Source organism: Lactuca virosa, chromosome 4, assembly GCF_052849685.1.
Source record: "Lactuca virosa cultivar CGN04683 chromosome 4, Lactuca_virosa_CGN04683_v6, whole genome shotgun sequence".
NCBI classification, from domain to species: domain Eukaryota; kingdom Viridiplantae; phylum Streptophyta; class Magnoliopsida; order Asterales; family Asteraceae; genus Lactuca; species Lactuca virosa.
The window spans coordinates 410095308-410167396 of record NC_136429.1 but is presented as its reverse complement, the minus strand read 5'-3'; the positions used below and the strand labels follow the sequence as shown (position 1 = coordinate 410167396).

Genomic DNA, 72089 nt, shown 5'->3' with positions numbered 1-72089 from the left:
TAGAACCATAACTGGTTCGCACATTGTATATCATCAAATATATATCTAACACATATTTCAGGCAATAACAAATATTTCACACACAAACATATATTTAATACTTTAATCAATACTTGTATTAAAATCATGTTCATGAAAGGGACTACGTACTCACTTGGCTAGTTAGTGAAGACTAACTATTGTTTATGGCTCCAACCTTAACACTGCTTGCCACCTTATTATCTTGCCGAAACCTTATCGCGTTTTAACTGTGACACGCGTGGACGTGCCGACCAATACGATTTTTAAATCTTAAAAACTCATATAATCTCAACTTTCACTCATATTTCTCGATACTAAACTTATTAAAAGAAATTCACTTTTGTTTTGTGTGGAGAAGGCTTTAACCCGATATCTCTATTTATACTAAGATTTTGAATTGTTTCTTAGGTTTAGATATAGCTTACTCACTAACAAATAAATATGGATATTCTTACCCGACCAACACGTATGTACTACACACTATTTGAAAACATTTTTAGTATGATACGTGTCACTCATATAATTCCTTTCATGAAACAAGGTACACATATAGTTATGACTATTAGTTTCAATTACTTAATATCCAATCCATATTTTTCATATAAATATAATATGTACGATATATGTATTATGTATATACATATTTTCAAATTAGAATATGCGTATATTTATATCCATAAACTATATATATATATATATATTTATGATTTAAAGTGATAATCGCCATCTATTTTACTTTTATTTTTTATAAATACTCAATTTGTAGTAATTTTGTTTACGACCTTTGTTTGCTTCTTAAGGAAAACAATCAATATCAATAATAATAATATAAAACGTAAGCTTTGTGTATTGATAAAATCTTAAGCGGTACTGAATACGAAATATAACCGATATATAGTAAATGTTATCGTTTGATCAGTTTAATTTTAATAATGGATAACTACCATTATAAAATATATCTCGACATATATTCTTGAAAAACGAGTATATCATAAAAATACCGTATCACTACTCGGGTTCACCTTTTCACCTTTTAATGTATTTAGACTAAATACGTCTTATATAGTTTGAGATTTTACGGTCGTTGTAATTTTCGTTAAAATTATTTATCCTACATAATCTTTTATTTAAACATATTATTTTATCCCTTTTTTTATAATTTTATAAAATGATTTATACAAATATTATAAATATAATATATGTCCACATAACGTGTATATAATAAATATTTATTTATATAATGCATACAAAGAACAATTATCTTATTCGACGATTTTGATCTTTTTAAATAAAACGAATAGTCGTAACAAATTCCTTAACTGTTTAGCCCGAACTTACGGGCGTTACAATTATCTCCCCCTTAGGATGATTACGTCCCAGAATCATCAGCAAAACAGTGTTGGATGATGATCCTACAAGTCACCTTTTCCATCCTAAGCAATAAATGCAACTCCTATGTCTTTCCAAACGAGTATCAAACTCTTGGACTTCTTAGTTTCTGGTGGTGCTCAAAATTGCATCCTCTCTTCATTCTTTGTTGGATCTTCAGTCGTAACTTTTGAGTTACAAACTCGACCTTTATCGGAGATTCCAACTCCTTCTCAACTTGGGTCGCAAACTCAACCTAAGATATATTTTTTTCTTTTACTTCGGCTATAGAAATTGAATGGTCATATTCCAACGACCTTCCTATGCACGTCGCAAAAATACTTAATGAATTACACAGTTGTCTTTACGAGTCAAATACTAACACTAAAGAAACTTTCCTTCATTTTCTAATGTGGTACAATCACATCATAGCATGTATCATTTCTAGCTAATGCCTACTTAATACTTTAACGAAGGTTGTTATACTTCTATTAATTACTCCAACCATCTCCTTCTCCAATCTTCCGACTAAAGTTGGAACTACACTGAACATGGTTCTATGAACCATTCAACTCACTTCGTAGATTTATATTAACTAGACTCGATTCTTTATGACCACTAGGTTCTGAAAGAAAGTCATCTTCTAGTCATCACCGAAACGAAAGTGATGACGGACACATACAAAACAAACACAACTACTAGTGTCTTAGTAACCTTGCGACTCCTCCTGATCCAAGTGTGAGTCTTGTGCTTCCGGTAGTATAGGCCTCTACTACCTTTCACACCTACTCATACTCGTCCCAAAAATTGACTCGCAGTCCCCAAGTCACCATACAAAAAATCACAAAGCAACTTATCACACATGAGTGTGTTCAAACAAGCACATACAATAATTTCTCCTAGACTCAACTAAGAACTTTGCGTCTCTATCAAGCACATCTTGGCTTTCCTATACTCGACTTCTAAGACCCTTCTCACGTATATGCTCAATCTAGCATATTTTCATACTTTTCCTAGATCTCTAGAAATTTTACTTACATACTTTTCACAAAAATTCTTTCTCGGGTAGTGCCAGTCTACAAGGAACACTAAACCAGAATATACTCTAGCGGTATGGAGACAAATGATCTCCAACTACTTGTATCATTTTCTAACTCATGCAAGTTTCCATGCATATCATCCTTCCATGACATCGTCATTAATCTTAGAAGGTATGCTTCTCATTTGTATATCTTTCATGTCTACTTCGTAAGAGTCAATCCTAGGAAGTCTACATTTTAGCTGCATCCCAGCATGTTCTACTAGCTTCAACTTGGTTCTCTGTCATTCCTGACAACAATATCTCTTCTCATGCAATACTATGGGTGTATTGCTTCTTCAACTAAGTATTCTACCTTACTTAGACAAGTAAGTCACTCAGCCTTTCACCACCCAATGACTCATTTCACCACCCTAATCTTGTATGTTAAATTTGGGTTAAAACACTATAGAAATTTCATAAGGATGTGGTAGAAGTCAATTGTCACTCAGTATTATTAAATACTAAGTCCGAGCATCTTGTATAGGGTACAAATAAGCTCTTAACACACCACTCGAACTGCATACTATATCACAACGTTAGACAAGGTATTAGCCTATTGAGTCTGAAAACTCTGTTAGCCTTTCCTTTAATCTTCATTGAATTCTTCTAAATCTTGCACAACATCAATTTTCGATATTGTCGAAGTATTCATCACCATCATACTCTTCTAACTCTGTAAGAAATCACTGCTTCATTCTGGTCAGCGGTGAAACAAATTCATGGATTACGCCAAAACATTCATCTCGTCTAAATATACTTCAAACGCACAACATTCCTCCAAAGGTGTTATTATTTTATAAAACATACTTTGAATGTACAACACGACTCTATAGGTATTAATACACTATTTACGATATCACTTGATAGGTATTATTTTACGATATCCCTCGATCGTTTATTTATGAAGTTATCGATGTCAACTATCGTAAGTCTCCTTATCATCTCGAAAAGTTTCATGCCAGTTCTAATACAGTAATTAAATATTTAAAATCCTAAACAAATAAAATTTCCTCTTTCAAAAGGTCGGCAACAGACCTTAAACTTTCTCAAGTAATAGAAATTTATGTAAGAAACCTGAGACATATTATTTATCTTTTAGCACATATTAGCATATAAGGCATCTCTCCTAAAGTATGCTAGTGCACACTATAGCAAGTTAGGTATTCAACCTAAGGCATGCTATAAAACAATTCAATTCGCACATAATATTAATTAAGGCATATACCCTAAAATACTCTAGGGCTTGTGTCTATTTAATATAAATTTAGGTATTCAACCTAAAGTATACTAGACACACACCTCACCATCATCACTTAGCAATCCAAGTTTAAGTCTAGAAATACTCACAATTCCTAGTTCGCTTAAACTAATGCTCTGATACCAACTGTGACATCCCTAGAGTTGTATTATTTTGAGACAATATTTTGTACTCAAATTGTTTTAATATACTGGGAATTTCCGCAATAAAAGATATTATGATTTTTAAAGCGTAAAGAATTTTTTTTCGGTTCTGAAAATTGGGGATGTCACAGATCGTGTGCGTTTGCTCTACGTAGGATGTGTTCGGGTTGGTAATCGGCGATTGAGATAGTGTGGAAAGTGTTGTAAGTCTGCGGGTGTAGCCGTAGCATTCACAAGGTTGGCAGATAGTGCTAGAAGTGTTCTAAGTCTGCGGGTGTAGCCGTAGCATTCACGAGGTTGACAGATAGTGCTAGAGTGTTGTAAGTATGCGAGTGTAGCCGTAGTATTCACGAGGTTGGCAGATAGTTCTAGAGTGTTGTAAGACTGCGGGTGTAGCCATAGCATTCACTAGGTTGGTAGATAGCAGGGGAGCGTTGTTAGAACGCAGAAAGAACAATAGTACCCACCAGTTCGGGTGTAGCAGTGATGGCATGGCAAATCCACATATTGGTTTATGGATTCCCCTGAGGAATTAGACCTGGTTGAGCCAGTGATAAGATTGTAGGAACGCCACTACAGTTATGGGATCAGGGAAGCAATGGACCGTACAAGATTGCTTGAGATATAAGGCTACCATTGGTCAGGTAGCAATCACTTTTAGCCTAGGATTGGTGACGTCAAGCCTCGACGTATGGACCCGATCAATTAGATCAGAAGATCGTTAGAGCCACAATGTCAAGATAACTAGTAGTGGAGTCTGTGGTTGTGATCCGGGAGTTGAGCTTTCTAGTTTCAGACGACAGTTGCGAGGTGAGTTATCACTATACTAAGGGGCCTAAGGCACCAAGGCCGGCCCATTAAATATGTTATCCAAGTAGTGTTATTATGTTGAGTGTGGATTAGTGATTGCATGCTAGTGGTTGTGCCAGCTAGGTAGGTCTGTAGGGTTACCTGAGTTGTTATATGATTATTTGCATGCACAGTTGTTATGTTTATATGTGGACATGTTATGTGGGATGGGTTGAGGTGATACTGCTCGGTGCGGTAACCAACAAACCCGGGAGCATTCCAGATGCGAGCTAAGGGAGACTCGTACTGTGGGCTCGAGAGCATTCCAGTTACGAGCTGAGGGAGACTCGTACTGTGGGCTCGATGGCAAGCCAGATGTGAGTTGTAGGCCCTTAAGGCAATCCAGACTCACACTGTGGGCCCAGGGGGGATAATCCAATCTGTAGAGCTGTGGACCCAGTACATGCTGTTGTTTATATATGTGTTATGTGCAGTGTATCGGTATTTTTGGGGAACTCACTAAGCTCTCGGGCTTACAGTTTCAGTTTATTGTTTCAGGTACATCAGGGGATCGCGGCAAGGCGAAGGCGTGATCGTACAGATCCTCATGTTTTGTTTATGTTTCTGGGAAAACTCTGATATTATACATTTTGAAAACCAGATTGTAATGTTTTGATGATTTTGAAATGTTTTTAAAAGTTCAAATTTTGCATGATTTTACGGGTGTTTCAAGTTTGTATCAAAGCCTTGGTTTGAGTGAATTGGAGGAACATGTGTGTGAATCCAGTCTCAAATCAAGGAAAGGTTTTCAAATGATTTCTAAAATGGTTTTCAAAATAAGTAAAGGAGGATGCAGGGTGTACGATCAGCCGGAGCCAGTAAGTAGACCCCAAAATGCCATTCAGGAATTGCATGATAGAATTGCCTGATTGTATGATGCCTGCTAGCCTAGGGTTTTCCTTATATGAAATTGACATCATTACTGTAGTTGCTTAGTGTATGCGTCACGGTTATACATAATTAAGATCTTATAGCTTGAGAATGTTTGATTTGGCCTTATGTTCTGTTCTTGTTTGATTGGGAGCTTAGGGTAGGATTGGACATTCGAAAGTCTATAGGGTCCAGCATTATGTATGGCTAGCATACACTAGTGCTGCAGGGTTGGTGAAAGTTTCATGGATGGGTGGGTTGTGAGAGGCCGGGAGGCCAGTTATGAGATATTTAGCATTCCTCTAGGAGTGGAGATTGAGCGCTCGCTATGTTTATGTATTATTAGGGTGTCGTGGTGATACTTGAGACAAATATGGGTAGGTGTGGAAGGTAGTATGGGCCTGTACTACTGAAAGCACAGGACCCATACGCGTATTAAGGAAGTCACAACCCCTAGGGTTTAGTCGGGAGTTGGCTCCCAGTTATTATGTGGATTATCTGATATCTTGTGGTATGTTTCAGAATGGTGATGACGAGACGCTTTGTGGCTAGATCCGGTTCAGGATCAGGATCAAGAGATGGAGGCCAGGAGGGGCCAACAGCACCTGAGCCTGTGGTGCAGATGGGTACCGAGGAGTTGGATGCCAGGATTCGGGAGATCCTGCATGATGAGGTTGTTGCTGCGTTCCGAGCACAGCTGTCGGAGATGTTTGGGTCTATTAAGACCGCCATGGTCGAGTACTTCGACGAGCGATACGCAGCCCTTGCGGAGACGGTTGCCGTTGCAGCCGCATCGGCTGTAACAACGGCAGGGGAGGAGGAGGAGCCACTCGGGGCTTCCAGTACAGGGACTTGGATAACATGAAGCCCCTTACTTTTGATGGGATGTAGGACCCCATCAAGGCTATGAGGTGGATCTCAGATGTGGAGGGGTGTTTCTTTACCTGCTCGTGTCCTACTGACCAGAAGGTCAGGTGTGCTCTGAACCTGCTAAGGTCCGGGGCCAGGGACTGGTGGAGATTTACGATTGGGTCGTACACTGATGATCACAGAGCTGCCGTTACTTGGGAACAGTTCAGGGACATGTTCCGCGCCCGTTACATTATGCGGGTCGAGCGGGAACGTTTAGCACAGGAGTTTCTGAGTTTGAGACAGGATGGGGAGTCGGTGACGGAGATCACCCGTATGTTCACTGAGAGAGAGATGTTTTGCCCGGAGTTCGCTTCCGAGCAGGCCCAGATAACCCGTTATCTGAGCATGCTCAAGACGGATATCCTTCAGTTTGTGTCTACCCAGCGATGTGATACTCTTCTGGAGTTGCAGGAGGCCGCTAGACGGCATGAGTTGGAGATTGAGCTGCAGTTGAGGGAGCAGCAGCAGGCCCCGACACAGTCTCAGCCAGCACCGAAGCGGTCTAAGACTGCTGATACTAGGACCGGGGGTCAGCAGAGTCGCACTTGTGGGAAGTGTGGCAAGGGTCATTCTGGTGTGTGTTGAGCTGGTAGTGGATGTCATAGGTGTGGCAAGGAGGGGCATTACGCGAAGGACTGTCGCCAGGCAGTCCCAATTCAGGGTATGAGGTTATGTTATCACTGCAATCAGGTTGGCCACGTGAAGGCCAACTGTCTGTTACTTTCCGCTAAGCTGGCACAGGCTCCCGCGTCGGCTACACTGAGGATTGCCGATGGGAGGCAGGGTAGAGCAGAGCCCCCGAAGGCTCAGGGGCGTGCCTTTCAGCTTACGGCCGAGGAGGCCAAGGCAGCACCGGATGTGGTTGCTGGTATGTTTCTATCCTTTATCTCATTTACTATATATGTTGTATGCTTATATGTTGTACCTGTGATTAGGTACGTTTCTAGTGAACTCCTTACCTGCATTGGTTTTATTTGACTCGGGGGCGAGTCGGTCTTTTGTATCTCAGACATTTATTAGGGAGTTCAGAGTGCCAGTAGGCGAGCTAGAGTGTCCGTTGCGAGTCTCTATCGCCAACGAACATGGGGTTTCTGCTTCTTCGATCTACCGAGGGTGTCAGATGGAGATCTTCGGGATACCTTTTCCGATAGACTTGATTCCGATCCCCATGGGGGATGTATGCGTGATTGAGGGGATGGACTGGCTCAGTCGATTCGGTGCCATGATTGATTGCGAGGGTCAGCGCGTAGTGGTTCGAACCCCAAGTGGGGGAGAGCTGATCGTATATGGTGAGGGCACTATAGTGGGATCAGGGTTTTGTTCAGCCACCAGGGCTCGGTAGTATATTCAACACGGGTGTGCGGGTTACCTAGCGTACGTATTGGATACGCGAGCCAGGGATCAGATTTCGGTTTCCGAGGTTCCTGTGGTCAGGGAGTTTGCAGACGTGTTTCCGTAGGAGTTGCCAGGGATACCTCCGGAGAGGCAGGTCGAGTTTTGGATCGACCTGGTGCCTGGTGCGGCCCCTATCGCCAAGGCGCCATACCGATTAGCGCCACCCGAGATGCAGGAGCTGTCATCACAGTTGCAGGAACTGCTGGGCAAGCAGTTCATCCGACCTAGCAGTTCTCCGTGGGGAGCACCAATTCTTTTCGTCCGGAAGAAGGACGGTTCGCACCGGATGTGCATCGACTACCGGGAGTTGAACAAGTTAACGGTGAAGAACTGTTATCCACTCCCGAGGATAGATGATCTCTTCGATCAATTACAGGGTGCATCTTGGTTTTCCAAGATCGATTTGAGATCCGGGTAACATCAAGTTAGAGTGAGGGAGGAGGACTTGGAGAAGACCGCGTTTCGGACTCGTTATGGACATTACGAGTTCGTGGTGATGCCGTTTGGGCTCACCAACGTGCCAGCAGTATTTACGGATCTGATGAATCGGGTCTGCAGACGGATGCTCGATCGTTCGGTCATTGTGTTCATAGATGATATCTTGGTGTATTCCAAGACCCGAGAGCAGCATGAGGAGCATCTACGGGAGTTATTGGGAGTCTTGAGGCAAGAACGGCTCTATGCCAAGTTCTCGAAGTGCGAGTTTTGGTTACGATAAGTCCAGCTCCTTGGACATCTCGTTAACCAGGAGGAGATTTTGGTCGATCCGGCTAAAATCGAGGCGGTCATGTAGTGGGAGGTTCCGAAATCTCCCTCGGACATCAGGAGCTTCTTGGGATTTGTGGGGTACTACCGGAGATTCATTCAGGATTTCTCCAAGATTGCAGTACCCCTCACTCGTCTGACGAGGAAGGGGGTGGATTTCCGGTGGGGCCCTGAGCAGCAGAGGGCGTTTGAGACCCTCCAACAGCTGTTATGCGAGGCCCCAGTCTTGACACTCCTGGAGGGAGTTGAGGATTTTGTGGTGTTCTGTGATGCATCCATCACAGGTTTGGGGGTGGTCCTCATGCAGAGAGGATGAGTGATAGCCTATGCGTCGCTGCAGCTAAAGCCGCATGAGACGAGATACCCTACGCACGATTTGGAGCTGGGAACAGTGGTGTTCGCTCTCAAGATATGGAGACATTACCTATACGGGGTCTGTTGCACCATATACACGGATCACAAGAGCTTGAGGCATATCATGGATCAGCCAAACCTGAACATGAGGCAGCGCAGGTGGCTGGATGTAGTCAAGGACTACGACTGTGAGATCCTTTACCACCCCGGTAAAGCGAATGTGGTGGCGGACGCTTTGAGCCGCAAGTCAGCTGGGTCTTCCACCCCAGCGAGATGTATGAGGATAGCGGTGGATTCTTCGCTTGTGAGTTCGATCAGAGATGCCCAGGTTGAGGGCATGTGACCGGAGAATTGGAAGCCGGAGAGGATCAAGGGTGAGAGCACCCGGTTTGTGCAGGATAGCTGGGGATTATTGACACGATGCGGTCGAGTTTGGGCTCCGATGTCTGGTGAAGTCAGGCAGACGGTCATGGAAGAGGCTCACAAGTCTCATTTTTCTATTCACCCGGGGGCCACCAAGATGTATAGAGACCTGAGTTTGAGTTACTGGTGGCCATGTATGAAGCGAGAAATCGCTTGGTATGGCGAGAGGTGCTTGACCTGCAGGATGGTCAAGGCCGAACATCAGAGGCCGCATGGTAAGCTGCAGCCTCTAAAGATTCCCATATGGAAATGGGAACAGATCACGATGGACTTCATTACCAAGTTGTCGAGGACGGCAAAGGGATTTGATGCTATATGGGTCATCGTGGAGCGATTGACCAAGAGTGCCAACTTCTTGGCTATTCGGGAGAGTTCTTCGGCCAAGAAGTTGGCCGACGTGTATGTTCACGAGATCGTCGCTCGCCATGGAGTTCCGATCTCTATTGTTTCCGACCGAGATGTTAGATTTACCTCCCGGTTCTGGCAGAAGTTCCACAAGGAACTGGGCACACGGCTGCACTTTAGTACAACATTTCATCCGCAGATCGACGGTCAGAGTGAGCGGACCATTCAGACCCTCGAGGATATGTTGAGGGCGTGCGTTATTGACTTCGGTAGGAGTTGGGATTCCCACCTGCTCCTTTCAGAGTTCGCCTACAATAACAGCTATCATTCCAGCATTGGCGCCCCGCCTTTCGAGCTGTTATATGGACGGAGATGTCGCACCCCGGTTTGTTGGGGTGAGGTTGGACACAGGGTGATGGGGCGGACGGAAGTAGTCTTGCAGACTACTGAAAATATTCAGCAGATTAGGCAGCGATTGCAGACCGCCCAGAGTCGGCAGAAGAGTTGCGCCGACAGACGTCGATCCGAGTTAGAATTTCAGGTGGGTGATATGGTACTCCTGAAGGTCTCACCCTGGAAGCGCGTGATTCGCTTCAGGAAGAGGGGGAAATTGGGCCCCCGTTACATTGGGCCGTTCAGGATCATTGCCAGGGTTGGCAAGGTGGCTTACGGGCTAGATCTACCGGAGGAGCTTAGTCGGAATCACAACACTTTCCACGTTTTGCAGCTGCGAAAGTGCATTATGGATCAGGAAGCAGTGGTGTCGTTAGATGATATTCAGGTCGATGAGCACCTGAATTACGTGGAGAGGCCTGTGGCCATACTGGAAAGGAAGATGAAAGTCCTGCGGAACAAGGAGATACCTCTGGTAAAGGTACAGTGGGAACATCGGAGTGGATCCGAGTGGACGTGGGAGCCAGAGGCAGAGATGCGGGAGCACTACCCGGAGCTGTTCGCCACGGCAGACTTCGAGGACGAAGTCTAGTTCAAGTGGGGGAGAATTGTAACACCTCGATTCTCAGGTATTGATTTATATAAGAATTTCTTTGATTTCAAGGTCTACTCGACGAGTTGGTTGCCCTACTCGTCGAGTAGCAACGGGTTGGTCCACATATTTTAGTGACCTACTCGCCAAGTCCAAGAAGGGACTCGACGAGTAGGAGTTGGCAAATGAAACCCTAAATCCCGGGGTATTGCACCCTATTTAAAGGATCAACGGCCTCCCTTTAGCCCCTTGCAGTCTCTTGAGAACCAAACCAACCCTAATTCGTGTGTGTGCTTCATTTTTGTGTGTTCTAAGTTTTGGAAGGTAGATCTTAGTAAGGAAAGCTTGGAGAATAATTGGCTAGAAGTAAGGAACGTGTGAGGATAGAAATCTACCTCAGTTAGCATCAATTGAAGGTATCAAGTCGCCACCTTTACCTCATTTCTTTCTAGATCTCATTTGGGTGAAGTTTAGGGTTATTTTGGCTTGGTTATGAAGTTATTGTTGTGTATGAGCTAGATCTGAAGTTGCAACTTCAGATCTGAACCCTTCTTGGGTTCTAGGTTCATAAAGTTTCGAGCTTAGTCATGAATGAAGCCTTTCTTGAGTGTAAAACTCCATTGTAAGCTTACATTGATCATTTAGAGTCTCTAGGGCCTTGCATGCACGTAAAGTTTGCAACTTTACGTGATAAACATGGCTTAGAAGCTTGGATCTGCAATATGGAGCCGTTGCATGGCTTAAAAAGTACCTGTATGGATGAAGGTCTGAAGGGACTCGGCGAGTTGCATGGTCAACTCAGCGAGCCACATGAAGATGGTCCTGTACTCGACGAGTTGGATGAACAACTCGGCGAGTCCGTTAAGGATTGTCGTAGACCTGGCGAGTCAGTAGAATGACTCGGCGAGTCGGTTAGGGTTTTCCCAACCTTTGGACACGTATGAGCACGGCGAGTTGTAAAGGGAAAACTCGGCGAGTTGGCCAAGGAGTTACGACCACTGACACTAGGAACTCGACGAGTCACTCGAGTGACACGGCGAGTTGGCGAGTCATGCTAGGAACTCGAAGAGTAGCTAAGGGCACTCGACGAGTTGAGGTCAACATGGACTTTTGACCTTGAAAGTTGACTTGGACTTTAGATAAGGGTTGACTATTGGACTTCTGGGAGTATCTTGGGAATTTATGGACTTTGTGATGTGTCGGATATAGGTGGTGGAGTCTGTGGTGGTGATCCGGGAGTTGAGCTTTCTAGTTTCAGACGACAGTTGTGAGGTGAGTTATCCTCACTATACTAAGGGGTCTAAGGCACCAAGGCCGGCCCATTAAATATGTTATCCAAGTAGTGTTATTATGTTGAGTGTGGATTAGTGATTGCATGCTAGTGGTTGTGCCAGTTAAATAGATCTGTAGGGCTACCTGAGTTGTTATATGATTATTTGCATGCACAGTGGTTATGTTTATATGTGGACATGTTATGTGGGATGGGTTGAGGTGATACTGCTCCGTGTGGTAACCAACAAACCCGGGAGCATTCCAGATGCGAGCTAAGGGAGACTCGTAGTGTGGGCTCGAGAGCATTCCAATTACGAGCTGAGGGAGACTCGTACTGTGGGCTCGATGGCAAGCCAGATGTGAGCTGTGGGTCCGTAAGGCAATCCAGACTCACACTGTGGGCCCAGGGGGTAATCCAGTCTGTAGAGCTGTGGACCCAGTACATGTTGTTGTTATATATGTGTTATGTGCAGTGTATCAGTATTTTGGGGGAACTCACTAAGCTCTCGGGCTTACAGTTTCAGTTTATTGTTTCAGGTACATCAGGGGATCGCGGCAAGGCGAAGGCGTGATCGTACAGCTCCTCATGTTTTGTTTATGTTTCTGGGAAAACTCTGATATTATACATTTTGAAAACCAGATTGTAATGTTTTTATGATTTTGAAATGTTTTTAAAAGTTCAAATTTTGCATGATTTTACGGGTGTTTCAGACTACATGGGAGTCCTTTGGCTCCGCGACCAGACTGGAACCCGGTATTTCAGATGATTGGCGAACTAATTGATAGTAGGGAGGTCTTAGTAGATTTTGGATAGCAGCCATGTGGCAACATGCTATTTCAGGCAGTTTAGTGCTTCGGGCAGTTTCAGTGTTTTGGCAGTATTAGTATTTGCGCTTTAGGTTGCAAGTACGGACGTAATAACTGATTGATTGGGAAGTGACAGGTCACTCACAGCGGGATTAAATAATCTCAGATTAGTCGATTTGATCCTGTTGCGCAGCTCTCGTCTGAGTTTAACCATTGCAGGGATGGATATTCTACTCAAAGGATTATTTGAGCCTTCTGTCAAGAATAAGTGCTCTATTGTTGACTATGGTTAGTGATTTTGCTCTAATGGTAGCATCGAGGTAACCAAGGCAGAAAGTGTGCATTTGGTCGGTCATTCGAGGGAGATTAAGCTTGGTAAAGCTCATCATTGGTGGTCTGTTAGGGAGTCGGACCATATCGAGACTGCGGAGTTCAGATTGAGTAGATGGGATTGTTGCAAGGAATTCGTTCATCTTCGGGTTTTAGAACCCTACGAGAGATGATTTAGAATGCCTTGGGGAGGCTGGGGCTATGCTCGGGGTTTTGGCCATGTTACTTGAGTGGTTTAGCGTGTAAGGAATAGTAAGGAATGATTTCAAGGACGGAATCTAATTTAAGTGGGGGAGAGTTGTAACACCCCGTTTAGTAAATAAATAAATAAATAAAATTAATATGAATTGTGGCCATAAAATCCATAATATTTAGTGGGATGTTGGTCTCGAGGAGCTTACTGTCATGATTATAGAAGTCGGGGGTTAAAAGTGTAAGTTTCGGATTGGTTTCGTAAATATTTATGAAGGCAGGGACTACTTGGTAACTTCTGGGACTTCATTTGAAGAGATTTTGGAGACTAAGGGGTTGTTTGGTAAATTATGGATCGAATTTGAGAGGAATTATGGAAGCTGGGGTGTAATTGGTAAATATTGGAGCTAAATTGGAAACACTTCGGAAAGGAGGGACTGATCTTGTCATTATGGAATAAAGTTTGAGGGGGGTCGGGTATTTAAACAATCCAAACCCTAACCCTAGAGAACTATTCCCATCCGCCACCTTGTGCCTCCCACCACCGGCCGCCACCCTCCTTCTTCACCTCCGGTCGCCGCCACCACCATAGGTGCCCGCCTCAGCCGTCGTTTGCGTGTTAGACTACTCTTCAGTCATCGTCGCCGGTCTCGTCGTTTCTTAGCACCACCAAACAGCCGCCATCTCCCTACTGTCGCTCGACCCACCGGTGTTCCCGTCACCGGTGAAGATGTGGACGACGTAGCAATCGTCGGAGGAACCAACATTCGTAGCCGCTGCTGTAGTCGTGGTTTGCTGTCGCCGTCGTCACCCTCTTTGCTTCTTCTTCTGTCCCGTCGTCAGCCACGACCTGTCGCCGCTATCTCCGGCCGATGGCGCCGCAGCTGCTGTTTCCGTTGAAGACGAGTTGTCACCGGTTCGTGGGTTTTCTGCTCGCGTGTGTTGATATGTTACTGGGCTAAGGATCAAGAGAAACCGCTGCCACCACCGTTAGGTGGTCGCTGCCATCGCAAAATTGTCGCTGCTGCCGCCATCTCGCGTCATCGCCGCCACGTACGCCACGAGGTGGGTGGTTGTGTTACTGTTCGGGCAAAGAGTGTTTGTGTGTGTTTATTTCAGTGGAGTGGGGTGGTTTGTTTGGCCGGAAAACCGAGAACAGCCACCACCACCACCGTGAGGTGGTGGCTGCCACCGTATACCACTGTTGGCCACCACAACGGTGGTTTTGTGTGTGTGTTTATATTAGTGTGTGTGTGTATTGGGATTTGTGTTATAAATTGTAACCGGTGCTAGTATAATAAAAAGAAAACACTTAACCACCACCGTAAGGTGGTGGCTGCCGCCTCCTGCCGCCACCAGCCCCCGTGTTGGGTGGCGGTGTGTTTTTGTTTGCGTTTAGTTGCTTTTTGGGATGCTTGGACAAAAATAGACTAGAACCGTAACCACCACCGTAAGGTGGTGGCCGCCGCCGTAAGCCGTCGTGAGCCGCCGTTGACCACCACTACCCAAGGTGGTAGTGGATGGTGCTCGACCTATTAAACCCTAGTAGGCCTAATGAAATCCTAATTAAGCTAAAGGCTTAGTTTTTGGGCCTATTGGGTTGTGATTGGGTTGGAAACCCTAATCAGGGTTTAGAAAACCCTAATTTTGGATATATGGGTTTTGGATTGTCGGGACCCGCAATTTTAGATAACCGAATTGAGATTTTATATTAAGCCGACCACACCACACAATTGACCCAATAGATTGATGGACTTAATGGATTAAGTCCTTAATGGTTTAAGTGAGAAACACGTAACCCTAATTGTCATTTTATGTGAAACCCTAATCTTACTTGGGCCTTAAGTTGGCCTTTCTATTGGGCTAATAATGGGCCATCCAAGAACAAGCATATGGACTAGAATAATTTGATGGGCTTTAGGGTAAGGCCCATGTAAGGGGTTTGGGGCCAATTTGGAAAATTGGGCCATAGATGGCCATAACCGGGCCTTTATGATTATGAGATATTGGGCCATTAGAAATGCCAAATGTTTGGACTGGACTAAATGGTTGGGCCTTAAGGAAGACCATGTAGAGGTTTGGGCCCAATTTGGAAAATTGGGCCATATGTTGGACTTTTGGGCCTTTGGATTGGGCCTTGAGTTTGAATCAAGCTAAGATGGGGGTAAAGTAATCTTTTACCCCAACCATGGACTTATGGATATATGTTGGAACCCAATTACTGATTGGGTGTTATTTTGATGATGGACAGTTGGGAATCTGTCATCCAACAGCTAGGGTTTTGTTTGCGGGACTTCAGCAGTGTGAGGTGGGTTACCTTCCAGTAGAGATGGGTCTAAGGCACCAATGCCGGCCCACCAGTAGGTGATTATGTATGAGATGATTGTCTTTGTGATAATTGTCTGATTTGCCACTATCTGATATGCTTTATGTGCTAGGATGCTCTGTTATATGTGTTAGTAGTAGTACGGGTGAAATAGTCCCCGGATACAGTTGGAATATACCAAAGGGGTAGTCAGTACCCATGCATGCCTAGCAGTATGTTTATGTTATGTTATTATGTGGTAGTGGTAGGGGTGAAATAGTCCCCGTAGCCGGTTGAGATAAACCGGAGGGTAGGTCGAGCACCCCAGAATTGCTTGACATGGGTAAGTCGGGCACCCCAAAATTGCTTGACACGGGTAGGTAGGGCACCCCAGAATTGCCTGGCAGAGTAGGTCGAGCTGGAGCACCCCAGAATGGCTTGACATGGGTAGGTCAGACACCCCAAAATTGTCTGGCAGTATGTTATGTGTATGGTATATATGATGGGGGAACTCACTAAGCTTCGTGCTTACGGTTTAAAATTTTGGTTTCAGGTACTTCGTTTTCAAAGGAAAGGAGTCGGCTCGATCGCAGCGCATCACACTATGTTTCCCGCACATGAGATCTTTGGTATTATACTCTGATATTGTTTTATGATGACATGCTTTGATTATTGACATACTGGTTTTGACATGATATGTTATTATGGATGTTTTCTTATACTATTGGTTTTATAATAACTTAATTAAAACAAAATTTTTGGTCTTAAATTTTGGGATGTTACATGGTGTCCATTGGGTGAAATTTTAATGCTTTAAGTTGATGTTGGGTTCATTTGAGGCATGCAAAATCATCAAGTCAATGACTTTATGGGTCTAGACGTTCTTTAAGAAGTAGATCTATGGTTTGGACTCCTAATCTTGAGCATTAAGTGCTTAATGCCAAAAATGGGCTTAATAGAGGAGTATGTTGGGCGTACAAGTCTATACGTGCAGTGTATAAGCCAAACTGCATGTACGATTAGCTTACAACTGAGTATGCCCTGCGTACTTAGTCAGGAAGGGTTTGGCATGTTGGGCTTCGGTGTGGGTCTTCTGTTGGGCTTAGTTGTCTTGGGCCATGTTGGACCATCAAGTTTTGGGCTGTTAATTATGATGGAAAGGTCTTCAATGGGTTAGGGTCCAAATTGGAAAATTGGACCATGAATTGGGCCTTGAGTGGTTTTTTGTATTTGGGCCTTTTGGATTATTAGGTTTGGGCCTAAGTCTTGGTCCAAACTAGATTAGGGGCAAATTGGTCATTTACCCTAATAATGGATTTATGGGCATGGTTTGAGACCTAATTGTTAATTGGGTGTTGTTTTAATGTTGACAGTTCGAGGATCTGTCAATCAGCAGCTAGGGATTGTATGTGTTTCGGCAGTGCAAGGTGAGTCTCCTTACTGGGTTTAGTGGGTCGTAGCCACCAATGCCGGCCCATGGGTTATATGTTAGGATGATAGATGTCTGTTCGACTCTTGCGCGTGTTATATGATGGTATGCTTACCGAGCAAGGCCCAATGCCAAGCGGGGCCTGAAGAGTATAGTGTATGCTGGTTATAAGTATCAGTGTTATGCTTACCGGGCGAGGCATGATGCCGAGCGGGGCTCGATGATCGTATGGTATGTTGTAGTCTTTGTGATTATTGCATGTGGTAGTAAGGTAATATGTTTGTATGATTATAGGATTATATGATTATGTGTGTATCGGGCGGGGCCCAATGTCAGGAGAGGGCTGGTAATTGACAGATCTGTAATTCGAGCGGAGCTCGATGTCGGGCGGGGCCCGAGGCTGAGTGGGACTTGAGACCAAGCGAGACCCGAAGGAGGGCGGGGGCCCAGTATGTGATTTATGTATGTGTGGTATGTGGTATCTTGGGGAACTCACTAAGCTTTGTGCTTAGGGTTTTCAGTTTATGTTTCAGGTACTTCGGTTTCAAATGGAAGAGCTCGGGATGGTTGCAGGGCACACACCACATGTTTCTGCATTCTGTGATTTACTCTGATTCGATGATGTTTTGCTAAATCTTGATTACCATGGTTTTATGGAAATGATATGTATTACCGATTTACTTATTTAAAAACAAAAATTTTATGTTATTATTTTTGGGACGTTACACCTGGAGTAGCTCATACTCCACTAGACCAAAATATGGGACCAAAAATGGATACAAACTTTAGACTAGCAAGATATTAGCAAATAACTCATCAAGTTCCATGCTTTATACCTTCTGGAGGTTACTTGCAAGGTGAAAGTTCTAGATGTAAACTTGCTTGAAGCTTCCAAGATGAACCCACCACATTCTTCTTCCTTCAAGGTCACAAAAACACATTCTCAAGCTCAAAAGGACTCACTCAATGGATCAGGGTTAGCAAGGGATGATTTGGGAGATGGAGGTTGATGATGGAAAAGATTTTTAGGGGATAAGGATGTTTAAATAGGGCTCAAACCCTAAAATTAGGGTTTGCTCATTTGTTACGTACGCCTCGCGTACTCATGAGTACGCCCATCATACTCACATGAATGTGCGACTTCTTTAAACGAGCTACGTCATGCGTACGCCCCAATTACGCATGATGTAAGGACCTAACTTGCATCATCATTATACTTTCAGGTTGAAAATGAAATTACCTGACTTTCGGGCGTTACAATTCTCCCCCACTTGAATCAGACTTCGTTCTTGAAGTCCGATGCTGCGAATATCTCAGGGTCGTGCTCTTGCATCTCTGCTTCGGGTTCCCAAGTCCATTCGGAACTCTTTCGATGTTGCCACTAAACTTTGACCAATGGGACCACCTTGTTGCGCATGGCCTTCGTTTTCCTATCGAAATCGTCACCGACCTCTCAACATAGTTCAGGCGATAATCAACCTGGATATCATCCAAAGGGACCACTGCTAAATCATCAGCTACACACTTCTGTAGCTGAGAAACATGAAAGGTGCTGTGAATCTGGCGAAGCTCCTTAGACATATCCAATCGATAAGTCACCCTGCCTACCCTGGCGATTATTCGAAACATATCAATATAACGGGGGGCCAATTTGCCCCTATTCCTGAAGCGTATTACACCCTTCATGGGTGATACGTTCAGTAAAACCATGTCGCCGACCTAGAACTCCAACTCGGAGCGACGTCTATCAGCATAACTCTTCTGCCGGCTCTGAGATGTATACAACCTTTGTCTGATCTGCTGAATAAGTTTTGTCGTCTAAAGGACTACCTCGGTCTTTCTCATGACCCTGTGACCGTCCTCCCCCCAACAGACTGGATACGACACTTCCTCCCACAAAGAAGCTCAAATGACGACGCCCCGATACGGGAATGATAATTATTGTTTTAGGAAAACTCAGTCAGAAGAAGGTAGGAGTCATATTTCCTACCGAAATCTATAAGTACGTTCACAACATATCCTGCAAAAGAATTAGGGGCCATGACCCTTAAGGGTTCGATTTAAAATTTGAGAAAATTACAAATTTAACCAAATACACTAATTACTTTGTGGAAAATAGCAAAAAAAACCCAAATTACAAAATTAGCCCTTAAAATCGCAGATGGATTAAGTCCATCTGCGATTTCGCATTTCCATCTACGATTTCGCATTTCCATCTGCGAACGTACAAGTGCCTAAAGCACAGATGTGCTTTAGGCACTTGTACGTTCGCAGATGGAACAGTCCATCTGTGATTTGGTGTTTTCCATCTGTGATTTCGTAGAGTTTTAGTATAAAACGTTTTTTTTCCTTCATTTTCACTATCTTTTTTAGAGAAACACTCTCTCCCTACGATTTCCTTAGAGTTATAATGGACGATTTCTTCAACAATCCCGAAAATATGGTAAGATCTTAAAACAGAACCATAAATAAGGTTATTTCGTAGTCAAACCCTATCAATTTCGTAGTCAAAATACAAAAAAATAAGAAAAAAAAACAAAAACAAAAAAATCATAAAATCGCAGATGGACATAGTCCATCTGCGATTTTAGGCTGGAAAATGGGTATATATACAGCGGAAAATAAAAATAAAAATAAAAATAAACCACCTGCGAAGGTACAAGTGGCTAAAGAACGTCTGTGCTTTAGCCACTTGTACGTTCGTGGATGGCATGGCGAAATCGTAGATGACTTATACCCATCTGCGATTTTAATGGCTAAAAATACAATTTGAGTTTTTTTTTACTATTTTCCACAAAGTAATTAATGTATTAGGCTAAATTTGTAATTTTGTCTTAAATTTCGATTTAAAATATTATCATTGAGTAAATGAATACTAACCAAATAATTCTTTGGATCAAAATTAGACGTTACACGGAAGTCGGCGACTCCGTGAACACATGACCTCCATGTGGTCTTGGCTCGATAACATTTATGGTGAAATGTCAGCTTTCATCGAATCCCTCAGCAACCCTGCTGCAACATCTCTACTCATCTAGTCATCTGATATGATTCTTAAAATCCCACCAACAATCGCTGGTTAAATTCCAATTCCCTCGATTTATAAAACTGTTGTAGTTCTATTTTACTTCAAGTAGTGAAAAATCATGGGAAATCTCAAGGATTTTCTTCAAGTTTTCTGCATTGGAACAGCTGATACGAAGCTTGACGAACTGCTATTTCTCTCCGAATCCGTCCGATCCAATCTCACGAACTTTTCCTCTACTTCTTCCTCGAAGGTACATTCTTCAATTGATTATTCCTCTGCAATTTCAGGTAACCAATGCATATCCTAATCGAATTTGCTTAATGCTTCATTAAAATATCTAATTTTGGAATAATTGTCGACATGTACAGGTACAAGTCGTAGTTATAGATGTGTCAGTTGGATCAAAAGAGATAAACACCTTCAAGGATTTCAAGTTTGTGTCCAGAAATGAACTTCTCTCTAGCTACTCCGAATCCGAAAATCAACCAGAAACCCAAATTCCAGAATCCAGATCCGAAGCCCTAGTAATCATGAACAAAGCACTAACTCATTACCTTACGAAATCCCACCACCGCAGTTCTCTTTCCGGCGTGGTGGGGCTTGGCGGCAGTGGCGGCACATCAATGATATCATCAGCTTTCCGATCACTTCCACTTGGATTACCCAAAATCATTATATCAACTGTAGCAAGTGGTCAAACTGAAGGGTATATCGGGACATCAGATTTGATTTTGTTTCCATCAGTTGTGGATATCTGTGGGATTAATAATGTGAGTCGAGTCATCTTATCTAATGCTGGTGCTGCTTTTTCGGGGATGGTTTCTGGTCGACTCATGAGTTTGAAAGAATCCTCTTCTGGTAATGACAAATTTACCCTTGGTCTAACCATGTTTGGGGTTACAACTCCATGTGTAAATGCTGTGAAAGAAAGATTGAATAAGGAAGGTTATGAGACTCTGGTTTTTCATGCAACTGGAGTTGGAGGGAGAGCTATGGAGGATTTAGTTAGAGAAGGATTTATACAGGTGATTCTTGAAAACTTTATATTACATTTTTAAATTCTAGATTGGAACTACTAAGGGGCTTATAAAATTCTTACTTTTGCAAGGGTGTTTTGGACATTACAACAACAGAAGTTGCAGATCACATAGTTGGAGGTGTTATGGCTTGTGAAGAATCAAGATTTGATGCAATAATCGAAAAGAAAATTCCTTTTGTTTTGAGTGTAGGAGCTTTAGATATGGTGAACTTTGGTGCTAAGAACACCATACCTATGAATTTTCAACAGAGGAAAATATATGAACACAATGAACAGGTATCTATATATCACAGTGGCATTTTTGTAAATAGTCAGGAGTTATTGTCAATGGAAAAGTCTCGTTTTCTTGACTTTTCTCTTTTCTTTATTAAGTCGTTACTTCTGCATTACTAAATCAAAATGAAACACAGATATAAAGTATATTCATTAGGTGGAATAGAAATTTAAATATGACAAAAATACCCTCATTGTGTACAGGTGTCATTGATGCGAACCACAGTGGAGGAAAACAAGAAATTTGCTGCTTTTATTGCACGAAAATTGAACAAATCATCATCAAAAATACGTGTTTGCTTACCAGAAATAGGAATATCTGCTTTAGATGCCCCTGGAAAGCCTTTCTATGATACAAATGCTACTGGTGCTCTTATAGAAGAATTAAAGAGACTTATTGAGCCTACAGAAGATAGGAAGGTTAGTTTCGTAATTAATCAAAACTATGTTCCCATTTATGAAACTCTAAAAGCAAAGTTACTATTTATTCTTCTACTTAATGGACTTAACATGGACATGAGTGAATGGGTGATGTTGTCTAGTCTGGATAAAGTCCAAAATGACCATTTTACCCTTAATGCACAGGTGAAAGTCTACCAATATCACATCAATGACACCGAGTTTGCAAAAGCTTTAGTTGACTCATTTTTGGAGATACATAAGAAGCCTAATGTTTCTACTCAAAAACAAAAAGTTATTGAACATGATCAACAACCCCTTCAAGAATTCCCAAAAATACCCTCCACGAGTTACAAAACCATTCCTTACAACTTAACCGACTTCCCTAACGCAAAGCCAGGTTGGATATTTTATTAAATAAATAAATTAAATGTAATACTAATAAATCGTTATTCTCTTGTTGATTAAATTGTTGTGTTGTGTAATAGAAACATTGAAAAGGACTAGGGAAGTGTTGGAGAAGTTGAGAGAAGAAATAAGGGCAGGAAAACCAATAATTGGGGCAGGGGCAGGGACGGGAATTTCTGCAAAATTTGAAGAGGCGGGCGGTGTGGATCTGATTGTGGTGTACAGTTCCGGGCGGTTTCGGATGGCGGGCAGGGGTTCATTGGCGGGGTTGTTACCGTTTGGTGATGCGAATGCTATTGTGGTTGATATGGCTAATGAAGTATTGCCGGTGAGTAAACTTTTTAACACGCAGGAATGGAATCATGTATTCCGATGTAGGAATGGAATGAATCTTGTGATACCTTAACTCATTCCATTCCCGCATCATTTCATTCCATTCAACCAAACACACTCTTTTTTATTCAATCATGTAATAGGAACTTTTAAATTTATTTTTCTCTTTTGCATCTTGACATTGGAATCGGAATCGGAATCGGAATCGGAATTGGAATTGGAATCGGAATCGGAATTGAAATCTGTAGGTGGTGAAAGAAGTAGCTGTTCTTGCTGGAGTATGTGGGACCGATCCATTCCGTAGAATGGATCACTTTCTTAAACAATTGGAATCAATTGGATTCTGTGGAGTCCAAAACTTTCCAACTGTTGGACTCTTTGATGGTAATTTCAGACAAAATCTTGAAGAAACCGGAATGGGATACAGGTTGATCTTCTTTTTCTATCAAAATTTTAAAAAAAAAATACAAAAAATAGCAACATACTTTGATTCACCTATTTATCACAAATCCTACTTTCATTTCTTTACATTACAACATCATATGATTAGAGAAATAAATAAAAATAGGTTGTTATATTGTCATATCGTTATATAATACAAAATTAGATGAAAGTATGTTGCTATTTCTTGTATTTATTATCCCTATTGAACTTGAATTTTTCTTTGTTTTTTAGGTTGGAGGTGGAGATGATAAACAAAGCTCATAAAATGGGGTTATTAACAACACCATATGCTTTTAATGAAAACGAGGCGATTGAAATGACAAAAGCTGGCGCTGACATCATCGTAGCACATATGGGGCTCACGACTTCCGGTTCAATCGGAGCAAAGACAGCTGTCACATTGGACGAAAGCGTAATTCGCGTACAAGCTATTGCAGACGCCGCTCATAAAATCAATCCCGATGCTATTGTACTATGCCATGGAGGTACCGTACTAACCATGCAACACACGTTTTATGTTTCAAGTTGGACTGGACAGGACAGGACAGACTTTTGTTATATTGGACTGGACAGGACAGACTTTCTAGGGCTAGTTTTTAGCAGATATCTACTTTTGTTGGACTGGACAAGACATGACAAATTTTTGTTACATTGGACATTTGGACTGGACTTGACAGGACATGACAAACTTTTGTTACATTGCACTGGATAGGACATGACAAACTTTCTAGGACTAGTTTTTAGCAGATATCTACTTTTGTTATATTGGACATGACTATACAGGACATGACAGACTTTCTAGGGTTACTTTTATGATAAGGACGAGGCGGAGGTTATTCACGTCTTTTGAGAGTGAGTATCTGTCCCGCCTTTTTGGGTGAGAAAAAAAGTTGCAACTTTTGTCTCATCAACATCAATCAGAATCTCAGTCCAAAGTTCAATAGACATAAGTCCAAAGTTCAATACAGACATAATGGGTGTTGAAATATTGTATAAAGAAGAACAATATTTTATTTTTATTGGTAAAATATTTTATTTTGGGAATAATTTTAATAATGTGGTTTTATAGGTCCGATATCCGGTCCATTGGAAGCGGAATTTGTATTGAAAAATACGAATGGAGTTCATGGATTTTATGGTGCATCAAGTTTGGAAAGATTACCGGTTGAACAGGCTATAAAAGGAACCGTTCAACAATATAAATCGATATCTTTATCGTAGATATGCACTTGTAGCTTGTATAAGCAATGTTTTACATTTTTTTTGTTGTGTATGTGAGAAAAGTTTAGTTCAAAGTTTTATAGATGTAAAAATGTTTTATAATTATATATCAGAATAAAAATATATTTACCACATTAAAGAGATACTTGTATGTTGTCATTAGTTAATTACGAGTGGATGGGTTATCTAGAGATTTCATTAATATATAGTAATATAGTATGAAATTTTTTTGTCGATATTTATCATTGTGATTGATAAAAAAGTAAACATTATCATTTAGCCCTACGTGAGAAGTATTGTTCTACTAATGCCTACTACCTCTATCTTCCCCTTTACATTTTGATTAAACTAGCCACTTTTTAATGTTAGTTTTACATGTTTATCTACCATACATGTCTTGAATGCGAATAACATCTTCAGAATACAAAAATAGGTCCAAAATGTATATTCTATGCAGGCTTGGAGTCCATTTTTTCCATAATTTTTTTTTGTTAAGTTAGTCGCTAACACTTTGTAGCCCAAAAAACCTTTGTAGCCCAAACAACCTTTGGAAAACACTCTTAAATGCTAAGTTTTGTTTATAAGATCACGTTTTATTCCACAATATGAAGAATCGTCGAAAATGAATTTTCAATTTATTTGGAAAACACTACATTACGTTAATAGTATAGTGTTGTATTTTTTTTAAAATAAATAATAGTGATCTGCATACAACCAAATTTGTCAAATCAGTTTGAAATATGAAGCAATAGTTTGAGTCTAGTAAGAAGTAAGATGGTGCACCTGATTAATTTGCATCAGTGTTGCACTCCTTTTGGTCCTAAATCGATACTTTTCCTTTTCTTCTGACCTCTTTTATTCACAAAGCTTTTTTTTTTTTTTTTTTTTTTTTCAATTATTGACCATGTTCCACCAAGTTAGCATTTGCAAAATTAGGGACGTACCCATTCTTTTGTGTTAACTAGTTATCCTTCTCGATATTGAGTGTTACAATGAGTTCATGAACAATCATTTCTTTTCATTTGTGCTTCAAATAAATCTTGATATCTAAACATGTCGCTGGTAGTTTCTCAATGATAACAACACCTAGAAAGGTTTCACTCAGCACATACCCGGACATGGATCTTGTTTTAAAGAACCGTAGAAAACATGTTTTTTTTCTAGAAGCTACACAACCCCCTCCTTCATTTGGCGCCATCCGTAGTGTGACGAAAAACAAGCCAAAAGCACATTCCTCATCGGTGAAAGAATGACGTCCGACGACACCGAGGGAACCAGCGGAACACCAACCAGCCCCATCAGACCTATGATGGCGTTGGAACAAACCACCACCCCGATTCTCACAGTAATCGCCGGTGAAACGTCACACAAAGGCGGCTTGACGGTAACCACCGCTCCAACAACCGAACCACAACGATCGGCCGTCGGAGGACAAACTTCTTCCGTCACCGTGTCACCACAAAGCACTCCGATGCAAACACCCCAACTAACGGTGATATCAAGCAGTACAACACCGCCAACGATGGAAGACGTCAGCGCCACACCGACTTTCTCACAACCGCCACCGCTAAACCAGATGGCAGGCGGACAGTCAGTGGTTTTCCAGACACCACCACTAAACCAGATGGCAGACGAACAACCCGTGGTTTTCCAGACACCACCGCTAAACCAGATGGAAGGCGAACAACCGGTGGTTTTCCAGACACTACCGCTGAACCAGATGGTGCGAAACCAAACAATGGCTTTCCAAACACATCCGTTTGCAACAAACATACCTTTCTCCACCACAATCCCACATTACCAGCAACCTGTGCCCAATAATCCTCTTGCACAAAACTCACCCCTATTACCCACCCAAACGCTAACCTTCCCATTCCCACAACAAGCGTTCTATGGGCCAAACCCTGGCCACTCTCCAACATATAACAACATGCTCATGCAGTCTTACATCACTGCCCAACAGTATAACCCACAGGGTGCCTTTCCTATCCCAAATCAAAACTGCCTGTCGCGCATCGTAACATCTCCATTCGCCAAGGAGCTCTTAGATTACGAAATCCCAAACACAGCAAAGCTACCACATCTCAAGACCTACAATGGAACTACAGATCCCGATAGCCACATCGACACATACGACTGGACGATGACCTCGCTCAAGTCGGACGAGCGATTCTGGTGTACGTAATTCCCAACAACCCTAGATGGCAACGCAGGAACGTGGTTCAATACGCTGCGACCTGGGATCATCCATAACTTCGGGTAGTTAAAATACTTATTCTTGACGAATTTCATGCAACTACGTAAATACAAGGGAGATTCGCACTCAATTATCGGCTGCAAACAGAAGGAAGGAGAGACAGTGCGAGAATACTTCACCATGTTCACTAACGCCACACTAGACGTCCCATGCCACGACGAAGGCTTAATAGAAGACTCCTTCACATGGGGCCTCCTACCAGGACCGCTGTCATAAAAGCTCATGGGAAAAAAGCCGCAGACACGGGAAGAGCTAAAAGAGAAAGTAGAGCGCTACCTGAGGCAGGAGGAGGGGGAGGCAACGAAACAAGAATACATGAATGCCATGACCGCCTCGACCATAAAACGCCACAGTCACCACCGTCTCACCCCGAGACCCAAGGCGGGGGCAGGCACTTTGGGCGAGGTAAGCGCTCACAGGGACGCTTTAGGCCATTCCAAAGAGACGAGAGGCGAGGCAGGCGGCCAGATGTCTATGTAGTTTCTGACAAGCAACCTGTGAAGGGAGGAAAGGGACGATACTGTGAGTACCACAAGAGCAAAACGCACGACACTGTCAACTGATCAGTGTTAAAAAGGGAAATGGAAGAAAAACAACTGAAGGGGAACCTCATCGAGGTGGCACGAAGCCTTCACGCCAAGTTTGATGCTGAGAACGCCAAAGACACAGCCAGAGAGCGCGACCAACCTCACGAAATCCTGATGATACGCTCCAAGCGGGGAAGGCAGGAGGAATATGGCGATATGGAAAATCTCACCAGATCCATGCAAGGATTGACGTTTTCAATGAAGGATCCTCAACCGATGGGCTGGCGAGGCGATGACCCACTCATAATCCAGGGGTCCATCAAAGATGTGACGATCCACCGGGTATATGTAACACCCCGTTATTTTCTATCTTGTACAACCATTCAATTCAATCAAAAGTCAGATTCGTTTCTGCTATCTATTTACTGTGTTTAGGGCCAGTTTGAGAGTCTCTAAGCCTAACACACTTAAGGATTGAGTGTTAAGAAGTAGTAGCTCGAGATCAGAAGGCTGCACCCAAACCAGAAAGCCAACCACATGGGGTTTACGGCCGTAAACTCCATTCACGGCCGTAAACACCCTCCTGGCGGTGAACTCCTTCCATAAGAATGATATTCCTTCATTTTTCATCATTTCTCACAATTTCAAGTCAAGAACTTCCATTCTCTCTCAAGTATCATCAAGGATATCCTCCTTAATCTTCAAAAGTGTAAGTTATTATTCCGTTATTTCTTGATATTCTTCTTGATCTTGTGGAACCCTTTGATTTCATCCATGAATTCATCACTTTTGGTCTAGATCTTCAAGATCATCATCTTTCACCAAGAACACACACTTGTTCTTGGGCCGTAAACATCCTAAAGTCATCCTAAGGGTGAGTAATTCTCCTATCATCTTGATACTCATTAGAAACTCTTGATTAACATACAAGAAACAACCATTTTGGCAAGAACGTCAAGGGTTTACGGCCGTAAACCCTTGCATGGCCATAAACTCATCCTCCTATGGCCGTAAACTCATATGGTCGTAAACACCTTGGCCGTAAACTCAAGTGTGGCCGTGAACAGACCTTCCTTTGGCCGTAAACTCCCTTTGATCAATCACATGTGATTTATACACTTCATTTCAAGTGTTTCCTAGTCCCTAAGGTTGTTTCCTTGCATGTTAGTTGTGTTAAACATTAATTACATGCTTATATATGCCATTATATGTCATTTAGGACTTGTTTGTGTCTCGGGAATTCATTCATGGAACTTCTCATCCTTACGCGAACCTTCAATTGAATCACCCACATAAGGTGAGTTCATACCCCTTTAATCTACCTTTTCAAATGATTTTTAATGCTTTTAAGGGGGGGGGAATACAAGTTGAACACAATTGTTAAATTATGTTAATAATTGTATGTGATATCAATTACACAAAGGATTTCCTTATGCTTTTATGGATTACCAAATACTTCCAAAATGACTTAAAGCCATACTAAATCTTTAAAGTCATGTAAACTCTTTTAGAAATACTGTTAAAACTCTTTTAATATTGTTAAACTCTTTGAAAAAGGTCTTATAAACTATTTCATATTATAATTGTCAAAATCATGTTCATATATATATATAAGTATATAAATAAGACTTAAAGGCCTTAGGACTAATAAGTTGCCTTATCTCCTTTTCCTTGTTTGGATGTGGTTTAAGGTGAGGTTATTTGTCCGAGGGTCGTTTTCTTCTTAATTATATACATTATACATATTGTAGTATAAAAGGTTACTTCAGTCGGTATCATTACCTTTGTATCATGCTGAGCAAAGGGATACATTCAGGAGAGATCATGCTAATCAGGTAGAACATATAAATTATAATAGGTATAATTTATGAAACAAACGAGAAATCTATTTTCCCAGATAAGTATATGAGGTCTAAACTACTTTATCAAGAAAAGGATATATTTCGATCTTTACTTAAAGTAAAATGTGATGGTACGTATTCAGGACATAGCAATACTTGTTATGTTACATTCTTGTAACCAGAGTCTCCTAGAGGGAGAGCAGGCATTGTGTGTATAGATCTATACGAGACCGACAATCCCACATCCCGACTGCTAGCTACAGTTAGGCAGACCAGCCATGGGGTGATAAATGTCACATATTCAGTTTCGACACCAGTAGGTCGTCATGTTCATTCTAGTCCAACATGGTTACAACTTTATCACATTTTAAACCCTAATTAACCAGGTTAATATTATGGTAGTTATTCACCAATAGTTTATTCTTTTTAAGAAATACTACTGTAGTATTCACTTTCCATAATCAAAACTACTTGTCAGAACGGTTTTATGGGGATTTAAAACTACTTATCAGAACGGTTTTATAGGGATTTAAAACTACTTATCAGAACGGTTTTATAGGATTAAAACTACTTGTCAGAACGGTTTTATGGGGATTTAAAACCACTTTTCACCAACAAGAAGGAAGATATCCTTCTTATAATTTTATAGATAGTTAAAATTATGTTAAACTTTATTATAAGTACAGTAACACTTAAATAGAACGGTTTTATGGAATTAAAACTACTTATCAGATGTAAAGCAGAAAATATAAAATTTTCTGGAACGTCATTATTCGTTCTCTTAAAACTAGTATAACATAAAGGACCTTAAATGGTTAACTTTATAATTCCTTAGTTTAGACACCAGAGTTATACATAATTAATATCCGACTAACAGTGGAATGTGTGATTTCCGCCTTACTTCTTGTTCATTGTTTGGTTGTGGGCTTAGGTCAGATTCACAAATTTAACTGTCAGTTCGATATTAGGTTATATATGACTAGTATAAACTAAGTAATTGTGGAGGGAACTATTATGGTTATCATATTGTCACGTCAGAAAATATAGGATTTTCTGGAGGAACTAGTTAACTTTTCCAAGAACTTAGAGTATACTTCATATAACTAAAATACTTATGAACTCACCAGCTTAAATGCTGATCTCTCTTTCAAAATAACTTGTATTCTCAGGAAATCCAGTAGACATGTACACTCCTGAAGCTTTTGAGAAGACTGCCTAGTACCATACTGCGACTCTTGTCTTCTACTGTATCTACTTTGATGTTTGAATATGTAATGTTTAAACACTTATGTAAAACTTATACTTATTAATGCAATGGTTGTTTGTACTTTGATTACTATAATGCATGTGTTGTGATACTTACATGACGTCCTCTGCCCCCAAACGTTTCCGTCGTTCTGGTTTGGGGGTGTGACAGTATACATCGATTCAGGCAGCTTAACGGATATCATCTACGAGCATTGTTTCCGTCTCCTGCCCGACAGATGGAAGGAGAGCCTCAAGCCTGCAACGGGGAGACTAGCAGGTTTCACAGGACACAACCTATGGCCCCTAGGCACGATTTATTTTCCTTTCATGCTGATTAACCATGACAAAGTAAAGAAGAAGACAACCCTAATAGACTTTGTTGTGATAAGGCATCCTGCAGAGCATAACATCATGCTTAGACGAACGTCCCTACTCAAATTTGGGGCTGTCGCATCAACAATGCATGGAATAGTAAATTTCAGCACAACGGAGGGATCGGGGACAGTCCTAGCAACGCCACCAAGGGAGTTACGATGTTCCGAAATCATGCAGCCGAAAGAGATCGTACAGGAAAGCAAGAAGTCACGAGTAGAGCCAGAAAGTGGAAAGGAAATTATCAATAGGGAGTACCCGGACCAACCGATCAGCGTAGACAATAACCTTCCATCGACCACCAGACAGTCGCTGATCGGCCTCTTGAAAAAATACAAGCATGTCTTCACTTGGACCCCTACAGACATGGTAGGGGTAGACAGGAAGGTCATAGAGCACAAGCTTATGATCAAGTCGGGTACTAAAGAAACCAAACAGAAAAAAGGGTTCAAGGGGGAGACAGGAACTGGCCAATCAACACCGAAGTTGCTAAGCTGACCAAGGCGGGGATACTACGAGAAGCCGTCTTCCCGACTTGGATTGCCAACCCCGTTATGGTGAGGAAACATGATGGCTCGTGGCGCATCTGCAACGATTAGAAATTGACCAAAAAGTCGAGTCCTTGTAGGCTTCAAACTAAAGTGCTTCTTAGACACATACAAGGGGTACCATCAGATCTTGATGAGCAAAGAGGACGAGGAGAAAACAGCTTTCTACACAAACCATGGGGCTTTCTGCTACACCAAGATGTTGTTCGGCCTGAAGAACGCAGGGGTGACCTACCAACGACTAGTTGACTCTATTTTCGCCAAACAAATCGGAAGAAGCATCAAAGTATACGTTGATGACATGGTCATAAAAAGCCCCGATGACAGGTAGCTACTAGAAGACGTAGAAGAAACATTCAAAACATTGGAGAAGGTCAGAATGAAATTAAATCTAGTAAAGTGTACCTTCGGTGTCGAAGAAGGCCAATTCATGGGGTACTACATTACCACAAAAGGAATTCAGCCTAGCCCAACCAAAGTGGACGAGTTGATGGAGGTGCCATCCCCACACACATTGCGAGATGCCCAGGGGCTAAACGGTACATTGACTGCTCTATGCCGTTTCATTTCTAAATCATCAGAAAAAACCCTACCGCTCTTCCACACCCTCAAAGGATGCATTGAAAAGAACAACTTCCAATGGATAGCGGCAGCAGAAGTGTAACACCCTGACTCCCAGGTATAAAAATTAAAGCTTATATTCACATTATTAAACCTACTTGACGAGTTGGATGCCCCAACTCGTCGTGTAGAAGCGGATCAGGCCGCGTGATTTAGGAGGTCTACTCGACGAGTTAGAGGATCCCAACTCCACGAGTAGGAGTTGAAAAATGAAACCCTAATTTCCAGGATTTTACACCCTATTTAAAGGGGTCATTAGCCTCCCTCTACCTCCCTTACCGTCCCCCTTGAGCTCAGAAAACCCTAATCGCATCTACTCTCCATTTTTGTGTGTTAAGAAGCTTGGAAGGTGGATTTTGTGAAGAGAGCTTGAAGTCTAAGGAGCTTAGAGCAAGGAGAAGCTTGTGGATCTGATTTCTACTTCATCTTAGCATCATCTTGAAGGTAACAAGTCGTTACCTTGACTTCTCTCTAGCTAGATCTCTTCATGCAAAGGTTTAGGGCTATTTCTAGTTTGTTGTGGAGTTATTTCTGGTTTTAGGCATGATCTGAAGTTGTAACTTCAGATCTGGACTCCTCTACCCTTTATAGTCATAAAGTTCTAGTCTTTAGCAAGTTATGGTCTTCTCCTTACCTAAAACTTCTTCTTTAGCTTGGTTTTGTCCTTTAAGACCTTGCATGCACGTAAAGTTTGCAACTTTACGTGATAACTTCACCTTAGGAAGCTAGATCTACAATTTGGAGCTTTGGGGTAGCTTAAAAACGTCTGAATGAGAAATGGACTCAAGGGACTCGACGAGTTGCATGTTCAACTCGACGAGCCAGATGAAGATTGGTCGTTTTTGGTTTCTGCCTGGACTCGGCGATTTAGTGAGATGACTCGACGAGTTAGTTAGGGTTTTCCCAACATTTAGACACCGCATGGACTCGACGAGTTGTCGGGAAACTCGGCGAGTCAACCAGTATTTTCATGGTTTCCCGAGTTGTGAAGGAACTCGACGAGTCAGTTGACTACACTCGACGAATTGGGTCAACATGGACTGTTGACCTTGACCGTTGACTTTGACTTTGACCAAGGGTTGACCAATTTGACTTCTAGGGGTATTTTAGTAATTTGGAAATTTAGGGAAGTGGATCATTGGTGGATGTAGGTGATTGAGTTTGGATCTGTGTTTGGGGAGTTTGACATTATCATCCCGAGCTACTTGTGAGGTGGGTTTTCCTCACTATACTAAATGGTCGAAGGCACCAAGGCTGGCCTTTTGGATTGTTATCCTGCTTTATCGTTAGTGTGATCGGTTAGATCGGTATCCTGGTAGATAGGATGTTGCTATGTTTAGTGATCTGTAGATCGGTTTGTCTGTTCGTAAACTGTTATGTGATTATCTTATATATGTACACATGATTGATTGATGGTTGAGGCTTATATGCTTTGTGCAAGAGCCAACAGACCAGGGCATTCCAACCCGATGGTTGTGGGCCAAGAGTATTCCATACCGAGTATGATTGGACTCATAGTATGTGGGCATTCCAACCCGATGGTTGTGGGTCGAGGGTATACCATCCCGAGGATGATTGGACCCATAGTATGTTGGCATTCCAACCCGATGGTTGAGGGCCTGGGGCATTCCAACCTGATGGTTGATTGGGCCCATAGTATGTTGTTATTACATGTGTGTTATTTGTTGTGCGGGTGTTTTGGGGGAACTCACTAAGCTTCGGGCTTACAGTTGTTGATTTTGTTTCAGGTACTTCTGATGATCGTGGGAAGGCGTAGGCGTGATCGTGCACCTCCTTATATTTTTGTGATTTGATTCTGGGATACTCTGACATGAAAACATTTTGAAAACAAATTTGTAATAATTATTGGTTTTGAATGATTTTAAAAAGTTTTAAATTGGCATGATTTTATGGGTGTTACAAGTTGGTATCAGAGCCTTGGTTTGAGTGAATTGGAGGAAACACTCAAATGGTTTTCAAAATACTAAAGGATGATGCAAGTGTACGATCAGCCGGAGCCAGTAAGTAGACCTCAAAATACCTTACGGATTATTTGATTTATGTGATATGTTAGAACAGCATGCTACTACTGAAAGCACGGGACCCATACGCGTAGCAAGGAAGTCACAACCCCTAGGGTTTAGTTGGGAGTTGGTTCCCTGTTATTTATGAGGATTATCTGATATCTCCCTGGTGTATTTTAAGTATGGTGGTTACGAGACGATCCGAGACCGGGTCCGGGTCAGGACCAGCGGCTGGCAGTCAGGATGGGCCAGCATTGACAGAGGACCGTGTCAGGGAGATCATCCGGGAGGAGGTGGTCGAGATTGTCCGGGGTCAGATTCCGGAGATGTTTGGGTCTATTAAGACCGCCATGATGGAGTATTTTGATGACAGATACGCAGCCATTGCTGAGACTGCGGCTGCTGCAGCCTCTGCAGCCGTGGCGATTGCGGGTACAGGGACAGGGCGAGCTGTTCAGTACCGGGACTTCGATACCACGAAGCCCCCGACCTTCGATGGGACTCAGGATCCGATCATAGCCATGAGGTGGATGTCGAGCGTGGAGGGATGTTTCTTCACGTGCTCATATCCTGCAGACCAGAAGGTCAGATGTGCCCTGAACTTGCTTGGGAGCAGTTTAGAGAGATGTTTCTTCACTGGGTCGTATACTGATGATCAGAGAGCTGCGGTTACTTGGGAGCAGTTTAGAGAGATGTTCCACGCTCGCTACATTCCGCGAGTCGAGTGCGAGCGGCTGTCACAGGAGTTTTTGGATCTAAGACAGGGAACGAAGACGGTGACGGAGATCACCCACATGTTCATTGAGAGGGCGATGTTTTGCCCGGAGTTTGCTTCTGATCAGGCTCAGATGACACGTTATCTGAGCATGCTCAAGACCGATATCCATCAGTTTGTTTCTACCCAGCGTTGTGATACACTATTGGAGTTACAGGAGGTCGTTAGGCGGCGTAAGCATGAGATTGAGTTACAGTTACGGGAGCAGAGGCAGGCCCCGACGCAGTCACAACCGGCGCCAAAGCGGTCAAAGACCGCAGATTCTAGATCTGGAGTTCAGCCCGGCCGCACTTATGGGAAGTGCGGGAAGGCTCATTCGGGGGTTTGCCGATGTGATAGTGGGTGCCACAAGTGTGGCAAGCAGGGCCACATTGCTAGGGATTATCGGAAGCAGACTCCAGTTCCTGCGGTCAGACTTTGTTACCGTTGTGAGCAGGTGGGCCATATGAAGGCCCAGTTTCCCCTACTAGTCGCAAAGCCGGTGCAGGCTCCCACGCCAGCTACACTGAGGATTACTGACGGGAGACAGGGCAGAGCAGAGCCCCCAAGGGCTCAGGGACGCGCCTTCCAGCTTACCGCCGAGGAGGCCAGGAGAGCACCGGATGTGGTTGCTGGTATGTTTCCATCCTTTATCATATTGATTACATATGTTTTATGCTTATATGTGTTATACCATGTTAGGTACATTCTTAGTGAACTCCTTACCTGCTTTGGTATTATTTGACTCTGGGGCGAGTCGGTCATTTGTCTCTCAGTCGTTCAGTAGGGAGTTCGGTTTGCCAGTGGGAGAGCTAGAATGTCCGTTGCGAGTCTCTATCGCCAACAAACACGAAATTTCCGCTTCTTCGATCTATCAGGGTTGTGTGTTGGAGATCTTCGGGGTATCTTTCCCGACAGACTTGATCCCGATTCCCATAGGGGATGTGTGTGTGATCTTAGGTATGGACTGGCTTGGTCGCTTCGGTGTCATGATCGACTGCGAGGGTCAGCGGGTGGTAGTTCGAACCCCAAGTGAGGGAGAACTAGTTATCTTCGGCGAGGGCACCGGGTTGGGTTCAAGGTTCTGCTCAGCCGCAAGGGCTCGACAATATATTTAGCATGGGTGTGCGGGTTATTTAGCGTATGTGGTGGATACGCGGGTCGGGGATGAGACCACGGTTTCAGAGGTTCCAGTAGTCAGGGAGTTCGCTGACGTGTTTCCGGAGGAGTTACCCGGAGTGCCTCCGGAGAGGCAGGTCGAGTTTAGGATCGAATTAGTGCCAGGTGCGGCCCCTATCGCCAAGGCGTCGTACCGATTGGCACCGCCTGAGATGCAGGAGCTGTCATATCAGCTATAGGAACTGTTGGGCAAGCAGTTCATTCGTCCGAGCAGTTCTCCATGGGGAGCGTCGATTCTCTTTGTCGGGAAGAAGGATGGTTCACACCGGATGTGCATTGACTACCGGGGGTTGAACAAGTTGATGGTGAAGAACCGTTATCCGCTCCCGAGGATAGATGATCTTTTCGATCAGTTGCAGGGAGCATCTTGGTTCTCCAAGATAGACCTGAGGTCCGGGTACCACCAGGTCAGGGTTAAGGAGGAGGACGTGGAGAAGACCGCGTTCCAGACTCGTTATGGACATTACGAGTTCATGGTGATGTCGTTTGGGCTCACCAACGTGCCAGCAGTATTTATGGACCTGATGAATTGTGACAACCCGAAACTTTGTCCGTTTCCGTTACGCGAGTTTCGTTAATAAAAATTCGAATTTGTTAACTTTTCCGTCAAACTTTTGGGTTAGAAAATAATCTAGTTATATTTAATTAAATTATTTACGAGTCGGAACCAAAAATCGCGCGGAAACCCAAAAATCTCGAAAAATCAACATTTGCGGTCTAAAAGAGATTACGACCGTAAACTCGTTTACGACCGTAAACCTGTTTACGGTCAGTAACGAGTGGACCCCCCACAACGCCCCTATAAATATGACACCCCCATCTTCATTAGAACATTTCTGTCCAAAAACTCTCTCCTTCTCTCTCTAAGAATCTTGACAGTAAACACTCAAAACGCCTTCAAGCTTCGGAAAACATCGAGAAACCACGTTTGGAGTCACTTGGAAACGCCTGAAAACGATTATCTCTTCGAAAACAACAAGCAGAACCATTTTCTTGAGTTTACGGTCCGAGCCTTCAAGAACCGTAAACCCTGTTCTTGAGTTTACGGTCCAACCTTCAGAAACCGTAAACTCTGTTCTTGAGTTTACGGTCCGAGTCTTCAAGAACCGTAAACTCTGTTCTTGAGTTTACGGCCGTAAACTCACCAAGCATTCAGAAACCGTAAACCACCCTTCGACCGTAAACACCTTTTTAGTGGTGTTTTTGGCTGAAAACTCACCTTCTTCGATTCGATCAAGTCCCGGTAACATTCCTTAACCGATTTCAAGTGTACCTCTAACACATTATCCAACAAAATCGCTAATTTAGATACATATACGTATTTATTTGATATTAGGATTCCGTTAAGTGTCGCGTGCAACAACTCAAGGATCTTCATTCAGTCAACGATTTCACAACAAGAACGGTGAGTTCATACCCCTACATTTTCCGTATTTTTAATTTTTTCAAGGGGGGGGGGGGGAAATACAAGCTAAATATAAATGTCTTCAAAACTCATGCAATTCTCATACTTTAACCCTTTTGTACTGTGTTGAGCATAAGGGACGTTTTCACAACAATTTGCATAGTTTTCCGGACACACTATTCACTATTCATGCAAACTATAATCGGTATAGTTTGGGATTTTTCTAAAAATATAACAAGTACAGAAACTTTCACTGTTAAACATATGCACTGAGACAGAAACCATTCACAGTTTACATCACTACTTTATCATGGTATTCATAACTGTAATTATCATTATATACGGTATACATACGGATTTTCACTACAGTAGAATGCTACTACACTACATGTAAACTAGATTGTACGATAATGTGAGGCGCTACTTCACTACTGTACCCTTAGGTGTACAGGGATAAATCCTACCACTGTATAACCAGAGTCTCCTGGAGGGAGAGCGTGAGATTTGTGAATAGATCTATTCGGGATTGACAATCCCACATCTGGACTGCTAGCTACAGTTAGGCGGGCACGCCTGAGATGTACAAATGTCATTTAGCTCGACGCCTGAAGAACGTTGGAAAGGTCTCTAGTCATATCAAGCATGGTTATACGACTCACAATATGTATAAATCACCTTTAGTTTACAACTTAACACTCTTCAACAGTTCTATTTTTACTAAATATAACTGATACACACTACGTATACTGGCTGAAGTCAGGGTTTTCAAACAGAACCGATTATGCATTGGGTTCACACACAAATACCTATACTTCATGATTAGCTCTAGCTAGTCATATGAGGTAGTATTTTCGCATATCACTACTGTTTCAGTAACGAACATTCATGGTTTTATACAGAATCGATAACGCTACTTACTCACTAAAGAAAATATCGGATTTTCTTGGAAACATACAAGACATTCATGATTCATTACAAAACTAATACACTACGTTTTCACTAAAGAAAATATCGGATTTTCTTGAAGCTATACAAACACTTATGTTAAAAACTACTGCTTATGAACTCACCACCGTTATGCTGATATTTTCAAACTGCTTGTATTCTCAGGAAATCAGTAGACAGGTACTTGCTGGATTTTGAGGAATTGAAGCATTAAGAGTTTTAAAGTTTTTAAGTTTTTTTACTATAGAAAGCTATTGGATGTAATTCAAACAAAGTTTCAGACAAGTTTCAACTGATGTAAACATTTTTGTTTAAGTATTCACTGTAATGGTTGTGTTGCTATGATTGCTGTTATTCATTGGTTGTGATACTACACATGACGTCCTCCGCCCCGGAACGTTTTCGCCTTTCTGGTTTCGGGGTGTCACAGATTGGTATCAGAGCCCTTGTTTATAGCGAGCTAGTATACCGAACCTTACGTGGTATACAACTATAAACACTAAGGGGCCTAAGTGCTCTACGCTAAAAGTATACTTTCAAAATATAAGTATTTTTATAAAAAGTATACGAGCATGCATACAAAATAAAATTCGTGTTGCTAGTAGAAAAGAACAAAAGTATTTGGATGCTGGAACGTTGCGGTTAAACCTGGGCAGTTATGTAATCATGTCTAGGGTGAATATAGCCTGATCAACTATATTCAGTCGAGACATGACCAACATGTGCTTGGGAGTGACTGTGGTGTTACAGCAGGCCTAAAACTTACCAAAATCATCTCACATAAAATATTATAGGAGTATTTTCGCTAGAACCAAACTCAGTATACAGATTCACTCTAAGTATTGCTACATCTTCTTCCTTAAGCGATAACTTACTTGTATTAGTAACCTTTCTGTGTTTATCGCTCGGTAGAATACTTTCATTATCAGAATGAGATATATTTTGTTTTATATCTCGAGGACTTACCATCCTCTTCTCCCTGATTATTTTTAGAACAAGATGCCTCCTCGACCAAGACCCATCAGAAGGAACGACAACACTCCGCCACCACCACCACCCCCACAGTTCGACCCCGTCATGTTTCAGGCAGCAGTTACAGCCGCCGTGACTGCAGCAATGGCTCAAGTGAATGCTAGTGGGGCTGGAGGTGGAACTGACCCACAGAGACAAGATGGAAGTCAGGGACATCAAAAAGAGTGCTCCTACAAGGACTTCATGACTGCGAAGCCCAAGTCCTTCGACGGAAATGGAGGTGTCATCGCCCTGACTCGATGGTTCGAGAAGATCGAATCCATCTTCGAAATCTGCGTGTGTTCTGAAGCAAACAAGGTGAAGTTCGCCGCATGCACCTTCACCGACAGAGCCTTGACCTGGTGGAATGGTCGAGTCAAAACCCTAACCCTGCCAGTGTCTAATGCCATGGGTTGGGAAAGATTGAAGGAGCTCATGCTCGCTGAGTACTGCCCGAGGGGCGAAGTGCAAAAGTTGGAGCACGAACTTTGGAACTTGAAGATGAAGGGTTCTGACATTATTGCTTACACTGCTAGATTCTGTGATCTGGCACTTCTCTGTCCGGGAATGGTCACCCCGGAAAGCAAGAAAATCGAGAGGTACATCTGGGGACTGACGCAACCCACCAAGGGAAATGTCTTGGCTGCTCGACCAACCACATTTGAAAGCGCCAAGGATCTGGCACAGACTCTGATCGATCATGGAATCGATCCGGATGAAGTAGCAGCTGTCTCTGAACCACAAAAGGAAAGCGATGGGAAGAAGAAGAAGTTTGGTAACAAACGAAAGGGCCAGTCTTCGCAGGAGCCCTCCAAGAAACAACAAATAGTGGCAGTTCATGCTGTTACTGCCCCTGCTGCTGCTCCCACTGCTGTCCAAACCACCCAATCCCCTACCGGTGGTTATGTTGGAAAGCTTCCACTGTGCAACAAGTGTAACTTTCATCATCACGGACCCTGCCGTGAGCTGAGTTGCAACAGCTGTGGAAAGAAAGAACACACAGCTCGATACTGCAAGACACCAGCTCAACCAACCAACCAGGCTCCAGGAGCGGGCGCTGGTTAAACTTGTTATGGATGTGGATAGGCTGGGCACTTCAGGAGAAACTCCCCCAAGGCAACAACTGGTGGCAATGCAGGGAGAGTTCTAGTGATGGGCCAGGAGGAAGCAGTTGTTGATCCTACCATTGTTACGGGTACGTTCCTCCTTGACAACTCTTATGCATGCATTCTCTTCGACTCTGGTGCGGAGAGGAGTTTTGTTAGTCATACATTCAAACATCTAATCAAATGTAAATCCCAACCTCTAACTGAACCATTAACCGTCGAGATGGAAAACGGAAAGAAGGAGAGCACTAACGACATATTCATAGGTTGTACTCTTACCCTAGACAATTATTCTTTTCCTATCGATCTTATGCCTGTGTCCATCAAGAGTTTCGACGTCATTATCGGCATGGACTGGCTAAGCTCCAATCGTGCTGATATTCTTTGCTTCGAGAAGGCTATCCGTCTCGACCTTCCCTCTGGTGAAGCTCTCATGATTTACGGAGATAAGCCTAGCTCGAACCTCCGTATCATTTCATGCATCAAAGCTCGGAAGTATCTACGAAAGGAGTGCCATGCATTTCTAGCTCACGTTATAGACGTGACGCAAAAAGTTAAAGACCTCGAGAGTCTTCCCGAAGTCTGCAACTTCCTTGATGTCTTCCCTGAAGATCTCCCAGGAATCCCTCCCGAACGCCAAGTCGAGTTTCGTATCGACTTAATCCCCGGAGCTACTCCTGTGGCTAAATCTCCTTACCGCTTAGCGCCATCGGAAATGCAAGAATTATCCAGTCAGCTCAATGAGCTGATTAGTAAGGGATTCATAAGGCCGAGTTCCTCACCCTGGGGAGCTCCGATCTTATTCGTGAAAAAGAAAGATGGATCCTTTCGGATGTGCATCGACTACCGAGAGCTGAATAAGCTGACTATCAAGAACCGATATCCCTTACCCAGAATCGACGATCTCTACGACCAACTTTAGGGATCCAGTTATTTCTCAAAGATCGATCTGAGATCAAGGTACCATCAATTGCGAGTTCATGAGAATGATGTGCCCAAAACAGCATTCCGAACTCGCTATGGACACTATGAGTTTGTAGTAATGCCCTTTGGTCTTACCAACGCACCGGCAGTATTCATGGACTTGATGAATCGGGTGTGCCGCCCTTTCTTAGACAAGTTCGTGATCGTGTTCATCGACGATATACTTGTCTATTCGCGGAGTGAGAATGATCATAAACAGCACTTAAGGCAGGTGTTGGAAACATTAAGGGCAGAAAAGCTATACGCGAAATTCTCAAAGTGCGAATTCTGGATCAGGAAGGTGAATTTCCTTGGACACGTGATTAGCAAGGAAGGAATACACGTGGACCCTTCCAAGATCAGGGCGATTGAGAACTGGTCTGCACCAAAGACCCCCACAGAAATCCGGCAATTCTTGGGTCTCGCGGGCTATTATCGCAGATTCATCCAGAACTTCTCCGGAATCGCTAAGCCCTTAACTACCCTGACTCAAAAAGGGGTAACATTTAGTTGGGGAGTCAAGCAAGACACTGCGTTTCAAACATTGAAGCAGGCCCTATGCAGCACACCTATCTTGTCCTTGCTCGAAGGGACAGAAGACTTCGTTGTCTACTGTGATGCATCCAAGCAGGGCCTAGGGTGTGTGCTCATGCAGAGAGGAAAGGTCATCGCCTATGCCTCGAGGCAGTTGAAAACACACGAAGTCAATTACACAACTCACGATTTAGAGTTGGGAGCAGTGGTCTTTGCATTAAAGATCTGGAGACACTATCTCTATGGAACCAAGTGCATTATCTTCACCGACCATAAGAGCTTGCAACATATTTTCAATCAAAAGGAGTTAAACATGAGACTGTTGGATTAATGTCTAAGTCCATAACTATATTTGGTATGTACTTGACCCGACCCGGCATGGTCCATTTGGGTTGCACTTCACCGGCACAATTTATATGGATAGTCTTTTGAGAATAGTATATTTATGATTTATATTAATATATTATAAGTTCTAATATATTAATATGGAATCATATTATTTAATTAGTATTGATCAAGAATTAATTTAGAATTAATTAAGTGATCAAAAAGAACTAATTAAATATGGACTCTTATATATATGGAATGGGCCAAGTTCATTTAGGTTGGGCTAAGCTTTCATGGATGGTCCATGGAGCTTTTAACCTATGGATCCTATGTAAATGAAAGGTCATGGGTATTAGGGTTTACATGGATGTAACCCTAATCCTCCATAATATATAAAGGGGTCCTTGGCTCACAAAATTGGCACAAGTGTGTGAAAATAAGAGTGGGCCGATTTTAGTGTGCATACATATTCTCTCAAGTTCTTCCAAGGTGTTTTGGTGATTTTTGATTCCATTTGAGGCTTCCACACTATTGGGGCTAAGCTCTTAAAGCTTGAAGACATCAAGCTACATCAAAAGGTATGTCATCTAACTAGAACTTTGTAGTATAGGTGCTTCATAATATGCTAGTTAGGATGAAACCTTGGAATAGTTAATATTTGCATGTATAATAGAGAAAACATAGATCCAAGGTTTATAGGGTTGCATGTACACCATAGGAGTGTTAGAATGCTCAAAACCCAACAGTGGTATCAGAGCCATGGGTTGTTTTCTGTTATATTGATGCAAATGTTTTATTTTCAAGTTGGAAAAAAAGGAAAAAAAAACATAACGTTTGTCAAATTTTAAGATAATTACTTGTTTTTGTGAAAAACTAATTATTTGTAAAATTTGAATCATTTGCTATATGAGTTGAATTAGGTCAAATTTAGTAAAAGATAAAATGATATGATTATTTTATTAGTTTTAAAAGTTTGATCTAAAGAGTTTTTTGAAACCTCCATAAGTTATGGATATGAAAATGTTTTTAAAAAAAATTGATTCAAAGTTTTTTATGGAGTTACAAAACTTGGTCTTAATGTTTTAAAGAATTCCATAACTTGTTCTTAAGTTATGGAACATGAAAAGTTTCATCATAAAACAAGTATTTAACTCCATAAGTTATGGAATCCAAAAGTTTTCAAGAGTTACAAAACTTGCCCTCAAGTTTTGGAATTTGGAAAAAGTTTTTTTATGATAAAAAAAAAGAATTGAATTCTAAAACTCTTGGGTTCATAACTTAAACAATTAATTAAATGGTTTTAATTTTGAATTTAATAATTGGAATTATGATGTTTTTATTGAATAATTCAATTAACTCTTATGGACTTTATTAATAGTTAATTAAAGCGTTTAATTAAAAGAGTATTATTAAATCCATAAATATATGGTTTGAGTTTAATTAAATTAAAAGTCTAGTTTAATTAACAGATTAAACCACCAAGTATTTTAAATGTCTACAATACACCCTTATACTATTATAATATTAAAAGTTTAATGGGTAAATTACACGAATGGTCCCTATGGTTTAGGGTAACTTGCGCGTTTGGTCCCTAACTTATTTTTCTAACTCGGAAGGTCCCTACTGTTTGTTTTTGTTACACGCTTGGTCCCTGTCTTACATAAAAAGTCTATTTTCCCTTGATTTTTTAATTTATTTAAATAAACACACCCTCAACCCCACCCCTCACCTTACCTAACCTACCCTACCATTTTTTTCCTATTTAAGTAATTGTCTTTTTACGTAAGATAGGGACCAAACGCGTAACAAAAACAAACAATAGGGACCAAGCGTGTAGCAATAATAAACAGTAGGGACCTTCCGAGTTAAAAAAATAAGTTAGGGACCAAACGTGCAAATTATCCCAAACCATAGGGACCATTCGTGTAATTTACTCAAGTTTAATATATTATATGTATAAGAGCAAGTCGTCTTACCATTATTAGGCCTCATTCACGAAGCCGATCTATAAGGGGAGTATAAGGTTACTGCCTATAAAATGGCAGTTTAATGGGTGTCCACTCTCACCCACCGCTTCCTTGACTGGTGGAGGGTCGTTAGCCGAACAGGTAGGACAAGGACTATAATTATCCCTTCATTAAAAGTATTAATGATAAATACTAAGTAACTAAACTTTTTATAAATTCCCAATCTTAGTTACTTAGGAAAATGTGAATAAGGTGCTAATCCATGAAATTACACTTTGCACTTTGTTTAAGCTGTTAGTGGAGCGTGTGTGGTTATCCGGCACACTAACCTGGACTTAACAAGGTAGGCAAAGGGTAACTTAATGTTTATCATAGTATCGTTGGAGCGTGTGTGGTTAACCGGCACATCGATTGAGGGGTAAATATTAAGGGTACCAAGTATATTTGCATGGTTACTTCACACCTTGTTTTGTGATCCTCGGCATCCCAGTCACAAAACCTGAAGAGCACACTCGAGATTGAAACATGCCATTGAAAAGTTCAATGAATCTCAAAAGAATCTAGGAATTTCAAAACCAATTAAAACCTAATAATACATTTCGTTTATCTTGGTGGAAATTGGTGAATCGTCATTCACCTACCTTCAAATATTTTATAGCTTGGATTACGGCATCCCTCTTCCAAGTTATAAAATAGTTTGTTGGGTCCTAGCCTTAATATATCATATTGGGTGTTATATTAAGGACTTAAATCAACTTTACGTGAATTTCTCTCATTGTTGATGTCTGGTTTAGACAACAATGATCTTCCCAAACCAAGCTTTCCTAATGAATATGACTTCCCGAGTTTGGCTCATGGAAGTCATACTTCACTTCCTCCACCTCCTCCAATTATTCTCCCTAACCCACAAGTTCAAGGTCACTCAAGCCCTAATGGCAAGCAAGGTCTATATGTGATCACATCTTAGAGATGAAGTCACATATTGACAAGCCGGGAGAGTTGGGTGTCAAAGTCTTGAGAAAGTTGGATGTTCAATCACTTTCTAAGTCACATAGTGAGTTCCTTTGGGACTATTATGAAACAGACTATGACATGAACCTTAATGATCATATCTATTTGCTTGATGCTGCTGAATCAGCAATGATTTGGAACGATAGTAAAGCAAATTTGATTAGAAGATCAACTTCCCAAAAACTTTATGGACAGTGACAATGGTGACACTGGAAATCCAGAAAAAGCATTCTCTTCCCAATGGAAAGGGATTGACCATAGTCAACCCAGTTGACCAAATGGTAAAGAGAAAGGCTAAGTCTGAGATAGTCCCATTACCAAAGGGTCCATATGTTTATTTTGCCAAAGGAAGGGGCGTTGATTGCAAAGCTGCCAAATTTACCTAAGGATGTTAAAGTCAATAAGTTTGACTCTACATCAGGTAGAGCCCATTATCTAGCTCTGTTAAGTTCTATTCTGAGATCCTCATTACATGATGTGACTGGGCCACATGTTGATGTTTTAAGAATCAAAGAATAGAGAGAAATCTTAAAGGAAGTATATGCTGATTCTGATCGCGAAGGTGGATTTCCATCGCATCAGAATTTTGAGCAGTTGCTTAAGAAGTTATGATATATTGCTAAGGAATAGATAACAACAATTTTCCATGTGGATTGTAAGGATAAGTTTTTCCGCAAAGTTTTAAAATAAAAGAAAATTGTTTAATTTTATTTATTTGAAGTATCCTTACAATGGCATTTGTGGAAAATTGTTGCTTATATGATTCCACTGACAGCAATATTGGAAAATGGATTTGATTCTTTCATTTGTGGTAGTGTCTAAATTTACCAAATCAGGAAAGTTCCTCATCACCCAAGTTTCAATTGGACCGAAACTTGGAATCATGCAAGTTGAATAGTATGATGAATGAGAACTTTCAAGCATTGGAAAATAAAGACTAATTACTTGTTCACATGGATGTGTGAGTCAAGTGAAGGACTAAAGGGATCGAGTACACATTCTTGTGCACTGGTCATGTCCACCACAAAGCTCGTTAAGACTATTTGATTTACTAAAGTTTAGTAAATATGGTTATACTTACAAGTTTAAGTATAATTCTGAAACATTGGAAAAGTCTCAATGTATGGCAGAACGAATGGGAAGAATCAAATTAGGCAGAAAGATAAAAGTTTCTCAAATCTGAAAAGATGGGAGAGTACTTTACTATCATGTTTGTGATCATCTTAATGATTTAGAAATCATATCACAATTAGTCGTCTAAAGGTCATCTTAGTGCATTATTATGACTAAGAAGAGGAGTCATGAATTGTTGAAATGGTTAGATCAGGAAGATGAGTCATACTTCGTTCCAAAACAATTCTTAGAGTCATACTCCAAGATTGTAACTTGAGTGACATATCTTAAAGAAAGGTTTAAAACACTTGTCAAATGTAAGAGTAAAAGTGTCCTACTCTTGTACATTTGAAATTGGTAAGTTGTGATGTTTTGGATAAAACAAAGACCAACTAAGGCCAATTGTGTGAAGTGTTTGTCTTGATAAAGAATCCGCACTATCTCTTGAATATTTCGCAAGATAGTCTTATATGTCAAGAGGATAGTGGGAGTCTTAAAGATCCTAAAAAGAATTTCAAGAACTAATCAAGAATAAAACCTGAGGTTCTTCACTAGCACACGACTTGAGGTTTATAACCTATCGTGTTGACATATTCTGTGCCCATTCCAGTTAAAGTTGGCTTTGCATAGGAGTTCTGAAAGTTTTCAATTGGTTGCATAACAACTTGGAAGCAATGGCAGGCCCTGTACTGCCAGGTGGCAAGAAGTTAAGATTGCATAAGTTCAGTCCATATGAGTTTGGATTTGTCATTATCCTTGTCTTGTGACTATGGTTTTGACGATTCACATGGATAAGAACACATACACCATAAAATCTAAGGGTCATAAGGTTTCTCTCCGATTCATGAAAATGATGGTGAGGAAACACTTCCACCAAGTAGATTTGAAGCAGATGGCAAAAGGTCTAAACAATTGAGACTATGATTACGGCATCCATTTTCATAGTTCTGAAATTGTTTAGACACACATGCATGCTATCTAAGGAAAGGTGTATGATTTTGATAAAGTTTTATCAAAGCATCTCGTATCAGAAATCTGAACTTTGGTAAGGAAGTCAATAAAGTATTGATTTCTAGAAGTCCAGCTGATTTCTGAGTACATGTCAAAGCTAGTGGGAGCATAAGTGTTATGCTAATAATCATCATGTTAGTGGGAGCATGATAATTATTGTTAGTGTTGCAAGTTAGCAATGTTAATTATAGAAAACAAAAGTTTCAATTCGTGAGGCTGCAGGGATTGAAAAAGTTGTTTTGCTATAATTAAGGGAGAGGATATACTTCATTTCAGTTCTAAAGGCTTAGATTGAGACCTTAATCATCTTTAGTCAAGAATATATATATGAATTTCATGTTGGATTGGTTCAACTTAAGGAAATTCTATATATTGCGTTCTCAAAATTCGATTATGATTACGGCATCCCTCTTCATAGTCAAATTTTGAAAACATGGCAAATAAAAATATTGTAGCAAAAGACTGGTTTAGAATCATGTCTTTATGTGAGACATCATGAATCGTGTACCATTTGCTTTGGGTACAGGATCGATTGCATGTGCTATAATATTTGTCATTTCTAAATTTTTCCAAATGCCCAGAGGCATTAAGAAGGGAAAAGGTCTAGAATTGGATATGACTAAAATGATTAAGCAATTGTCGAGGACAATCTGAGGTTTACCAAAGATTGGTTGCTCAGGGACAGTTGGAAGTATAGTGCTAAATTTGGAAGGACCATATTGACATATTCTGAAAAGAGGCATCTCTTATTCAGAAGTGATAGTCAAAATGAGAATATGGAGTTGTCTCCATAGGTGGAAGTTATCTGTGTAAGATTAGAAAACTTAATGCAAGAAGCATGTCCAAAGCAATGTACTTTGAATATGAGACTTAGTTTCCATGGAGTTGATCTCCATTGGAATACCTTATAATGACTGTTGACAAGTCTTTGTGACTTTGTACATATTCATTACAGGAGGATCAGTGCATATAAGTTTAAAATCTAAGCAGATTTCGATAAATGATAGGAATTTGAAATTCTCACATTTTTCGATAAGGATTTGGGAGTGTGAAATTAGAATCATTGAAATTATGTTCAATTGGTTTATTTCACAAAGTAAGGATCATAGACAAATATAGAGTGCATACTTGGTGTATGGCAAAGCTATTGTTTAAGAAAAACATAGTGTACATGCTTGGAGCATGGGACAACTAGTGTTTTTAATTCAAGTATAAAGTTGATAAAACCGAAACAATGAATAATGAGTAATCAGTATGGTGATAAATAAAAGTGTTTATTTATATTCATAGGGTTTGATACCATATTTGATTCATTTATTCTTGTGTTTCACTTTGCATGTTTTGACTTCCAGAATAACTAAGTCGCTCTTCCTGAATGATTAAGTTATTCAAAACCATCCACAGTCGGTCATATGTTGGAAGTAGATATGAATCAAGACTGTCATGGGTTGGTTTGTAGAGGTCCAAGTTGGTGGACAAAGTGGTGCTACAACACTCATGAGTGCTCATAAGTTCTGAGTATTGGATTCAACCCGCGCTCATTTGAATCACTTCATGGATTTTATCACGAGTGATCATGAGACGATAATATCTTATATTCTTCAAACCTAGAGATATGAGTTGTTACTATGAGTTGGTTGTACATTGATTGCACGAAAACGCATTCGGTAACTCGATGTTATAAAACGTGCCTTTGTGTATGATTCAACAAGTAGTAGAACAAGCCATATGAGTCGAAGTTTATCCATTCCTTTTACCTTCGGGATAAAAGCGATATCTGTGGGCCCCTCGATGATTTAAAGATGATACATGTGAGTGCTTGGCCAAGCCAGGACTGATTTGATTTGTTCAATCAGTCAGTCATCATGAATCGGAAATCAGGAAACAACAAATGGACAGAGAGAATGATTGATAATCCATGTCTCAGTCCATATGATATCTAGAATGGAGGAATATATGATCCCTTATCTAATGGACAAGTCATTGACAAGGTCAGAGTTCGACAACGGATTTAAGAGCTACGATTGCCAGTTAGGTTTTGAAGTCATACTCAATATTATCCAAGTGGGAGACTGTTGGATTAATGTCTAAGTCCATAACTATATTTGGTATGTACTTGACCCGACCCGGCATGGTCCATTTGGGTTGCACTTCACCGACACAATTTATATGGATAGTCTTTTGAGAATAGTATATTTATGATTTATATTAATATATTATAAGTTCTAATATATTAATATGGAATCATATTATTTAATTAGTATTGATCAAGAATTAATTTAGAATTAATTAAGTGATCAAAAAGAACTAATTAAATATGGACTCTTATATATATGGAATGGGCCAAGTTCATTTAGGTTGGGCTAAGCTTTCATGGATGGTCCATGGAGCTTTTAACCCATGGATCCTATGTAAATGAAAGGTCATGGGTATTAGGGTTTACATGGATGTAACCCTAATCCTCCATAATATATAAAGGGGTCCTTAGCTCACAAAATTGGCACAAGTGTGTGAAAATAAGAGTGGGCCGATTTTAGTGTGCATACATATTCTCTCAAGTTCTTCCAAGGTGTTTTGGTGATTTTTGATTCCATTTGAGGCTTCCACACTATTGGGGCTAAGCTCTTAAAGCTTGAAGACATCAAGCTACATCAAAATGTATGTCATCTAACTAGAACTTTGTAGTATAGGTGCTTCATAATATGCTAGTTAGGATGAAACCTTGGAATAGTTAATATTTGCATGTATAATAGAGAAAACATAGATCCAAGGTTTATAGGGTTGCATGTACACCATAGGAGTGTTAGAATGCTAAAACCCAACAGAGACAACGGCGATGGGTAGAGTTACTCAGTGACTACGAATGCGAAATTAACTATCATCCCGGGAAGGCCAATGTGGTAGCAGATGCCCTCAGTCGAAAGGAGTATTCAGGACGTAAGGTGAAGGCACTAACAATGACCATCCATTCCCATTTAACCGCACAAATCAGAGAGGCTCAACTGGAAGCCTTAAAACCCGAGAACATGGCAAGTGAGTCACTGCGAGGAATGGACAAGAACTTGGAGGTCAAAGGAGACGGAGTGTACTATTTCATGAACCGGATCTGGACCCCAAAGTTCGGCGGGTACAGAGAGGTTGTCATGAATGAGGCTCACAAGACGAAATACTCCGTTCATCCAGGTTCGGATAAGATGTACTTGGATTTCAAACAGCTCTATTGGTGGCCAAACATGAAAGCAGAGATCGCTACCTTCGTGGGCAAGTGCCTGACTTGCACCAAGGTGAAGGTCGAATATTAGAAGCCCTCAGGTTTACTTCAACAGCCGGAAATACCTGAGTGGAAGTGGGAAAGGATAACCATGGATTTTATCACCAAGTTACCCAGATCTCCGAGTGGGAACGATGCCATCTGGGTGATTGTCGATCGATTAACGAAGTCCGCCCACTTCCTGCCAATCAAAGAAAACTTCAAGATGGAGAGACTCACTCGAATCTACATTCAAGAGATAGTTCGCCTTCATGGTGTACCTGCCTCCTTTATCTCCGATCGAGATAGCAGGTTTACATCGAGGTTCTGGCAGTCCCTACAGAAGGCTCTTGGAACTAAATTGGACATGAGCACGGCTTATCATCCGCAGACTGATGGACAGAGTGAGAGAACAATTCAGACCTTGGAAGACATGTTGAGAGCCTGCGTCATCGATTTCGGCGTGTCATGGGACACTCATCTTCCTTTGGTTGAATTCTCCTACAACAACAACTACCATACCAATATCAAGGTTGCGCCGTTTGAAGCCCTCTATGGCCGTAAGTGCAGATCCCCTCTGTGCTGGGCTGAGGTGGGTGACACGCAGCTAGCCAGGGGTCAAGCCCCCGACAACACTCTCACTGGTCCTGAAATTATCCGAGAGACAACCGAAAAGATTGTGCAAATCCGAGAACGACTGAAAGCCTCTCGAGATAGACAAAAGATCTACGCCGATAAGAGACGAAAACCCTTGGAGTTCCAGGTTGGTGACCGCGTCCTTCTAACGGTCTCACCCTGGAAAGGCATGATACATTTTGGGAAACGTGGGAAGCTAAACCCAAGGTACATTGGACCGTTCGAAATCCTTGCTAGGATCGGTCCCGTGGCATACAAACTTCAGTTACCCCGAGAGCTCAGCAACATCCATCCTGTCTTCCACGTGTCGAACCTAAAGAAGTGTCTGTCCGATGAGACACTTGTGATGCCTCTCGACGAGATTGAAATCAACGAGAACCTCAACTTCGTGGAAGAACCTGTCGAAATCATGGATCGGGAAGTCAAACGAACGAAACAAAGTCGCATCCCGATAGTGAAGGTTCGCTGGAATGCCAAGCGGGGACCTGAATTCACTTGGGAGCGCGAAGATCAGATGAAGCAGAAGTATCCGCATCTTTTCCCTAATCCATGACTTGTGTTCTACGTTCAAATTTCGGGACGAAATTCCCTCTAACGGGGGGATGATGTGACAACCCGAAACTTTGTCCGTTTCCGTTACGCGAGTTTCGTTAAAATTTGTTAACTTTTCCGTCAAACTTTTGGGTTATAAAATAATCTAGTTATATTTAATTAAATTATTTACGAGTCGGAACCAAAAATCGCGCGGAAACCCAAAAATCTCAAAAAATCAACATTTGCGGTCTAAAAGAGATTACGACCGCAAACGTGTTTACGGTCGTAAACTCGTTTACAACCGTAAACCTGTTTATGGTCAGTAACGAGTGGACCCCCCACAACGCCCCTATAAATACGACACCACCATCTTCATTAGAACATTTCTGGCTAAAACTCTCTCCTTCTCTCTCTAAGAATCTTGACCGTAAACACTCAAAACGCCTTCAAGCTTCGGAAAACATCGAGAAACCACGTTTGGAGTCACTTGGAAACGCCTGAAAACGATTATCTCTTCGAAAACAGCAAGCATAACCATTTTCTTGAGTTTACGGTCCGAGCCTTCAAGAACCGTAAACCCTGTTCTTGAGTTTACGGTCCAACCTTCAGAAACCGTAAACTCTGTTCTTGAGTTTACGGTCCGAGTCTTCAAGAACCGTAAACTCTGTTCTTGAGTTTACGGCCGTAAACTCACCAAGCATTCAGAAACCGTAAACCACCCTTCGACCGTAAACACCTTTTTAGTGGTGTTTTTGGCTGAAAACTCACCTTCTTCGATTCGATCAAGTCCCGGTAACATTCCTTAACCGATTTCAAGTGTACCTCTAACACATTATCTAACAAAATCGCTAATTTAGATACATATACGTATTTATTTGATATTAGGATTCCGTTAAGTGTCGCGTGCAACAACTCAAGGATCTTCATTCAGTCAACGATTTCACAACAAGAACGGTGAGTTCATACCCCTACATTTTCCGTATTTTTAATTTTTTCAGGGGGGGGGGGAATACAAGCTAAATATAAATGTCTTCAAAACTCATGCAATTCTCATACTTTAACCCTTTTGTACTGTGTTGAGCATAAGGGACGTTTTCACAACAATTTGCATAGTTTTCCGGACACACTATTCACTATTCATGCAAACTATAATCGGTATAGTTTGGGATTTTTCTAAAAATATAACAAGTACAGAAACTTTCACCGTTAAACATATGCACTGAGACAGAAACCATTCACAGTTTACATCACTACTTTATCATGGTATTCATAACTGTAATTATCATTATGTACGGTATACATACGGATTTTCACTACAGTAGAACGCTACTACACTACATGTAAACTAGATTGTATGATAATGTGAGGCGCTACTTCACTACTGTACCCTTAGGTGTACAGGGATAAATCCTACCACTGTATAACCAGAGTCTCCTGGAGGGAGAGCGTGAGATTTGTGAATAGATCTATTCGGGATTGACAATCCCACATCTGGACTGCTAGCTACAGTTAGGCGGGCACGCCTGAGATGTACAAATGTCATTTAACTCGACGCCTGAAGAACGTTGGAAAGGTCTCTAGTCATATCAAGCATGGTTATACGAATCACAATATGTATAAATCACCTTTAGTTTACAACTTAACACTCTTCAACAGTTCTATTTTTACTAAATATAACTGATACACACTACGTATACTGGCTGAAGTCAGGGTTTTCAAACAGAACCGATTATGCATTGGGTTCACACACAAATACCTATACTTCATGATTAGCTCTAGCTAGTCATATGAGGTAGTATTTTCGCATATCACTATTGTTTCAGTAACGAACATTCATGGTTTTATACAGAATCGATAACGCTACTTACTCACTAAAGAAAATATCGGATTTTCTTGGAAACATACAAGACATTCATGATTCATTACAAAACTAATACACTACGTTTTCACTAAAGAAAATATCGGATTTTCTTGAAGCTATACAAACACTTATGTTAAAAACTACTGCTTATGAACTCACCACCGTTATGCTGATATTTTCAAACTGCTTGTATTCTCAGGAAATCAGTAGACAGGTACTTGCTGGATTTTGAGGAATTGAAGCATTAAGAGTTTTAAAGTTTTTAAGTTTTTTTACTATAGAAAGCTATTGGATGTAATTCAAACAAAGTTTCAGACAAGTTTCAACTGATGTAAACATTTTTGTTTAAGTATTCACTGTAATGGTTGTGTTGCTATGATTGCTGTTATTCATTGGTTGTGATACTACACATAACGTCCTCCGCCCCGGAACGTTTCCGCCTTTCTGGTTTCGGGGTGTCACAGATTGGTATCAGAGCCCTTGTTTATAGCGAGCTAGTATACCGAACCTTACGTGGTATACAACTATAAACACTAAGGGGCCTAAGTGCTCTATGCTAAAAGTATACTTTCAAAATATAAGTATTTTTATAAAAAGTATACGAGCATGCATACAAAACAAAATTCGTGTCGCTAGTAGAAAAGAACAAAAGTATTTGGATGCTGGAACGTTGCGGTTAAACCTGGGCAGTTATGTAATCATGTCTAGGGTGAATATAGCCTGATCAACTATATTCAGTCGAGACATGACCAACATGTGCTTGGGAGTGACTGTGGTGTTACAGCAGGCCTAAAACTTACCAAAATCATCTCACATAAAATACTATAGGAGTATTTTCGCTAGAACCAAACTCAGTATACAGATTCACTCTAAGTATTGCTACCTCTTCTTCCTTAAGCGATAACTTACTTGTATTAGTAACCTTTCTGTGTTTATCGCTCGGTAGAATACTTTCATTATCAGAATGAGATATATTTTGTTTTATATCTCGAGGACTTACCATCCTCTTCTCCCTGATTATTTCTAGAACAAGATGCCTCCTCGACCAAGACCCATCAGAAGGAACGACAACACTCCGCCACCACCACCACCCCCACAGTTCGACCCCGTCAAGATCGAGGCGGTTATGCAGTGGGAGGTTCCGAAATCCCCCTCAGATATCAGGAGCTTCTTGGGATTGGTAGGGTACTACCGGAGATTTATACATGATTTCTCCAAGATTGCAGTTCCCCTCACTCGTCTGACGAGGAAGGGGGTGGACTTCCGGTGCGACCCTAAGCAACATAGGGCATTTGCGACCCTCAGACAACGAATTTGCGAGGCTCCAGTCTTGAACTTTCCCAGAGGGAGTTGAGGATTTTGTGGTGTTCTGTGATGCATCCATGACGGGACTGGGAGCGGTCCTCATGTAGAGAGGACGGGTGATTGCCTACGTGTCGCGGAAGTTGAAGCCGCACGAAAACAAATAAAAGAAAAAGAAAGAAATAGGGAGGTTGACGAGATACCCCACGCACGATTTGGAGCTGGGAGCGGCGGTGTTCACTCTCAAGATTTGGAGGCATTATCTCTGTGGGGTCCGCTGTACCATTTACACGGGCTACAAGAGTCTGAGGCACATCATGGATCAGCCTAACCTGAACATCAGGTAGCGCAGGTGGCTGGACGTAGTCAAGAATTATGACTGCGAGATCCTTTACCATCCGGCTAAAGCAAACGTGGTTGTGGACGCTCTGAGCCGCAAGTCAGTTGGATCTTCTATTCCAACGACATGTATGAGGATATCAGTGGACTCTCTACTTGTGGGCTTGATTAGGGAAGAACAGGCTGTGGGTATGCGACAGGAGAATTGGAAGCTTGAGAGGATTAGGGGTGAGAACACCTGGTTTGTGCAGGATAGTCAGGGATTGTTGACCCGTTGCGGTCGGGTCTGGGTTCCGATGTCTGGTGGGGTCAGACAAATGGTTCTGGAGGAGGCTCATAAGTCTCACTTCTCTATTCACCCGGGGGTCACCAAGATGTAGCGGGATTTGAGTATGAGTTACTGGTGGTCGTGCATGAAGTGAGAAATCACTTGGTATGTCGAGAGGTGCTTGACCTGCAAGATGATCAAGGCTGAGCATCAGAGGCCGCATGGCAAGCTGCAACCCTTAGAGATTCCCATATGGAAATGGGAACAGATCACGATGGACTTCATTAACAAGTTGCCGGGGACGGCGAAGGGATTTGATGCTATATGGGTCACCATGGATCGTTTGACCAAGAGTGCCCATTTCCTGCCCATTCGGGAGAGCTCATCGGCCAATAAGCTGGTCGACGTGTATGTCTGCAAGATCGTTGCTCGCCATGGAGTTCCTGTCTCTATTGTTTCTGACCGTGATGTTAGGTTCACCTCCCGTTTCTGGCAGAAGTTCCATGATGAGTTGGGCACGCGGCTGCATTTTAGTACAACTTATCATACGCAGACTGACGGTCAGAGTGAGCAGACCATTCAGACCCTCGAGGACATGTTGAGGGCCTGCGTCATTGACTTCGGTGGGAGCTGGGATTCCCACATACCCCTTGTAGAGTTCGCCTACAACAACAGCTATCATTCCAGCATTGGTGCTCCACCTTTCGAGCTGTTGTATGGGCGAAGATGTCGCACCCCGGTCTGTTGGGGTGAGGTTGGCCACAGGGTGATGGGTCGGACCGAGGTAGTTCTGTAGACTACCGAGAAGATTCAGCAGATTAGGCAGCGGTTGCAAGCCACTCAGAGTCAGCAGAAGAGCTACGTCGACAGGCGCCGATCTGAGCTGGAATTCCAGGTGGGTGACATGGTATTACTGAAGGTCTCACCCTGGAAGGGTGTGATTCGCTTCAGGAAGAATGGAAAGTTGGGTCCCCGATATATTGGGGCATTTAGGATCATTGTCAGGGTTGGCAAAGTGGCGTATACACTAGATCTTCCGGAGGAGCTTAGTCAGATCCACAACACTTTCCATGTTTCACAGCTGCGGAAGTGCATATTAGATGAGGAGGCAGCGGTATCATTGGATGATATACAGGTCGACGAGCACCTGAATTACGTGGAGAGGCCAGTGGCCATTCTTGAGAGGAAAGTGAAGGTTCTGCGGAACAAGGAAGTACCTTTGTTGAAGGTACAGTGGCAGCACCGAAGGGGATCCGAGTGGACTTGGAAGCCGGAGGCAGAGATGCGGGAGAAATACCCCGAGTTATTTTCTGCAGCAGGCTTCGAGGATGAAGTCTAGTTCAAGTGGGGGATAATTATAACACCCCGACTCCCATGTATAAAAATTAAAGCTTATATTCACATTCTTAGACCTACTCGACGAGTTGGATGCCCCAACTCTTCGTGTAGAAGCGGATCAGGCCGCGTGATTTAGGAGGTCTACTCGACGAGTTAGAGGACCCCAACTCGACTAGTAGGAGCTGGAAAATGAAACCCTAATTTCCAAGGTTTTACACCCTATTTAAAAGGGCCATTAGCCTCCCTCTACCTCCTTTATCGCCCCCTTGAGCTCAGAAAACCCTAATCGCGTCTACTCTCCATTTTTGTGTGTTAAGAATCTTGGAAGGTGGATTTTGTGAAGAGAGCTTGAAGTATAAGGAGCTTGGAGCAAGGAGAAGCTTGTGGATCTGATTTCTACTTCATCTTAGCATCATCTTGAAGGTAACAAGTCGTTACCTTGACTTCTCTCTAGCTAGATCTCTTCATGCAATGGTTTAGGGCTATTTCTAGTTTGTTGTGGAGTTATTTCTGGTTTTGGGCATGATCTGAAGTTGTAACTTCAGATCTGGACTCCTCTAGCCCCGTATAGTCATAAAGTTCTAGTCTTTAGCAAGTTATGGCCTTCTCCTTACCTAAAACTTCTTCTTTAGCTTGGTTTTGGCCTTTAAGACCTTGCATGCACGTAAAGTTTGCAACTTTACGTGATAATTTCACCTTAGGAAGCTAGATCTACAATTTGGAGCTTTGGGGTAGCTTAAAAACGTCTGAATGAGAAATGGAGTGAAGGGAATCGACGAGTTGCATGGTCAACTCGGCGAGTCAGATGAAGATTGGCCGTTTTTGATTTCTGCATGGACTCGGCGAGTCAGTGAGATGACTCGACGAGTTAGTTTGGGTTTTCCCGACATTTGGACACCGCATGGACTCGACAAGTTATCGGGAAACTCGGCGAGTCAACTAGGGTTTTCACGGTTTCCCGAGTTCTAAAGGAACTCGACAAGTCAGTGGACTACACTCGATGATTTGGGTCAACATGGACTGTTGACCTTGACCGTTGACTATGACTTTGACCAAGGGTTGACCAGTTTGACTTCTGGGGGTATTTTTGTAATTTGGAAATTTATGGAAGTGGATCATTGGTGGATGTAGGTGATTAAGTTTGGAGCTATTTTTGGGGAGTTTGACATTATCATCCCGAGCTACTTGTGAGGTGAGTTTTCCTCACTATACTCAAGGGTCGAAGGCACCAAGGCCGACCCTTTCGATTGTTATCCTGCTTTATCGTTAGTGTGATCGGTTAGATCGGTAGATAGGATGTTCTATGTGGTTATGATCAGTTAGATCGATATCCTGATAGATAGGATGTTGCTATGTTTAGTGATCTGTAGATCGGTTTGTCTGTTCGTAAACTGTTATGTGATTATCTGATATATGTACACATGATTGATAGATGGTTGAGGCTTATATGCTTTGTGCGAGAGCCAACAGACCAGGGCATTCCAACCCGATGGTTGTGGGCCAAGAGTATTCCATCCCGAGTATGATTGGACTCATAGTATGTGGGCATTCCAACCCGATGGTTGTGGGCCGAGGGTATACCATCCCGAGGATGATTGGACCCATAGTATGTTGGCATTCCAACCCGATGGTTGAGGGCCTGGGGCATTCCAACCCGATGGTTGATTGGGCCCATAGTTTGTTGTTATTACATGTGTGTTATTTGTTGTGCGGGTATTTTGGGGGAACTCACTAAGGTTTGGGCTTACAGTTGTTGATTTTGTTTCAGGTACTTCTGACGATCGCGAGAAGGCGAAGGCGTGATCGTGCACCTCCTTATATTTTTGTGATTTGATTCTGGGATACTCTGACATGAAAACATTTTGAAAACAAATTTGTTATAATTATTGGTTTTGAATGATTTTTAAAAGATTTAAATTGGCATGATTTTATGGGTATTACAAGAAGCAGCGCTCCAGTAAATCAAGGAGGCCTTGCACAAGCTACCTACGTTGGCCAGTCCCGTCCCAGGCGAAACGTTGCAAGTATACCTTTCAGCCTCGGACAAAGCCATCTCTTCGGTACTCGTCGTAGAAAGGGAAGGAAGACAAGCACCATTTTACTTTGTTAGTCGAGCACCGTAGGGTCCCGAGACCAACTATCCCATCCTCAAAAAACTAGTGTTATCACTTATCTATGCGACATGATGCTTGAGACGCTATTTCCAAGCACATCATATAGAAGTGCTAACAAATTGTCCGATTAAACAAATACTGCTCAAGCCAAAAACATCCGGGCAACTAGCGAAATGGGAAATCGAGCTAAGGAAGCATGATATTAGCTACCGCCCACGTGCCAGATCAAAGGACAAGCATTAGCAGACTTTCTCCTCGAAATACAAGGCGATGCAAAGACAACAGTTCAGACAAAAGAGTTATTGGGGATAGGCCAGCTCAAGGACGACCATAAATGAACCCTGTACACCGCCAGGGCATCCAGTAAAGAAGGTTCGGGAGCTGGCCAGATCTTAACAAGCCCGAAGGGGGAAGAGATCACCTATGCTCTCCGCTTTGATTTTCACACTTCTAACAACGAAGCTGAGTACGAGGCCCTGCTAGATAGCTTACGATTAACAAAACAGATGGGCGCAGAAGCAATAGTAGCCTTGACAGATTCAATATTAGCAGCTAATCAAATCAACGGAGAATTTGAAATGAAAGACAAGAGAATGGAGAAATATGTGAAGGTCGTGCAACGAATTGTCGAGCCCATCAAAGAGTTCACCATTAAGCAGATCCCAAGAGGAGAAAACAGAAGAGCAGACGCCCTTAACAAGTTAGCGTAAACATGTTTCGATCACTTGTCTAAAAAGGTCCTAGTGGAAGTGCTCAAAGAAAGAAGTATAGATGAATGGTGGGTACACACCCTAGTACCGGCCCGACACACATGGATGTCATCGATAGTGAAATACCTGTAACACGACATTTTTCCAGACAACCACGAAGAAGCTAGAAGAATACGGTTCAAAGCACCGTTGTACGTAATCATGGACAAAGTATTGTACTGGAAGGGATTCATGACACCATGGTTAAAATGTGTAGAGGAAGCCAAAGGAAAGGAGGAACTCCGAGAGACGCACGCCGGCTCAGCGGGCGCACACGAAGGGGCAAGGGCCCTTATATGGAAAATACTTCGAATGGGCATATACTGGCCGACCATACACCGAGATGCGTCGGAAGTAACACGAATGTGTGTAGAGTGTCAGACATACTCCCCAGTCCAAGGGAATCCTCAGACGCCTTTAAAAAGTATCTCTAGCCCGTGGCCCTTCTATTAGTGGGGAATTGACATCGTTCGGCCGTTCCCAGACGCCCTAGGAAAAGTAAAGTATCTGGTAGTCGCGGTAGATTACTTCACAAAATGGATAGAAGTTGAGTCTTTGGCATGCATATCTGGGAGGCAGATGATAAAGTTTTTGTAGAAAAATATTATAACAAGGTTTGGAATACCGTAGATACTCATCAATGATAATAGATTGCAGTTTGCCGAGAACCCATTTCGAGGTTGGTGTGCTGACAAGGGAATTGAGCAACGATTCACGTCGGTAGCACATCCCCAAGCAAATGGCCAAATAGAAGTGTCCAATAGGACGTTGGTAAATGGAATTAAGAAGCGCTTGGGAAAAGCTAAAGGAAATTGGGTCAAAGAGCTACCAGTAGTGCTATGGTCGTACAGGACGATGCCAAGAGTGAGCACAAAAGAGACTCCTTTCAGCTTAACCTACGGCATGGAGGCGATGCTGTAAGTAGAGTTGATGGTCGGGTCGCTCTGACCGACCCATTTCGAAGAAGCAAGAAATAACAAAGATCTATGAACAAACTTAGACCTCATCGAAGAGAAGCGTGGATGGTCAAACTTTCGTCAGACAACTAACAAAAATGATGTGGAAAGGTAATATAACCAAAGGGTCAAAGAGAAAGTTTTCAAAGTAGGGGATTACTCCTGAGGCGAAATGAGGCAAGCCAAGCCCAACCACAAAGAAAGCTAGGCCCCACGTGGGAAGGACCGTATAAGGTCATTGAAGCCCATCGCAGCGGCACATACTTGCTCGAAACGATGGAAGGAAGGAAAATCCCAAGAACATGGAATGCCAGAAACTTAAGGAAGTTCCATTTCTAACTTGCCACTCGGATTGATCACCCGGGGGACATTCAACGCCGAAGGCTCAGTGCACTTAGGCGTGAATTTCCTTTTACAAAGTAGTCAATGTAACTGCAAGGCTAAACAACCGTTTTGTTAAAATACTTAGTGTATTTGAATGGCCATCCTATTAAAATATTCAGCGTATTCAAATTTAAATACTTAGTGTATTTACAAGGCTCAGAATAGCCATCAAACTAAAATACTTAGTGTATTTACAAGGCTCAGAATAGCCATCAAACTAAAATACTTAGTGTATTTATAAGGCTCAGAACAGCCATCAAACTAAAATACTTAGTGTATTTATAAGGCTCAAAACAACCATCAAATTGAAATACTTAGCGTATTTACAACCACGTTATACGGGTTACGTTAGTGCCTGACGCTCCAACATGCATAATAGCTGGCGAATCCCCTGAGCCTAGCGATTGGAAACAATCACCCATCACCACATTACAAAGAAACGATAACAGGGGTCGAAAACAAAACCATGAGCACAAAATACAATAGATCACAAGAGAAAACAACAAATACCATTCATATTGAAAAAAACTGACGAGTTATTACAAACAAGGTCGGGAAGGCCACCACTATCAAACCATACGATAACAAGTTACAAAAGCTTCAAAATTTTCTTTCACACCCCTGAGGGGCAGCACACGGTATATAAGTACCTTAAGAATCAACTGGGTCAACACCACCAACATCGCTTCTCACTACCACACCACCACCACCACCACCATCACCATTGCCGCCGCCACCGCTGTTGCCATCGCCATCGCCATCGCCACCATCGCCTTCACGGCTTCACCATTGCCACCAGATCCATCAATTAGCATGCCATCGGGAATTTCATCAACCTCATCCAGGACGCAAAGCTGCCACATACCCTCCATGTCCGAATGCCCCAAGCCCAGGAGGGAAGCATGATCCATAGTAGAAAACGCAAGCAGGGCATCATTGAGGCTAGTAATATGGCTGGACCAGGAGTCACTGACATTGGGGTCATAAGAGTCGGAATCCACCTCAACTTTCAGCCTGCTGCGGCCAGACTCTTCACCGACGACGAATGCGACATGCCTGATCCAGCTCACAGCACCAGTGAAATCCAGATGCTCAATTATCTTGTCCATAATGCGCATAACTCCCACCTGTAAGAGCCAATCCTAGTCGCGTCGAGCAGCTTCCGCCTCAGCTCGAGCCTCCTCAAGGAGCTTATCACGATCACAGGCATCATGCTCCAGGCTCTCATTTTGAATCATGAGCCCTTCGTTGACCTGGGTCAAGGAGTCTACTTTGGCTTCCAGGACAAATCGAATTTCTTATGCAATAGTTTTCTCCGAAGCAAGTGGAGCACACCTCTGGTCAAAGCCGTGAACATCCTTTTCGAGCTCAGCAATCTGGTGTTTCAGATTGACCTCCTGGACACCACAACCTGTATGGGCAGCTTCCATCACGTTAAGCAGCTGGATCCGGTGGGCACCAGCGAAAAGATAGAACATGGCCTGGGCAGCAACATAAGACATATTATGAGCCAAGGCGGGGCTACCCATGGCCTCCATATCGGCGACAACAGAAGGTGAAAATGCATGGCGAGCAAATTCTACAGCGTTGGTGCGGACAGAAAAACGAGATTCATTTCTCAAACTTCAAGCAGGAACAAACACATTAGATCCATAATCACCCCTAGGGACCCCCCTCGTGAGGTGGGGTTTGATGTAGCTCAGTACCAACGGGACCCCCGGGGGGTTGAACAGGAACAATGGGATGCTTGATCGCCCCTCGACCCCCTCTGACTGTTGTGCGTCGTCATCAGGGATCACAACAACTGCCTCTGGTGTAGAGGAGATCGAGTTCAATAAACGAGTAAAGTTGTGTCCCGATTAAACTCGCCTCCCGATTTTAAAAACATCGGTGGAGGACTCCCCCATGGCCAAGACGGCCTTCCTCTTAGCAATGGCCCGCCGGACGTCAAAAATGATGCCATCTTTGCTGTCCTCGACTATCTCTGTATGGCCAGAACCGGCAGCAAAAGATGGAGCAACCGTCGAGATAGGTTGGGCGGCCAATGGAGGTTCCCCGACAGTCGCCGAAGATTTTTCCACAACCGGCGACACTGGAGAAGCAGCCACGGCGAGCCCATCGGCCTAGAAAGGCAAAGGAAGCGTTTCAAGTAGATCAGTTTCCCGATGCTCCATTTTCCCCGAATACCAATTCCACAGGACCTCGTCCATCGAAAGAGGAGATTCAACGCCTGTAAAAGCGAAAACAAGTCAAGACCAAAATGGCCAAACATGAAACTCTCCCTCGTTCTTTTCCAGCAAACAAAAAAAGGGGGAGGGAGAAGGAAATATAGTAGAACTACTCACTAACAGTAACAGTGTAGAAGATGGGCATCTTCCCCCAATGCCAGGAAGGGCTCATACCAACACTAGCGAGCAAAACCTCTGAATACTCCTCATGCACAACTTGAATAGTCCTCAGGAGACCAGAAATAGCTTGGTTGTGAGGGTATATCTTAGGAGTAACATCAGCAAAGTTTTTCGCCCTGTACCACCCACGGCCGACCCGATCTTGGTTGACCCACAACCACTTGTCTTGCAATTTCTTGGGGGTCTTATCGTCAGGAACCAAGGTTTGCCCCCCTCTATGAACAGAGAATGTATATTTGTCGCCTATAGCACAGAACCTGAAGAAGTACTTGAAGACGAAGTAATTGGGAAGCATCCCATTGGCTCGACAGATCATCTCAAACGCCACTACTTTGTTGACTGCATTTGGAGTGAGCATTTGGATGCTACACCCATTTTTCCTGCAAAAGCTCCTCTTGAAAATCAGTGAAAGGGAGGCGCAGACCAGTGTCGAGGGTTTTCAGATAAACACCCACCTTGCTTGGGGGAGGAGATAAGATCATCGAATCAGGCAATGGGAACTCAACCCCGTCAGCCGGAGAAAGGCCATAAGCATCACTAAGGAGCTTGAATTCAGCTTCAGATGGAATGGTACCAGATTGAGTAGCCATAGGACCAAGAGAAAAAACCCTAGAAGAAGAAGGAAAAGAAAAGAGAAAGAAGTGGCGTGAATAAGTAACGCCTTTGACTTTATAAAGAATAAGGAAAGGCGGGATATTCAAAATCCCTGACGTGATGATGTAACTGACTGCCATAATGGGCAGTGACGTCGCCGTAAAAATCGAAGCGATGATTGAATCGGAGCTCGACGCGTGTACCGAGCAGTTAAGTCTAGAACATAATAGCTAGCCTAGCAACACTATAACTACTTGACTAGGGGACTTGATGACGTGCCCTTAGCGCGCACGAAGAAGCCGCACCCGACATGTTAAGCCCGACAGAACCTAGCACCTGTCAGTGCCCCTAAGAGCAGGGAGCTCGCGGAGAAAGGCTCGGCCCCGCCAGGGGCACCTTCCACATTAGGAAAAATGTAACGATCACAGGTGACAAGGCAGATGCTCAGATCATTACCGTCTGAACCAATCGTTGGCTCTGACATATTAAGGAGCACGATCGCCCAAATCAGCGTCCCCGATCCTGTCGGGTCTGACGCCCTTGTCCCGTACGGACTAGCAGAAGGACTCAGTATAAAAGGCCACCCCAGGTGCCTTGGGAAATAAGTTATCTTCTCTCAGTTTACTCACAATACAATCGCAAAGTCTATCCACTGACTTAACCGTCAGAGCATTTTCCCGGGAGCCTCCTCCCAGAGAACGACTGACGATCCTTTCTCGTTGTGACCTTGCAGGTTCACCGGAATCACCAAAGGCGTAAAGCACCATCTTAGTGGAACTAGGTCACATCACCATGATACAACGATGAAGAAAACTTTTTCGAGACCATTAAACGTAACTATAGTTGGACTTTCAATCGTTTAGTTTCGAAGCATCAATATGTAATCAAATATTTCAGTGTGATTGTACCCCTATGATGTGTGGACTTGTACCCTTCTGAAGTATGGACTTGTACCCCTCTACTATATGCAAAAGAGAGCTTCTTTAATTATCAACCTTACAACATGGATTGCCTCCATATATAAACCTAAATATCTATTCATCCTTCCTCATGCATGGGGATGAATTTTCATCACCAACTTAAACGTACTTTGGTGATTAATTTCTCATTCACCAATATTTGTTTCGGACATTCAATATACCATAACAAAGGTATAATGAAGGGCAACGTAAACATAAACGTACTTTTTTGTTTTGAGCTTGGATAAGACACCATATCTACATAACACCATTGTTTTGCAACAATGACTACCACCTTAGCCAACATAACTATAATGGGATTAACTAAAATAATCATGTCATTTTATTAATAAACAAAAAATCAATCTTTTCTGATACATTACACGTGAGACAGAAATTCAAAAGTTGAAACAACTAATATGTGGCATCCCAATTTTTTACGGCCCATTTTTTTTCTTTATGCTTATTTAATTCAAAGTATTCTTTTATTGCAGAATTTGTTCCCAAAACATTATTTCAATGTGAGATAACAAGGTATTTCTGAAGAAATGATTTTCATTAATATATAAAAACTTGGGATGTCATAACTGATACAAACATAAGACTAAACTTGTCTTAACAGGCCTTACAACATCTTATTATACTAATGGCCTACAGCTCCTCGAATCTCTAATCAGATCCAAACATCACTATCTAAGTACCTTCGTACCGCTACCTGTGATATAAAGAAACTGTGGGTCAGGTGTGGGAGCCTGGAAAGCACATAAGGTTTTCAACCCATAATAATTAAGTCTTTTAATTATATATTTTTCCTCAAATAATTAATCTGATTACCCATTCCCGTTATTCTCACTTTTTGATCCTAAAATACTGATCTCAAGAGACCTATCCTAAGGATCATCATAAGCAACGAGTAGACAATACTGCTTCGGGGATTCCATAGCAATTCATATCAATAAGAAAACCGGGGGGGGGGGGGTAGAGTACATCAATGAACGTATGGTTCATTAACACCTACATGTTGTAAGTTTGTCAATGTTCCACTGGACTATTTAGAATAGTTCATGGTCGTCATCTATACTCTGCTATATTACTAGATCATCAGTACAGTAGTACTATAAAGCCATGGCCTCTCATCATCATTATTTCATCTTCCTCAACCCTTTTCTACACAATATATTATAAATACCTATACGATTAAATCATGTTATATAATTTCATCCAACACACATATTAACAACACAATTAATAGGCACATATAGCATTTAATCATCTAGATACTACATATCTATATGTAAGATGAAAGTAACTATGCACTCACTTGTTAAAAGTGGATGACTGGTGATTTGGGCAGAGCTTCGCCTAACACTTAAGCTTTTCCTTTTGAAAGACCTAGATACGATTATCACTAAGTCTTAGTCTTATATTCCTCGTGACTATAATGATGATAGTCTAGATTCCTCAATAATTCCAATGAATACTGATATATAGCTGATAAGGAGTAACTATGTAAGATCATATCAGAGGTAGGGTCTGTTTGGTATATAGAGTATACTGTTTGCAAATCCCAATTTAAACACCTCACTAAGGTCTCATTTGCTAATTGTTGTCTGGGAAAGTGTTGTTTGGGAAAGTTTTCTGATTGCGAAAGAAACCATGTTGTTTGATTGTATATCTGATTGACTGTGTTGAATGATGAAAAATAACAATATTACCCTGTTGTTCTATACTGTGATGAATGAAGTTGTTGAATAATTATAAAAACATACAATTGTCATACAAAATCAAATTACACAATAATAAAAAAAATTCAACATGTATCTTCTTTTTTATGTAAATTGAGATTACTGATAAAAATAAAAAATAATAAAAAAAGTTCTACAACTAAAATAAAACATAAAAAATGTCGACTTTTTTTGTTACAAATTAACAGAGAGAAAGGGCACCGATGGAGTAGAAAGGGAAAAAAAGTGGATGAAAAGCGTGTCTTTTTTTTTTGTTAGGGCACAATTGTCCAAAGTTTCATTCAACCCATAAAGACATGGTTTTGGGGATTTCTGGGAAAGACATATCTTACCAGGAAGACCCATTTTTTTTTTGTACAAATCAAATAGTCTTTCCGGCTCATTCAGCCAGAAAGATCGGTTTGGACTTGGAAAGATGTCTATCAAACAGGACCTAAATCTAGGCTAGACATCACCCTCGTAAGTAGATCAATCAATATTATGACATGGAATCACTGATAAATCTTATTTATAGATTCGTAATAACGATAATGAACTTAGACATAAGTTACACCTAAAGTAAAATAAGTGCAGCTTAACTTACATAAATTTCTAACGAAAATCGGGAAAGTCGTGGGCAGAACTCCGAACCGAATGCTTTTATTTGTTGGGCTCTCAGATGCCCTAGAGCTTCGCTAAGATACCCTAAATACTAGAGAATTTCAGAGCTAAGAAGTGGAAATTTTTAGAGAAAGTGTTATGAGGTGTGATTAGAAATGAAGAGCATTTCAAGGTATTTATAGACTAAGTTTTGGGGAGGCACACCGCGCCCATATCCGAGGCGCGTCGCGCCCTAGGTAGGTGAGTACGACTCCTCCGCCGAAAATGTGACACGTGGCAGCATACTATTAGGTCACGTTGTAGGTGGTAGGTACGTGTCCACATTTCAAAAATTCATATCTCACTCATACGAGCTCCGTTTATGTTCTTTATATCCACACGTAGATATTTCTGAGTACTACAACTTTCATTTAGACTTCATCGGCTAGTTCTCATCCGGTTTTAGATTTAACAGTATATGAAGATTACACTGCAAAAGACCATGTAAAATTCACAACTTCTTCATATGGACTCCGCTCTCAACTGTCTTTATATCGACGGACTCCTAATCACGAGATCTTCGACTCTCGTTTAGATTGTTTTGCCTAACAATCAACCGTTTTTAATTTTGATTTTTGTATTGACACAGCCGCGCCGAAATTTTGAAAAATCATAACTTCCTCATATGAAGTTGGATTTAAGCGGTCTCTATATTCACACTCTCGCTTTTACGATTACTACAAATTTCGTTTATATTACTTAGGCTAATAAGCAACCTATCTCCGACTCGCTATTTACTTTACTGTATAGGGTTAAACGCGAAACTTCAAATGATCATAACTTCTTCATACGGAGTCAGATTTTGGCGTTATTTATATGTACGAAATCACCATCACGACTACTACAACTTTCATCAAGGCTATTTATCCTAATTAATACTTTATTTTTAGCATTTATTTTAGCTCTAATTATTAAGTTATTTATAAACGTTATATACACATAAATCACATAAACTTAAATAATTCTTTTTTATTTATTCATGAATGATTACAATTGTTGACTGATGTAAATACATATTTTATTAATTATGCCTAACAAGGAATACAGACGTTACATAATAAATATACTACATGGTATCTTTTTCAATTATGAGATGGAATCACAAACATTAGAATGTAGAAATGGAGAAGATAACTAAGGATTCATCACCTTTGAAAGACATTTAAGACTTCAATTTCATCTAAATCAAGCACAATTCACCTCTGACCTTAGAAATCGCCACCTTCACTTCGTTTCTCTCTCAAATTGTCATTAGGTTCCAAATGAAGAGGGAAAAAGAGAGCTAGTTTCATATCTTTGGTCCATTTACACATTAAGGTATCGTTTGGTACGTAGAACAGAACTGGACTGGACAGAACAAAATTATTTCATAGGCTGTTTGGCATGAATGGAACAAAAACTTAGTCAATGAGACTAAAATTTGTAAATTTAGTCCCACCCAAAAGGGTGGAACCGAATTGGACAACACAAATTAATCTATATAAGGACTAAACTACCATTTCCTCATCTCCCCCAACATCCACTCTTCTCCCCTCCTCTCTCGTCATTGTGCAAATAATAAACATGAACAATTATTTATTTATTACATCTCTCGATCCATCTCTTGTATGTCTACTCAGTTAGGCTACATATTTCTTTGATCTTATTTATGACTTTTCTTTAATCTCCACCTACCGTCTTAAAAAATGACGCAATCACTTATACTCGTATAATGAAATAATTATTACATCTTTTTGGTCGTGGTTCATGGGGCTTCTTCTTTTCAGCTATACCCTCTCCACGAGTTCATTTCGAACGATATAGCTGCTAAGTGAATCAATTTCATTCCAAGAAACATCAAAGCATTTCACGCGCTTTATTATTTTAGATTGTAGACAATTGTAAAGGAAGATTGATTGCTAAAAACTGAAACTAATTTATGGTTTAAAAGAAGGTGATTATGTGTTTACAAAGGAATCAATTTAGAAGAAAAGGAAGGGCGGTTGTAGGTTTTGTGATTTGTTTTCGAAGTATAACATGCTTTGCAAACGTGTGACATTTTTGTTCAAGTTGGAAATTGTGTTTGAGGTTCTAATGATAGGTCACTGTTTGATTTTTTTTTGAACAGAGCATATTGTTGTATATTTTACTGGTCCACCATTTGATATGTATTTTGTTCAAAATTTATTGTTTAAAATTCTATAATTTTGTCATTGAATGGAACAATCTATATTATACATTTCTTTGTTTATTATATTATTATTTTTTTGGAATAAATGTTTAATTTGATTGATAATATTCTGATTTAATTAGAAAACAATAGACACATCGCAATTTAATTAATTGATGACAAATTTTATTAGTTTCATGGTAATGTTCATTATTTTGTGTTATTGATATAAAGATAATATCATAATTTTTTTATCTTTTTGTTCTGTTCCATCGTATTTTTACCAAATGCTGCACATATAGTTTGTTATGTTCTGTCCAGTTCCATCCAGTCCGGTCCACTCTTGTCCATCTGTCAAACGCTACCTAAACGACTCAAGTTCTTATTTTCTCACAAAGATCAGATCTTACTAGAAACTTAATTTTAATTTTTTTATAAATAACCCTTTACCACCATTTAAATGACTTTTCTAGCCCCTCTTATCAAATATACAATTTTAGTCCCTTTACCATACTTTTCAAAATGGGCATTCATCCATATTTCTAACTTAGGAACTTTAACTTATGTTTCTAAGTGTTTAGCTTATTTTAATTAAATCCAAAATACATAGTTTATTTAATTTTAATCCAAGTCAAGCTCACGTTTTTCTATTTTTGGCACAAATAGTCTCTCAATACAAAAATCTTGATCTATCCATATTTATTCTTTTCTTTGTCCTTTAAACTTTAGATTTTCCAACAAAAAGTTATTTAATTATTTCATGTGATTTATTTTGAATTATTTTTATTTTATTTTATTTTCTGAAAATTTCATTTTCTCTACTAAAAATAGGTATAAACGTCTAAGCTCAAAATGAGGATGTTACACCGTGATCTGTGGTTGTAAAATCAAATTACCAGAGATATTCAAATACATTGCACTCACAAGTCAATTTTTCATATGAGGTCTCGACTCTTGAATATTTTCTGATCCTTATAAGGTAATCTCTATAATGTAGAACATACCACGAAAAACAAGCAAGTTGTTGCCGTGTAGTGGTTATCATGTTAGCTTTAGATATCAAGGGTTTGTAGCCTACCGCTATCAGGTGTTTGTGGAAAGATGTCCATCAGCTAAAGGTTGAGGGTTGATGGTTCAAGGCGTTGGAGACGAAATGAGTAGTTTAAGGTGTTGTTTGTTTTTTTGAAGCAAAAATTCATAAAGTCTGCGGACCACCTCTGCAACCCTCTGAAGTAGAAGAGGTGGACCAAACGGCTGCAGACTGTAATAATAAGCGTGTTTGTTTTTTTAACATCTGCATGCTGCTGCAGATATTAAAAAATTAAAATAAACTGATTTTATAAACCGAAAATACTTTTTAATACCAAAAATTTAATAATGTATGACATTTCAGCAATAATTTATGATATTTCAGCAAAAAATAATGATATTTCAACAAAAAAAAATTAAAAATATTTTAGCAAAAAATAATGATATTTCATCAAGAAATTATCATTATTCAATATAAAAAAACGAAAAAAAAATTCAACAAGAATAAACAAAAAAAAAACAAAAAAAATATAAAATAAGATTTCAACAACATATAATCAAGATTTCAGCAAGAAAAAAGAAGAAGAGGTTGGAAGAGACAATACAAGTGCTGCGCCAAACAGAACACGCGCAAAAGTTTTTTACTCTGAAAACTTCTAAAAAACAAACAACTACGAGATTAAAAGTGTTGCGCGTGTGCAACGCCGTGCAGCAATAAGAGGTCTGAAGAGGTCTTTTACAAAAAACAAATAGCACCTAAGAGTAGTGTATATATATATATATATATATATATATATATATATATATATATATATATATAGGTTTAGGTTCTATGGAAAACAAAATATTCTAAAAAAAACCTTAAAAATCATAAAAATGCATAAAAAAAATACTTAGAGATCACAAAAAAAATTTTAAATTTTTTTTTATAAATAATTGCAGTTTTTTCTTAAAATTCGCTGAAAAAAAAATCAATTTTTTTATTTTTTATTTATATTTTTTTATAAAAAAAAATCAAAATTTTTTTCAGCGAATTTGTATAGAAAGCTGCGATTTTTTTCAAAAATAAATTCAAAAAAAAGTTTTGTGATCTCTAAGTATTTTTTTTATGTATTTTTATGATTTTTAGTGTTTTTTTAGGGTTTTTTTGTTTTCCAAATAACCCTTTTATATATATATATATATATATATATATATATATATATATATATATATATATATATATATATATTAGCTTAAATGCTAAAGGTATGCAACACGAATCCTTTTTATTCCTCATGATGGGAAACATGGTTGAAGTACAAACTTTTACAAATTAGATGTATGGATCAAACCATAACATATCCAAAATATATCACTAAAGAAAACAGTCTTTTGGCGATGGTTTTTGAGAGAGGACGAATGTTGTCAACTTGTCATATACTTTTAGAGATGAGAAGTTGTTGCCAATAACAACGTCGAAAATTTTGAAATTTTGGTTTTTCGCAGGAAATTTTCATTTCATAGCGTTTTTCTTTTAAATTTTAATAATCTAAATGGGCATGGCCTTATTGGCCTATGGGCTTATTCTTTTGAGCGAGATTGCCAAATGAGGTGTCTGCCCTAATTTATGCAGACTTGTTCATCTCTTACCAAAAGCCCCTGTTCGTGCCTCAGTACCTCTCATAGCCGGCGTCTACTTCACATTCGGTAAGCTCTTTCATATATGTTTTGGATCTTCATGTTAAATATATTGTTGATTCTAAAATCAGGGTTTTTCTAAAATATTATAAACATAAGTACATAACCTTCAAATTGGGTAATCTTCGGTTTTAAATCATCA

General features: G+C 41.2%; 1 protein-coding gene and 1 long non-coding RNA gene across 5 annotated transcripts in view; both read left to right on the top strand.

Moving 5' to 3' along the window:
- The first annotated feature begins 20016 nt into the window (after nt 1-20016).
- On the top strand, nt 20017-24483 carry LOC145108908 (TIM-barrel signal transduction protein). Of its 2 annotated transcripts, none has more exons than XM_079045992.1 (9): nt 20017-20382; nt 20501-21157; nt 21241-21447; nt 21649-21864; nt 22030-22243; nt 22332-22579; nt 22833-23011; nt 23260-23513; nt 24098-24483. In XM_079045992.1, exons 1-9 carry the CDS (start codon nt 20251-20253, stop codon nt 24247-24249), a joined length of 2259 nt encoding a protein of 752 aa, XP_078902118.1. In that variant the 5' UTR covers nt 20017-20250; the 3' UTR covers nt 24250-24483. The 2 variants fall into 2 exon arrangements, with proteins under 2 accessions (XP_078902118.1, XP_078902119.1); XM_079045993.1 differs by having other exon boundaries at nt 20309-20419.
- Nucleotides 24484-71711: 47228 nt separating this feature from the next.
- The window catches only part of LOC145169073 (uncharacterized), a 13660-nt gene continuing 13282 nt past the window's right edge, over nt 71712-72089 (top strand). For all 3 annotated transcript variants that reach the window (XR_013742278.1, XR_013742276.1, XR_013742277.1), the window contains exon 1: nt 71712-71956. This is a non-coding gene — a long non-coding RNA (uncharacterized LOC145169073). The remainder of the gene's footprint in view (nt 71957-72089) is intronic.

Bases quoted from the DNA above. Each gene is read 5' to 3' on its own strand.
- LOC145108908 (XM_079045992.1), top strand. From the start codon at position 20,251: ATGGGAAATCTCAAGGATTTTCTTCAAGTTTTCTGCATTGGAACAGCT. The intron at 21,448-21,648 runs GTATCTATATAT...CATTGTGTACAG, and splicing joins TATATGAACACAATGAACAG to GTGTCATTGATGCGAACCAC. The intron at 22,580-22,832 runs GTGAGTAAACTT...TGAAATCTGTAG, and splicing joins TGGCTAATGAAGTATTGCCG to GTGGTGAAAGAAGTAGCTGT.